Raw genomic sequence first — 61,114 nt, forward strand, 5'->3', positions numbered from 1 at the left:
AATATATAGTAACTAAAAAAAATCTGTCTATTTATTACTATGATTTCTCTGGTAGAATAGAGTAACACCACTCACTCTCTGTCAGCCATGACAGCACGCGTGACAAGTTGCTCGAAGTGCTTAGCCGTGTTATTTATGATATGTGAGTTTTGAATTGTTACGTTATTTTTAAATAATAATCGATAAATTATACGTATATAAGTAAAATTATAGTTTTATTTTTATAGTTCAAAAGCTTCAGTTTTTTAATATTGCGTGTTTAGTGGCGGAACTAAACGCCACGCTCTACTTTTTTACCATGGGTACCACCGGGTGGGAATTGAACTCATAACCGTCGCGTTTACTTACAGACGACTGCGCCATGACGGGAAACAGTCTGTGAAAGTTCATTTTTATTATAACATTTGGCTTTTGTATATTTTCATTTCGTATATAGATCGTTATTTCGTGAATGAAATACGGCTACTGACGTTTGCGTTATTTAATAATAATTTATACTATGGTTTTTTAGTTTTATATTTTGGCTGTCAAAGGCGAAGCGCGGGGTCGAGTTCTGCCACTCAAAACGAATTGAATCAAGAATTCGGGGGAAAGAAGGGAACGGAAGTAGTGTTACCTGATAGTAACGGAGCATGTGTTTTTAAGCTTTTAAGTTTTTGTTATAATAAACTTTATTTTCTAAACTATTAAGTTAAATAAAAGAACGTATGCAATTTTTGTAATTTGAATGTATTGCATATGTTTGTTTCATTAATTTGTTTATAATTATATATTTCGATATATTTATTTAACAATAACCGACAAATTTGTCATCCTTACAAAAGTACAATAAAATGGCTTTTATAAAATTATAATACATAAATAAAAATATAATTTTAAAGGATCCAACAAGCTCATATCAGGCATTTCATATTCTATTTCCAATTTTGCATCTCCTCGATATTTCACAAAGACTTTCATAGCGTTCGCACCTCGGTAAGTATTGTTTGAAGCGTTCTTTTGTCACTGAAATTAATAATTTCGACTAAGTTTGGTTTTTCTGACTACAAAGCGAGCACTCGAAAGGCGTTTGCTCCTCTCTCGGGGTCTCCGGAGTCACTTGTCTGCACTCGGCGAGTACTTTGTGGGGGTTAAGGTCAAATAAATATAGAAGTTGCAAAAATTACCTTGTGTTATGTTGTAGATATATATATTTGTCTTGATATATGTATTTGTGAGATTTTCAATTTTTAATTAATTTTAATTTAAACGGGTAAAATATGTTTAAATTGCAAACTGAAGGGGTGAAATAGGGGTTGATAGTTTGTATGGATTTTTTTTTAAATTGGTATCGATTTTTATAAAATTTGAAATTCAGACTTAAAAATATTTCATTGAACACGTGTTTCACGGTTTATTAGAATTTACCCCCTAAATATATTTAATAAATATTCGTATGATTCAAACGGGCGAAGCCGCCTGAGTCTGCTAGTATTATATACATACATATATTCAGTGCGTGAGATTAAAAAGAATTAAATTACGTATTCTTTCTTAATACCAGAGTGAACGGAAAATTGGATTTCTTAATACACTTTCTGATCCGTACGAATGTCCCTCGGGGAACCTGAGTCGGTAAAACCTTACCGAAAATTGCTTACGAATAAATATATGTATGTGATGGACTTTATTTGAGAGGAAATGGCCTTATTAGTACTAATATGGTTACTGTAAGTAGCTTCTAGGTGGTACGACCGACTAGGACAGATGAACCTTGACAGATGAAGCTTGAAGATATTATTTATACTAATATAATAAAGTGGAAGAGTTTGTTTGTTTAAACGCTAAGATCTCTGGATCTACTGGTCTGATTTACTTTCTCCAGAAGACTCTAGAAGTTATGGACTATAGCTGTGGCTAGAAGCTATAGGCTATATAACATTAGGGTGTAAGTGTTAATAAGCTTTAAATAACGAATTAACAATAATAAGGAACGCCATTGAATAGCTTCTGCTTGCGTGATCTCACAAGGATTTTGGGATAAAAAGTAATCTCTAGGCTGTTTCACCACCACTTTTGTTCCTCAGTGAAAATCCCAAAACAATTTCAGGTTTTCCAGACATCAGCTCGACCAATCAGAAACACGCATAAAATATTGTTTGTTTACATTAAAAAAAAGCAGCAGGTTAGGTAGAGGGAACCTAGTGTTAAGACACTCCGTTCCCCACTTTCTGCCAAATTCTCGACACCAGAGCGAAGAAATGGAAATATAAATTAAAATAAATATTTCATTTCCTCGAGCCCCACTCGAGGTAACCACTGGAAACCCACAACCAGTCGGTACACTCTGTGCCCCGTACTACGACTGGCCTTATATTTATAAATATATATTATACATTATATATACATTAATCTATATAGATTAATGTTATCAAAGAAACTATATTTTGGAATATTTTACGTCAGTAGTTGTCACGTGAAAATGACAAGTTGCTAGAAACATGAAAAGTAATTTCCGTTATGTTCGATTTATGTTAAAATTACTTTTGGTGTTATACATCGTATTTTCATATGTTAAAATAACCGTGTATGTACAATTGTACATATTATTACATATAATTTACTTATTATATCTAATATTAAATTGGTATAGAGGAACTACTTGGAATTTAATTGCGGGTTATAGTTCCGCGTCCAAAAATAAAAAAAAAAACTTTTTTTGATCAATTACTGAAACGAAATGTATGTAAATATTGTTAATATATTAATCATGTTAAATTGGCAAGACAAATAATATTTATTTTTTAGCTTTACCCTGTGTCCCGTATATAGCAGGGTAGGCAGAGACAACCTAGCGTTCTCCGTTCTTCGCTTTCCGCCGAATTCTGGAGGCAAAGCGTGTTGAGTGGCGGACACCAGAGCGAAGAAATTGAAATATTTTATTGTGCCCACCCCTGTGCCCATGCATCAGTATAATATACAAATTTATTAATTATTAAGCTAATTTGATGAATTAATGATATAAAATAATACGTATCTACAGATATATTTTGTTCCTCCATTTTCCTTCATTTAAGTTTCATTACGGAGGAGGGAAGTACTCTGGTGTTACCTTTACGTCACGTAGAGTTGACAGGCAACGTCCAGTGTCCTTGGTGTGACAAATTACCGCCTCCCTTAATAATCGTCACCTCGTCCTTATTATTTATATAGGTACCTTGATTTTCTCTTAAGAGAAACTTTTTTGCAAGTATATAAGTTCATGGTGGTAGAAGCTGGCCCTCATATCTCATATCCTTATGAGGTACGAGGGTTTACGGAGGGAGATTTTTGTTTTTTCGTATATGTACATATATTTTTTTATTAAGGTTAAAATTAATATAAAAAAACAATAAATAAAAATGAATTTAAAATAAATATAAATCTAGATAGATAACTTTGTAGAGCATTATTTTTTTCATACGATTTGATTGGTATTAAATTACCAACATTTAAATACTAACTTTTCAAATAGCCGAGGCGCATTTATTTTTATCTTAACTATTTCCATTAATTTGAAGAACATAAATAATAGTTTAAACGTTAGTGGATTTAAACTCACAATTTTACCTACTTATATACCTATATATAAATAACGGATTCATTACTAACGAATTGTTGTTATTCTAAGATATAATATTTTATCAAAGCTTAGAATATTTATTTCCTTGTAATATTTTAATGTTTGTGATGGGAAACATGTTCGTTTAAGAACCAGACTCATTGTTTCAATATTACAAACTCAACTAGTGAAATTTACATTTTTACGTATATTTTTATGTATTTTATGTATGGGATACCTTTACAATACGACAATAGCCTCTACGTTTTTTTTATTTATTGTTTGTTTTGACTTCGGTCAATGTAAATAGCATTTTATTTGGCGAAAATAAAAGCAATTTAATTTTTAATTGGATTTATTAATTTTTTTTTAAAATTTATTTATGTAGCATAGAAGAAAGAGTATATAGAGAGCAGAAAATACCAGAAAAATGTATAGTGTATGACTTATATCTACCAGAAACCTTTATTTAAAAACTATATTTTTTTAAATTTTATATCTTTTTTTAAGTCTTAAAATAAGATAAATAAACTAATTACTTTTAACCAATTTCTTCCATAAGTCACCGGCATTGCTTATTTTGTTCATAATTTCCAGGTACAGTTCTGCGGATCAGGTATTAGGTAGATCATCTGCCTACCCTGCTGTGGGCAGGATGCATTGCATTCAGACTGTCAATTTTTTAAAAATATTTATGCATATCGAATAATCGATTGAACACTACCCAAATTGTTATAAGAAAAATTAAAATTCGAAATAAATTAAACAGGGTAGGCAGGGGGAACCTAGTGTTAAGACACTCCGTTTCCCATTTGATCTAAATGATGTGAGACAAAATACAATAACATCATGTACCCGCACTTAAATGTAAAATTGTCACGTTTACAGAAAGTGTTGCTTCAGTTGCGTCTTTGGTGGAATTTGAATAAATTATACGAATGTTCGCCATTCGAGTATTACAGGATCTCTTTTGTGATTTTCATGTAAATATATATATATGTAATATATATTATACAAAAGGGTTGGGATATGTTTGTATTACATATTTATATTAGTAAAATTTTTCAAAAATATTTTGAGTTTTTACTAGGTACGTCTTATGTCAGCTAATATCTTTATCGTTTATTAGACACCTAAGTCGAGTAGAAAAACATTACACACTATTACATCAAATTAATATATTTTTTTATTTATTTACATCTATATTCGGAAAGTGGGGAACGGAGTGTTTTAACACTAGAATCCCTCTGCCTACCCTACTGTGTGCGGGATACAGGATGAAGCTGATTTATTTTGACTAATTTATTTTATTTAATATATTTTTTTCGTTTTTGATCTATAATCGTCAAGTTTTACCGGAAAAAATAAAAACATACGTCATACCTACGCCATACCCGCCAGTAGGAAAAATCTACAGAAAAATGTTCTATAATATTTGGCTCGAAATTCGGCTGAATGCTCTCGCTATGACGGAAAATTGTGGCTATAACAGGTAAATACCGTAGTATCAAGAAAATATTTTGCGCTCGACAAATTCAAGGTATTACATGCAGGTGTTTCGGTTACTGTCGACATTTATTAGGTAGTAGGTAGGAACTGTATTTATTAGTAAATATAGTAACAAAAAATTAATCAGCTTCACGCTGTTTCCCGCACACAGCAGGATAGGCAGAGGAAACTTAGTGTTAAGAATCTCCGTTCCTCATTTTCCACCGAATACTGGAGGCATCACAAGTAGAGTGGCGGAACTCAACGCTGTGATTTGCCTTGACACCTGAGAGTAGAAATGGAAATATAAATTTTGAAATAATATTAATTCATTTCCTCGAGTGGTTATCGAACCCACAACTCTCTATTTAATACTGGAGATTTATTATTTAAAGTTTTAGTATTTTATGATAGAGTTAAAATTTTAGTAAATAAAATAATACTATTATTATTAAACCTTTCCTCATATACTTAGATGGGCCAAAGTAAACTTTTAACTTTCTTTTAAAAATACACTCTGTAGTAGCTCGAGTTTAAGCACAAGTTGTTATCTTTTAGTTTTATCGGGTTTTAGTTTTAGTTACTACTTAGGAATATTGTCTATGTTTTTTAGTAGAAATAATAAATTAATAACTAAAATAAAAAAAAAAAAAAACATTTATTAACATTTATTCTTCGCGTGATTTTAAACCTATTTAATTTCAAATAATAATTTCAAATAATTTTACTTTATTTATAAATGGTTCGTCTAAAGCTTTTAGAAAATTCAATAAACTTTTAATTACTTTTCAACATTTGAGATATGACTTTGCTAAGTTTGTTAAAAATATTTAAGAGAAAAGTTAGTTATCGTTAACAAGTTTGTGAGATAGGCACAGATATTTTTTTTATTTTCATTTTTATCAATTCACTCTGTATCGATATTTACCATATTAAAATATAATACTTGCAAAATGTTGAGGCCCAGCGATAGGTAGTGGGTTCAATTCTCACTAAAGGAAATGATTTTTATTTCCTTGCTCTGGTTACAAGGTAAAGCGCGATGTTGAGTTCCACCAGTCAACACGCAATGCCTTCAGAATGTGGTAATTGGGTCTCCAGAATTCGGGGGTAAGTGGGGAACGGAAGTGTCTTAATGGGAACGGAGTAAGCGACGTAAATATGCTGTATGTATGTAAATATCCCAAAAGCTTGATAGCATATGCATCTATAATCGTATAATCTTCATATAGTTTTCATATAGTTCTTCATTCAGTTTTGTTTTCCTTTATTTCTTATTTTTTGTCTACAGTACTTGTATGTTAAACACAGTATAAAGATAATGCCTGTAGATGAACAGAAAAGTAGTCTATAAAAGAACTATTAAAAGCTTTTATTCGAGACCCTTTCTTTGAGGATAGTGTGAAATGGCGAGTTAATGGGAAAGGGACAGCCGTAATGGTGAATAAGAAGTTGGTTTAGGACGTCGCGTCGGTCCCATGTCGCGTAACTTATGTCCAATCGATTGGACTCTAGGGCTTCGGGTATATGTTCTTATATATATATATATATATCACTTTGAAATATGTATTTTTATATATCTAGCTTAATATAATATGAGGCGCCATCGTAATGCTAGTAGATAGGTGTTATTGCTTTTTTGTAGCCTGGATGTCTTTCGAAGGAATATTTATATTCTGTCAGTCACACCCATGTGCTTATATATACCCCATATAATACTTATATATATATTATATTCCTATATATATTTTACATTTTCACCAATGTATATTTAAGTCTGTTTTCGACGGATTCTGAATTTATAAAACAACTTGAAACTTTGCCGCCCTTAAGACATCCATCTTAGAAACTTTGGACACGAAAATCGCTTTAGCAAACTATAGACTTGCTACTTCTTATTCTCAATATATTTCTTAAAATATAATCTTTCAGAGTGTTTTGAATTAAATATTAGGTTTTCTTCCAGATTCAGAAAAAGAAATTCGTTCTCATGTATATGTGGTTTTGAAATTCAAATAAGCTAAAAGTTGTGTATTTATATTTAAATTTTTGTGGTTTATTGAATGAAATAAATTCGATTTTTTTAGTGACAATAGAGCTGTATAGTAATAAAATAACTAAATATTTTTTTATTTTTAAATTTTTAATTTTCCGAAATGACCATCCATAAGAAATTGAAAACAGTTTGGCCTTAATGGAAAAAAAATATTTAAGTTAATAGTAAAAAATCTGGCAAAACAATATTACGCAATCGTAAAAAAAAAATAACCATTTGTTTGTTATTCATTAAGGAGGGAGCCGGACGCCCGTTATGTAGGTCAATGCAGGCCCGTTTACTCGAATCTTTGTGTTGAAATAAATATTTTTATATTGTTATTAATATAAAGCAAAAATTGTTATTTTCGTTTTATTAATTAGTGTTTTTGTTGATTTATTTTATTAATATTTTTTTTATTTACTTAATGGAAAAATTGAGGTCATTCTCGCGTAGTCCCGTGACTGTAAACGTGACAGGTTGAGGGTTCATTTCCCATTTTAGGAAAAGTTTAATATTTTACTTTCTTTGCTTTTGTCGCTAGTTCAACCACCCAACTGCCTCTAGAATTTGGAGGAATATGAGGAACGGAGTGTCTTAACACTAAGTTCACTTTCTCTATCCTGCTGTGTGCAGGACAGCTTGGATATGCGGGTTAAAACAAAAACAGTACATGCCAGTTCTATTATCGATTGCAAGAAGACGTGTTTTATCAATGATGAATTTAATCCATAACTATTATGAATTTGGAAGACATCCAAGCGCCTAAGGTTTCCTCCTCACAAATCTTAACTTTTAGGGGTGAAACAAATATTTTCTAAATATTTTTTATTACAACTAAATATTTTTTATTTTTAAATTTTTAATTTTCCGACATAACCATCCATAAGAAATTGAAAACAGTTTGGCCTTAATGGAAAAAAAAACTTGTTTTAATTTTATTTTTCATAATTAAAAACATAAACGAAATAAAATATTTAAGTTAATAATAAAAAATCTGGCAAAAAAATATTACGCAATCGTAAAAAAAATAACCATTTGTTTGTTATTCATTAAGGAGGGAGCCGGACGCCCGTTATGTAGGTCAATGCAGGCCCGTTTACTCGAATCTTTGTGTTGAAATAAATATTTTTATATTGTTATTAATATAAAGCAAAAATTGTTATTTTCGTTTTATTAATTAGTGTTTTTGTTGATTTATTTTATTAATATTTTTTTTATTTACTTAATGGAAAAATTGAGGTCAGTCTCGCGTAGTCCCGTGACTGTAAACGTGACAGGTTGAGGGTTCATTTCCCATTTTAGGAAAAGTTTAATATTTTACTTTCTTTGCTTTTGTCGCTAGTTCAACCACCCAACTGCCTCTAGAATTTGGAGGAATATGAGGAACGGAGTGTCTTAACACTAAGTTCACTTTCTCTATCCTGCTGTGTGCAGGACAGCTTGGATATGCGGGTTAAAACAAAAACAGTACATGCCAGTTCTATTATCGATTGCAAGAAGACGTGTTTTATCAATGATGAATTTAATCCATAACTATTATGAATTTGGAAGACATCCAAGCGCCTAAGGTTTCCTCCTCACAAATCTTAACTTTTAGGGGTGAAACAAATATTTTCTAAATATTTTTTATTACAACTAAATATTTTTTATTTTTAAATTTTTAATTTTCCGACATAACCATCCATAAGAAATTGAAAACAGTTTGGCCTTAATGGAAAAAAAAACTTGTTTTAATTTTATTTTTCATAATTAAAAACATAAACGAAATAAAATATTTAAGTTAATAATAAAAAATCTGGCAAAAAAATATTACGCAATCGTAAAAAAAATAACCATTTGTTTGTTATTCATTAAGGAGGGAGCCGGACGCCCGTTATGTAGGTCAATGCAGGCCCGTTTACTCGAATCTTTGTGTTGAAATAAATATTTTTATATTGTTATTAATATAAAGCAAAAATTGTTATTTTCGTTTTATTAATTAGTGTTTTTGTTGATTTATTTTATTAATATTTTTTTTATTTACTTAATGGAAAAATTGAGGTCAGTCTCGCGTAGTCCCGTGACTGTAAACGTGACAGGTTGAGGGTTCATTTCCCATTTTAGGAAAAGTTTAATATTTTACTTTCTTTGCTTTTGTCGCTAGTTCAACCACCCAACTGCCTCTAGAATTTGGAGGAATATGAGGAACGGAGTGTCTTAACACTAAGTTCACTTTCTCTATCCTGCTGTGTGCAGGACAGCTTGGATATGCGGGTTAAAACAAAAACAGTACATGCCAGTTCTATTATCGATTGCAAGAAGACGTGTTTTATCAATGATGAATTTAATCCATAACTATTATGAATTTGGAAGACATCCAAGCGCCTAAGGTTTCCTCCTCACAAATCTTAACTTTTAGGGGTGAAACAAATATTTTCTTTTAAATGAATCCAAATTGAAAGTTAGTGGGTCACGGCCATGATGGCTCCAGGCGGGCGCGTTGACATCCCTCAACTTACAGTTATCAACACGGTTATTTCCGTAGATAACTGGGAAATGGTAAAAGGAAACTGGTTGTTTTTGATACGTGTAACGAAAAATATTACTTTTTTTCTTCTCTTATTTTTTTGTCGTTGTTTTATTAAATTATATTTTGTTTTTCGTAAGAAATTTTAGTAGTCAACCTGTTGATCTTGTTGTCTTGTTGACTGTTGGCCACTAGCGTGTGACTGTATCGCGACATATTGTAGGTTCGATTCCCATTTAAGGAAATAAAATGTCATAGGTCATAGGTATAGATTAATGGTGAAATATTTAATATTTTCTTTACATCGTCTCTTAACATGCATTGCCTGAACGGAAGTATCTTATAAGAACGGAGTGTCTCTCTTGTTCTTTTCTTCAATTCAATTCTCTTTGTGTACGCCGTTATATGCGAGATGTATTATATGGGGATGTACTCATATACTATATCTAATTTATGTAGCAAAACTTTATATTTATATTTTAAGAACAGGCATTTTTAAATTACATAAACTGGCTGGCTTTCCTCTGCCACCCTGATATACGCCAGATACAGGACAAAGCTAAAAAAAGACTGACTTCTGCAAAACCTCATACAATTTCCACAAAACGATATAACATTGTTCAACACGATAAAGTACCCATTAAAATTCGTTTTGAGAAATTATGCAAATAAGATTATAAGCGCCCGCTAACAAGGCACGACGTAGCAAAGATTGTTGCCGAACTCAATTTCGCTCGCCCCTTGCGAATCCTTTGTGTCTATTGAGGCAGTAACACCCATTGTCTCGTAATTTGTGGGATGGTAGAAACTTTTGAGTTGACTTGATTTTTTTAGAAAAAAAATAATATATTTTCTTAAAAATCAAATCAAAAATAAGCTTCACGCGTTATCCCGCACACAGGCAGGCAGAGGGAACCTAGACCGTTCCCCACTTTCTGACGAATTCTGGAGGAATGGCGGGTTGAGGAGGATTCAACTCCGCGTTTTACCTCCATATTAGAGCGAAGAAATGGAAATAAATATACACGGAAATGCAAATAAATGGAAATAAATATAATATAAACGTAAATAAATATTTCACTTCCTCGAGTAGGGATCGAACCCACAACCGTCGCGTAACAATCACACCCTGGTGCCGCTGCGCCACAACGGCCTCAAATATCTTCCTTTTTTTAGGCTTAAAATATATTTTTATCAACAGAATTCCAAGTTAAGCCACTTTTCTTATTAAGTTTTAGAATATTTCTACTGACTATTACATTTTAGCAGATCTTCTATTTTGTGAAGCTACTGTAGAATTAATTTAGATATCATTTGGCTAAATTAAGTATTTTAGGGAAAACTGTATAAAATAAAACACAAATTCGATTTTTATATTTATTTTTCAACCTAACACTTCGTAACTCTCATAACTTGACAGACCACCAGCTAATTTTAACAGGTGTATTCATCTAATGAACATTGTTCATACCCCTTAAAATTATTAAATTATACAGTCAGTACCGAAAAAAAACATTTAAACATTTTATCACGAAATTTGCTTTTATCACGAAAATACTATTCTTAATTTTACTAAATTCCATTTATTCAATTCATTTTTATACGAGACGTTGTGAGTGTTAATCTATTGTTTTGTATCGTACTGAAATAGAAAATACCATGTAAAAGAAAGGGCGTGGAAGACATCGTCGATGAAGATATTTATAGCTTATAGTAAGATGCAAGAAAATGCATTGGTGTTTACAAATGCTCTAAAAGGAAGATCTCTCATAATAAAAAATATAAGAATATAATAGAAGAAGAAATTACTATACGTCTTGGAATGATAGGATCGGTCGTAATAGTTATTGAATCTCGTATAATTTTATAAAAACTATGAAAATTTCGAAGAAAACTAAGTATAACGATATTTTATAACCTACTTTGTCCCTCTTCTACAATATACATCAAGTTTTGAGTCTATTTTCCATCAATTTCACAAGCTAATATATTAGAAATAGGAAAGGCACAGTCGAAGTATAAAATTTATTGCTGACTTCCCTAACTAATTATGTTCTTTTACGTAAGAAGATCTATACAAACATAATATGATATTTAAAAAAAACGGTTGGTGTCTTTGGTAAATTCTCATTTTCAAGCAATTTAGTTCTTGACAGCGAAAAGAAGGTACGCACATGAACGTTTAATAGACATTTATTATTAAAGTAAATTGTAAATTTGGCACCACTAATACAAATTGCGAGAGCAACTGTTATTTATTTGAATCTATTTTTTTCGGAAAATCTATTTTTTTCATAGTATACGTACGTAGCTTTGTATCAACATGTACAATTGAAGGTATGTATTTTGTATTCTACGTTCTAATATGTGCGTTTACCAGTTAAAATCTAAATAAGTTAATGTTTTGTATGAAAATAGGAGTCATTTATATTCAGAAAATATTATTTTGTCTTATATAAGAGATTACTCAATTCGCGAACTTTTGGTTCTGTTTTTATCCTAATAGATTGACATAGATTCATCTAGAAAAGTCACTACGAGTCTAAACAGTCGTTTACTACAAGTTGGTACAGTTAAAACTAAATATTAACATTAAAAACAACATTACAATAGGCATTTAAAATATTTAACATATATAATTCTAAATTTCAATGATTCGAAACCCGTACTTAAATTTAAATTATAGCTAATGTCCAATTAAATATCTAAATAAAATCTAATAACATCAAACAAAAATCTATTCCTCGAGGATTGAGATAACAAAATAATCATAATATATCAATTATAAACAGCAAGCACCGTACGAATAAATTACAAGAACAAGTAATGAAGTTAACATTAGCACTCGTAGAAAACATCCCACCACCACAAATTGACTAGTTCTAACAGCTACCTAACTAATTTAAAAAAAATAATCTTAAATTTATTAAAGTCTCTTCACAAATGATCGAACCGGCCGCGGTGGGTAAACAAACGTTACGAGGAAATTATAAAGGACCCAACACATTAGCAAGTACCAACTCTCTTCTCATTCGGTTGAAAGAATTAAAGTTCAAACACAAATCGCGCTAATTTTAGTCTTTAATAGTACTTTTATTCTTGTTAATTACTTCACTGTATCACTTAACAACCGAGTCATACTTCAGTTCAGCTTTCCAACGATCCTTAGAGATGAAGAAGGGAGCTGTGAGAACAGGTTATGATTGTCAATTTCCTTAAAATCTTTGTTATTTTGTAGAAAATATTTGTTAGAATCTATAGATCTATTATTTGTTAGAATTTATAAAAAATATTTGTTAGAATCTATAGAATATATAATAGTGTTTTTGTAGAAACAGTTAAAATTAAATTTGGCTTCATTTAAAATATTATGTAATTTTAAGTAAATTGGCAATCACGTAGGGTAAGCTACATTCCCACTTTAGATTAGATGTAGACTTCGTGGTGTTGCTGCGGCCGGCCCTGCCTGGACTAGGACCCGCGTTCATAAAGCTCTACGTCTTCCGTTTTGGTGTCAATTTTTCTTCTTTCTGCTATAACAATTCTTATTTTCTCTTCTTCAGTTATAGCTGGATCTACACTTATTTGTGATTTGATAGAAACTTGATCATTATTAGTCAGCGCAGAATCAGTAGACAATCTTCGTTTAGAACGTTTAATACTTTGTCTTGTTGTAGGAACTGAGAGTAATACTGGTGCAGGACGCAATAAGCGAGTCTCTTCTCCGCGAAGAGAATTTCTTTTATCGACTCTTTGTCGTCGGTTTTGGGTAAATGAATCTCGTCTTGGGCTCGTGGGCTCTAATTCATCAGCATCGTCAGCATCGATAAATCTCGCATCCTCTTCGTATATTGCAGTTGGGGTTTCAGTGGATTCCTGTCGACGTCCAAATGCATGAGGCGATAATGAAGCCCTTCTTTGTATGACCGGAAGTAAAGCATGGTGTGAATGTAATGTGCGTCGCCTGCGTGCAGGAGAGGGTATTTGATGTTTTGGCTCGCTATATGTGAAATTGGCTGGTAGGGAGGGTACCTTGTTTAAAGGGCGAGGAGTTGTACACTGTTCTAAGGCCCGACAAAGTGCTCGGTCTTCTTCATCATCTGCCTCTCGTTCCAATTCACGTTCTAGCTCAACGTCCATATCGATTTCATCTTCCATTTGCTTGTGAGATTCTTCTAGGTGTTTCATTAGTACCTGTTAGAAGTAAAATATGTACTTCTAATTGTAAATTTCTATTTTAAAATTATTTTATATAAATAGTGGTAATGTTTACAACTTGAGCCAAATTCCTCAAGTTTTGATATAATTAAAAAAACAATAATTTACTTACAGCTACGACAACGTTGACTAACACAAACTGTGCCATAAGCACAAAAACAACGAAGAAAATCGGCGCAATAATTGTGGACACGCAACAGTTCCGTACACAGTCCACAGAGCTGTCACAATCTTCTCTGAGAGTGTCTTTCATTATACCATTCCAATTATCTCCTGTGGCCACTCGGAATAATGTAAGAAATGCCATTCCAAAATTTGCAAAATGAGCATGTTCTCCGAGACCTGTCAAGCCAAAGTAATTTAATTTTTATCCTAGTATATTTAAAATATATATGGTTTTTTATCCCAGTATACTATAAAAAAAGATGAAAGTAAAAGAACAATTGTAATACCTTGACAAGGAATTTCATCGGAACACTCAAGTCGACCAAACAGTTCTACACCTAAAGCTGCAAAAATGAAGAAAAGTAGAAAAAATAAAAGCCCCAAGTTTCCAACTTGAGGTAAAGCCTGCATCACTGTGTCGAGAAGTGCTCGTATTCCTTTTGCCATTTTTAATAACTTAAGTACTCTTGCAATCCTTAAAACTCTCATCACTCTCATTATTGTTGGGTTTATAGGAATTATATTAGTTTCAAGTTCTTCCAAAACAATCCCGACTATCGATAGTATGACGATTATAACATCTAGTTGATTCCATTTATCTTTTAGATAAATTTTAAATCCAAGTGCAACGAGTTTCATCGCCGCTTCGAGAATGAAAACGGCGGTGAAGAAATAGTTGAATATTTTCAATGCATATTGCAATGCTGGTGGCATTCTATAGTATTCTATGGCCATTGTGACAACGTTCAGACCGATGACTCCGGCAATTGCTAAATCAAAATATTTAGAGGTCACAACATTGTGAACAAATAGTCGAGTTTGACAATAATCAGAATAATATGGTCTTTGATGCATTTCTGAAACAAATTTATTTTTTATTTAGTTCATAATAAATAATATAATATTCGTGTAAAATTGGGTAGATTTAGGTGAAAAAAACTTTAAAATCAGTGGAATTGTGTCAAGCGGGAACTATTGCTTGAAGGCGGAAGCCCTGATTGGAAGGTATCTAGTGTGTAGTGTTGTTATTGAGTGATACATGTCATTTATTGTAATTACGTGGAACCTCTATCCGAGTACGTTGGAAACATATAGCCAGTATGTGTTTTTTAAAGATATATTTTACTATTTAGAAGGGGTAGTATTTAAAATTAACTTGAAACTAAAACAGAACAAATTTTATGTTACATTGAAGTAATGGGTAATATGACCAGGTGCTTTAAAGTTTAAACACGGTTCTGACAAAATGATCGTTAACGAAGATTTTATCGCGACCCATTAACTTTTAACTGTCGATTGCAAAAACAACTCGTGTAATTTTAAATTGTGTCCTGATTAAATTTTATAAATAATTATGATTTAAATGTTTACCTGCACTATTTTATAATTATTAAGAATTTGTAACTAACTTCTTAAAAAATATTTTTTTTATTATTTTACTCTCGTTTTTACGTCAGTTACTCTAATTCCAGTAAAAAAGAAATTTAATTAAATAAATGTGAAATATTTTAGGTAAGTAAATTAGGTGCATATTATTAAGAAAAATATAAATTATAAACGAATTTTCGTCTTTCTACAAGGTAACACTAAAGATGAAGATATTAGTCCGTTAAAGTTTTTAAAAAAATCTTACTTCTTCTCTTCTTTTCCATCTGTAGTGCTCTTTTGGCAGCTCTCCTGACTCGCTCTTCCTTCTCTTGCTCCTCTCTACATCGGTGAAAGTTCTCTACCACAACTCCAACAAACATGTTTAGCACAAAGAACCCCACCAAGAGAATAAACGCAATAAAATAAAGGAGCCGCCACTCTGAGTAGTTGATTATTGGCTATTAAAAATATAAGTAAAATTATAGTTATTATATATTTCCAATTTGTAGGATATATCTATTTTATTAGTATTTTGAAAAGAAGAAGAAGCATAAAAGTAATAGTAGGGAAATGTAAGATAACATATTTTAGCCGTTGTGGCGCAGCGTGCAAGGGTTTCACTGTAACGCGACGGTTGTGGGTTCCATTTAACACGCAAAGCCCCCAGAATTCGGCAGAAAGTGGGGAAAGAAGTGTCTTAACATTAGGTTCCCTCTGCCTACCCTGCTGTGTGCGGGATACAGCGTGAAGCTGAACAACATTAATATTCTTGAGAAAAATAAAAAGGTTAACCTTAAAACGTACCTGCTGATCTACACCGACAGCATCAAGGCCAGTATACATGATATTAACCCATCCATCTCTTGAGCTAAGCACAAACAATGACATTAGAGCTTTACCTAAATCGTCAAAATTATACTTCCTATTGACCCAGACGTTCCCATCGATCGCAAGGCAATCGGATTTATTCTTTACATTTTTTATATTTGCACCTTCGCAATAGAAAAATGCTCCTTTGAATAACTAAAAATTAATAAAAAAGAGATTAAAATAATAAATATAATAAAATAAAAAATAGAAATATGTAATTTTTTTTTTACCTGTACTCCTAATATTCCAAATATGATAAAAAACGTACAACATATCAGTACTATATTGCCGATGGGCCTTAAAGAAGATAATAGTGTTTGTACCACTAGTTTTAAACCTGGAGCCCTGTTTATTACTCTTAAAGGTCTTAATGACCTTAGTAACCTAAATACCTGAAAAAAATATTGTTAAAAATAATCTTATTATAGTTTTTTGTTTCATGCTGTGTTCGGGATCGGGAGCAATTTGAGACATTGTGTGTTGACTGACAGTGTTCAACGCCACTCCTTGTCTAGTTACCAGCGCGAGGAAATGCAAAACCCCTCGACTCCCTCCCTCCATACCTCCCTCGACTGAAAATCGAATCCACAATAGTCCCGTGTATAGTAAAAGGTCTCTACGACTGGTTAATTAATATGTGAACGCACTGAGTAAACACTAACCATTTTTCGAGTTTTAACTTTGATGTGCGTACAAAAGATTTTTGAAATTTCCAGCTTAAAATGACATTTTGAGGTTAACATGGAAATTGATATTCTGTAGACACTGCCGACATTTTGGACGTTTTTTAGGCTGTTTTATGCATTATATTTATAACAAACGTTTCGAGCAATCGTTAAAAATAAAGAACTGAACTCATAAAACCAGGTACAACACCTTATAATTATAAAGTCAATTCTAGATTTAGTTTTTATTTCCAGGTTGTGAGTTCGATTCCCACTCGGAGAAATCAAATATTTAATATTTTCATTTTTTCGGTCTGGTGTCAAGGCAAAGCGCGGCTTTGAGTTTCAACACTCAACCCGCAATACCTTCAGAATTCAGAGGAAAGTGGAGAACGGATTGCCTTAACACAAGTCTCCTTCTGCCTACCCTGATAGCTGATCAGATTAAGTAATAGAAGAAGTAAATCTTACCCTTAAAATTCCAAATATTCTCGGACTCGATTCGGATACTAGAGACATCAATAAGTCAATAATTGATATTATAACGAGAGAACCGTCCATTATGTTCCATCCCGACGTGAAATATGCGTCTGATCCGTAGAACATTCCAGATGCTACCACCTTTTGGTTAGAATAAATAATTTTATATCTTCATATTAGAATATCGTAATTTTTATATGTACTTTAATATCAAGAATTTACGGGAAAAATGCCAATTTAAAGATTGTAATATCAATTGTTTAATGTATATATAATTCGTCGCTGGTCGTGAGTTCGAATACAATCGATTTGTATAATTTTTTACTATTTTCGGATATTTTAATACAGTGATAAATAACTCTATATAAATATATTTCCTCTTTTTATTTTTATTAACACGATGCACTTCAGATTGTGAGAATGATACTGATTCTTTTTTAATTAAATCGCCTACATTTTCAGTCATGTTTGTTTATAATTAAGTCCATTTTTAAGGAAATTTAAAAAGATTTACATATAATATGAATTATAAAACTCATGATATTTAATCAAAATGAAATACAAGGACGCTAAACTCATGCTAGTTAAATGGAAATACGCATGGGCTGTATGTGATTTCGTAATTTTGGTTAGACATGAAATCTTTATGGAATGGAACATCACAATAATGTGGGGGGTGGGTAATGACGTCTTCCAGATTTTTGAAGGGCTTCATTATTTATAATATTACAATAAAAGCTTTTATAAATAAATATATTTTACTAAAAATAAGTATAAATTTTATATTTATAGATTTTACATTGCCTAAAAAAACCCAACGTGAATTATAATTTACCCAGATCAAGAAAATAAAAATATTCCAATTAAATTATTCCTTTTTAGATTCGAATCCACAAATATCGAGAATCAAATAGCTTTCAATTATTACGTAAATATAAATATTTATAATAACCTGTAAAACAATAAGCTTAATTAAAAGAAAAAACTATAATAACTTACCTTTATAAACATTTCTACAGCGAAAACGACTGTGAAGACGTAATTGGCACTCGACAGAAAAGCCCTTTCCTTAGAGTCTGGGGGAATGTTGGGTCGTTCCATCGCTAGTGTGATGCAATTCAATGCTATGAATAATAGTACGATATTGTCAAACCAACCACGAGTTACCATCCACGTACAAAGTCGTCTTATTCTAGAATTTAAATAAATTGTTAGTATTTTATTGTTTTAGTTCAATATTAGTTATATTATTAAATCAAAAAATTAAATCAGCTTCACGCTGTTTTCCGTACATAGCAGGGTAGGCAGAGGGAACCTTATGTTAAAACACTCCGTCCTTCCGCCGAATGGGGCGCTTTGCCTCGTCACCAGCGCGAAGAAATGGAAATATAAATTAAAATAAATATTTCATCTTCCGAGTGGGGATCGAACCCACGACTAGTCGATTTTACAGTCACACTTTGTGCCCCTGCTGCGCTACGATTGGCCTCTAGTTATATTATATTTAATTTGATTTAATATTTAATTTTGATTCAATATTTAATTAGTAAATAATTAAATATTGAATCAAAATATACGGGATTAATATGGATGTCTACTTAAGATCCCATTAGAAACATAAATAGAAGTAGAGTTAGAAAAAAAATTCAATTCTTTCCATCCTTCCGATATGAAATATATGTATAGTGTAGTATAATCTGGTCTGGCCTGGACTTGTCGTACATACGAGTACAACCTAAATATTTCTAACATATTATTTTTGGCACGTTATTAACATTTGTTCTAAAAATGATTTTTATCTAAAATATTGTTATAGCGTACTTGGCCTACATAAAATATAACAGAATTCGACCATGACATTACTTATTACATTACCAAGGCTAAGTATAAAATGTATAGAATTTAGATTAATAAAAAAAATATCATAGATTAATTAAAATGTCAAGTAAATGTCTGCTAAGTTCGGTATTATATTAAATCTTCTTATACGAATATATTAATATCGAAGACTAATAAATCCATCCATTAAATCATCTCGATGCACTTTGAAGGATAATTGCGATAGCCCCCAGAGAATTTGCAATCAGCTAAGATACGTTAATTGAAATTCATCTATCGTAGATACCACAGTCTAAGCTGCATCAGGAAAATGTACGTATTTATTAGATTCCAATATTTTAATGAATATTGAGTGAAGAGTAAGAATTGGATTAAAAACGTATTTCCAATTCAATTTGCTGTCCATTGTGAATAGAATCTTATTTGCATTGTATATTAAACAGAATGCAATAGTCGATTATTTATTGATATAGCTGCTTGCATGTGATTGTGGCTTATAATTCTACTTGGATTTTTTCTGAGGCCAGTCGTGGTGAAGGGACACAAAATGTGACTGTAAACACAATAGGTTCGATTCCCACTCGAAGAAATTAAATATTTATATTTCTCTTCGTCACTTGAGACACAATGCGTTCAGAATTCGATGAAAAATGGGGAACGGAGTGTGTTAACACTAGATGCTCTGCCTTTCACATGGGAATCGAACCTACAACAGTCGCGTTACAGTCACGGTCAGAATATAGGCATTTGCAGTTAAGACACATTATTAATTTCATTTAACATTTTATGTACCCATATAACAGAATTTACTTATGAAAATTTAAAATTTCCAATCACTTCTATTGAAAATGTACTAAAATTCATCAATTTGATTGGCGTCAACGTCAGAAATCAAATTCAATAAAGCACATAAGTCGCCGTACGTTCACAACCAATATTTATATAACATCCCAAAGCTATGAACATCGGTATAAATAAATATCTCGAACAAACATATCGGCATTTCATTCCTTACTTGTTATCTGGGGCAAATATGTAAAGAGAATAATCCTCTTTTTCCTTAAGACACCCCGTCGGCTCCATGAAACGAAAAAGATCTTTAAATCTAAACTGCCGCCTGTCGAATCTCGATGAGAAAATACAAATATTATTGTTTATCGTCACCTGTAAATATTATTTCCATTAAAAAAATATTCTTATAAACCACTTATGCAGTAAGTTATTATTAGTATTATATATTTCCTCTTCCATTAATTAATTTTGTTAAAAGAAAAACAAAAATATCCCAAATTTTAAGCTTGAATTTTAAACGGCTTAACTCGTTGTTCAATGAAAACTTTACCAATAATAATAAATTACTAATATTTATTAATTAATTAAAAATAACAATTGAAGTTGCAACATTGATAAATGATAATAAAAATTGGTTATTAATTGAATAACTTCTTACCTCCTCATTAATTTGTTTAATTAATGGTAGAGCCTGATTATTTGGTCTTATGGATTCATTTCTAGGACGTTGGGGTATTTGCGCTAATTGTGGGGTGGACGGTGTTAAATTACTAGCTTTTACTTCTGATACCGACGTCACTGAAATATTCATTTTTATATTATATAACGTCAATTAAATAATTATGTTTTATTGCTCTTTAATGATGGGATTGATGATAGAATGGGTATAATGTGAGTCTAATCGGTAGTAAATCAACATTTGAGGGTTAAAGTCTCACTTTAAGTCAAGTTATTTATAGTATGCAAGTACGTTCCTGCATAAGGGATGTAAGTGATTGATATTAGAGTTTTTAGTATCTTGTCTCCTTGGGCGGTAGTAAAAATTAAAAATGAGATCCTTAAGAAATATCTAATAGAATCACACTGCATATCAGGTTATTATTGCATATGAAAGTTATAGATGGATTATTGTAATTTTGCACAACATCAGTAATATATGTTAAAATGATTGAAATAATTTATTAAAATTCAATTTTAAAAGTTCTACCTGTTAAGTAATCATTTGTAAGAGAAAGCCTGTGAGGTGGAGCTTTCACCGCGTCTAATCTTACTGTTGAGTCTGATGAGAAGCCCTCTGGTGCCTTCCATGAAACCTATATGACATATTAGGTAAAGACATATTTAGTAATACAATCATTACTAGATATGAAATATTTAACTAAAATATACTAAATTATTTCGTTATAAACAATTTATAAAAGTAGAAGAACTAAAGTAGAAGTAGAAGAACTAAAAAATTATAGTTAAATTTGAAATATGATTTTACATCAGGCAATATAGGTGTGGTATGAGCAGAGACTCTTCTTGCTGGTGGTGCTAATACCCTTGGAGCTGGTAATTGTCCTTTCGATCTATTATTTGGTAACTCTGATTGAGTGTCGTTTTTTATTACCATAGAGGATGATAAAAGTAGTTCATTCTTTCTAAGATTAGAACCTAGAATAAAACGAGAAATTAATAAAATATGTACCGTTATTTAAAATCAATATCTCAATGAATTTGGCTTAATAATAATATTTACCATTACACGCAATATGGTCTCTACCGTTATTTAAGATAACAGCATCAGAATCTGAGCCAGTTCTTTGTTTCTTACTTCTCCGTAGGCTCGGTCTAGAGAGACGCCAACTATATCCACGTTGTACTCTGCACTTGTCATCTCCGTTTAAATTTGGAGTTGTAATTGTGAGACTTCTGTAACAATTATTTCCATTACCTATATAATATATAGAAAATTTAGGTAATTCATGTTTAAATTATTTTACAATTAAGTTCGATTCTTATTTTTCATATTAAAATAACAATTAAAAGATAATATTAAAAATATAACGTTAATAATGACACTCTCTGTATATTAATACTTACTTTTGAGAACTAAGTAAACTAGATTTGTCGCTAACATTGAGACAATTATCATCTTTGGCAATTGCAACTTGAAGATTTTTTTCTGGAACCATAGGTGAGGGCAATGATCTGGGAGTAGTTGGTGTTGATCCAGGGGAAGTAGATCGTGATGGAGGAGGGGCCAACGTTAAAGGAGGAGGAGCGAGGGTCATCGGCGGTAGTCTGGCTTTTTCAGCTCCTAATTGTGCTGCTGCTGAATGAAGTGTTAAAGTGTAACTATTTGGCGGCTTCAATAAACCTGGTATGCTAGAGCACTGAAAAGAAAAAGTTATTTAAATTGATTTACTATCCAAGCCATCACAGATAAGTACAAAATTTCAAATAAGTTAAAAAAATACGATTCTAAAAATATCTAAATAATATGTTTCGAGATCCATGAAATATGAAATTATACCAAAATATTTAGCATGAAAATACATACAGAAGTCCGATCTATGGAGTCTAAGCTTGAAAGCATTGTAGATCTTTCTAATGTCAAAGCTACATTAAAGTCTCTGAACGTAGCGCCAGGCTCTAAGGTCGTGGATGGAGAGTCTTGTGGTGTTGCAGCAGTATGAGTTATCATTGGCACTACCGTACTATTGTTCTCATTTGCAGCACCAGTAGATGCTAACATTTTAGATTCCTAAAATGATGTAACACATATTATTATTTTTTGTAGTCCCAGTGATAAATATAGTATAAAAATCTGAATATTAAAAAGTAACGTATGCCGCAAATCACAATTAATGGAAAAAAGATTCTTAAAGTTTTAGCTCTTACTAATTCGATAACGTGGTTCAAACATAACGTTCTGAATTAAACTAGTTATTAGGTATTATCGACAATTTCATGCACTATAATTCATAACAATAACATACGGATATTATTACTACGCTCTTATAGTATACTTATTAAATAATTTAATTTAATTTTAAATTAATAATCCATTAGGAATCAAATTAAGGCCAGTAGTGGCGCAGGGGCACAAAGCGGGGAACGGAGTGTCTTAACACTAGGTTCCCTCCGCCTACCTTGCTGTGAGCGAGATCAGTGTGAAGCTGATTCAATTTAATTTTTTTATTTAATTAGGCGTCAAAAAAAATAGAAAAAACATTGAATGAAAAAATAAAGATCAAATAGTAGTAGATCAAAAAGTAAATTGTATAAAATAGCTAACAAAACAGACTTATATTTGGATTTAATTTGAGAGGCTATATGTTTTACGAGTACGATTTCTATTAGTTTAAGTTGTGAAAGGACCCGCCTTCCATCTTGGAAATAGATTAGACGAAATAGAAAGCATTTTCTACTGATTCAATACCCTTTCAACTTGTTAGGTCTATATAAAGGCTGGATTTAAAGCGTCTAGATTTACTTTGTAACATACTTATTCGCTGATATCCAATGAAAACGTGAGGTACCGTACATAGATATATATTAAACATACATATTTATATTAAAAGTTTATATATAAAAGTCAAAACTAAATGAAAATCTAAATAAAATCTAGTTTTAGTATTTAACTTACCTTTTGTATGTTGCATTTGTTGGACTGAGCGCAGTCTTTGCAAAGCGACGGGTGATGAGTTGAGGATTTTGTCTTACGTCGACCTCGCATCGCCTTTTCTTTATGCCCATTGACATCACCTTTCGCTTTCCTAACATCATCTGCTGACTTCCAGTAGTTCTTAATTTCGTTCTGTTTTTATAAAAGATATTGTATTACTTAGAAAAACAATTTTTATGCATGTTTTTTTTTAAATAAAAAAAAACTGTTATATAGTCGTACTACGTATAATAATTAACCTAATTTCATTTCATTTTTTTTTTCCCGATTCACTAATTTAATAAAAGTATATCATGAACCTAATTTCGCTTCTTATATTATAATAGAAATCTATAAATAAATACAAAATGAAGTACAAAAACAATTAATAAATTTAATAACTTACTTGTGAAAAGCTGTCACTGGAATGCGATCCTGAATTATTAGATTCGTCGTATTGTAATTCATTGTTATCAGAAAAACATTCACTAGACAATTTCGATTTCGCCAATTCACGTTGTTCGCGCTCTCTTCGTTCGTTTCTCTAAAAGTTTTAAATAAAAAGTAATTTATTTGGAGATATCGTATAAAGTACTGTTAATTTGCAAACAAAAGATAGTTTGAGGCCAGTCGTGGCGTAGGAGCACAAAGTGTGCTGCTAAATCGACTGGTTGTGGGTTCGATCCTCACTCGAAGAAAGGAAATATTTATTTAAATTTATATTTTAATTTCTTCGCTCTGGTGTCGAGGCACAGAGCGGCGTTGAGTTCCGCCACTCAACTCGGAATGCCTGCCGGAAGGTGGTGAACGTGTCTTAACGCGAGGTTCCCTCTGCCTACCCTCTGCTGTTTGCTGGATACGGCGCGAAACTGATTGATTGATTGAAAAGTTACCTCAGAGCTGAATCCTTCAACTAAAATAGCCACCAGCAGGTTGAACAACACATAATTGCCAAAAGTCATTAATGCTACAAAATATAACGCAGCCCAATGGCTCGTTTTTTCCATTCCGTTAAATAAAACAACATTCCAGTCTTCCTGCGTTAAAACCTGAAAAATTTAATTATAATAAAATATTTCGTATAACACATACATCGTTCTACCACAACATATATTATTATGAAATTTTACAAATTCCGTAATAAATCATAATAAGCGAGGTGTGCTGTCGTATTGTGTGAAAGTTGTGCCTTACGTCGTAGAATATTTTGTAAGTATTAATGTTAAAAAAATATATTAAATAAAAATAATCGTAAGTAATAAACGTGTACGTGTTAATAAGTATCATGTTATGTTAGTTACAACAATATAAACACTGTAATGAAAATTAACACAGACGGCGTTTGGAGTACACAATCAAAAAGGGTTCAGCATTAATACTACTTTACTAAAAGCAAGATGCACTAACTACCAATTGCTTATAATATATGCTGATAATTAAACTAATTATATTTGATATATGAACTATAATGACGAGTTTCTCGTTTCCAGGTTCAAATATTCTTATGTTGTTAGTTGGTATGTAAAATTTATTAGAATAACTGTTAAAACGAGAAAAACGCACCGTCTACCCTCTAAAAGCAAACTTGAACGGGATCGCAAATAAATTGACAATGTAACCTTTACATTTTTAAGACTTACCTGAAACACAGTGACGGTTGCCCATAGAATATTATTAAAATGTTTCCTGTCGCATTCACATTTTGGATGATGTGAGATGATTTCAGGGCAGGTACAGTCCCTTTCGGTTCCGTTATCCTCGACGAACTTGCAAAACTTACCACCGAACAGATACATGCCCAGAATACTGCGCGCGATGAAAAAAATGAAAGAAAAACAAAATACTATGCGCATACGCGACCGAGTCTAGACGATGTCAAATGCGCCTGCGACGTTAACACTGCAACCTGCTCTTTTTATTTACGGAAACAATTTTTCCGTAAAATAGTTACGGAATTTTTTTTAAGTTGGCTGTTACTTACGGTAAAATTTACAACTATTAGCAGTAATAATGTTCATCACTCAGTACATTAGATAAATAAAAATGTTATTATTATACGAGATTTTTCATTTAGTATTTTTTTACGGAAAATTGCTTACCGTAAGCTTCATAATCCTGTGTAACAGTAAAAGTTACAAGGAAAAAAGAATTAGTAAGCAGTGTTATCGCCATTGGTACGCCATCACCAACGGGTTTGTTAATAACATAAATCTAAATTATGAATAGTATTTCATATAATGTTTTTTTTAGTGCAAGTTCCCCATGAAATATTGTCTTAATTAGCATTCATCTTTATATACTGCCTCATTATGTCAGAATAAATGCAATTAAATTAAATAAAATTGAAAGAGTAATAAGGCAAATAAAAGTGCATAAAATATATCGAAGTAATAAATTCATTCAAATACTTTATTTATTATAAATATTAATTCATTCATTTTAATGCATTAAGGATGCCTCGATGCAGAAAATAAGTATAAAGTAATAGTTATGGTAAATATAGAACTTAAATAAGAAATATTTGAGAAATTGAAAATTTTCGTCGACAAAAGGGAAAGAATTGGAAACGAGGTCGTTATTAAACAAGGAAAATGCAGGATATCCTGATGAAACAAGTGAAATTGCTAAGAAATAAACTAGCGATACGGTGATAAACCTGAAAGTTTGTATAACTAAAAGATTATAAAAGTAACTTGTTTCATACAGATCTAAATAATAGAAGCAGCATGCAAAGTGACAGAGAACTTTTTAACTGAGTTTTTGTTGAAGTGGAACTGGAGGAACTGACGGTAATATAACCCGCGACTCGTATCGAATACCTATACTACCCTACGAATTAACCAAGCTTGTCTGTCTAAGTGCTTTCGACTTTAATGGGTTTACTGTACGGCACAAGGTGAATCGTGATTCTAAATGACTTTTGAACTATCTGTTACCAATGGGTTCTATAATTGTTCTACGCGGGTTCTAGGGTAGCGGTTACGCGTTTCGCACTGAACTGCAAATTTTTCAACTAAATGGCATATTGGAGTAACAGAAGGATCATAATTATTTTAAAATAGCTTTTGAAATGATTTGCAGAGCAGTGGACATTTGTGTACTCGCGTGGTTAGTCGATAAGCCGTCATAGCAATATTCTTGTTAAATAGTCATTCTGTTGAGTGTTTACAACGGACCGGTAAGCGTTAAGTAGATGCAAGTTTGTCTGTTCTGATTGTCTGTTTGTTTTAGTACTTTAATTCAAAATGTTTAATACCTGAAACACCGTGACAAAGGCCCACAATAGTGTATCAAAGTTTTTTCTGTCGCACTCTAGATCGCCCTCTTCATCTTTTTCGCAGAATTTGCACCCGAAGAGATTCATACCGAGGATGCTGAACGTTATCACGATACAATATACGATTAGATAAAACGATATCTACAATCCTCTCGGTAGATTAATATTTGTATAAAATATATAAGTGTGAGTTACATCTAAATGAGAAGTGAGAGTGCAGGTTTAAATTAATAGTGACAAAAAGCAAGCGTGAAGGTCTACGAATAAGGTTGAGAGAAAGAAGAGAAACGTTGTATAGAGTGTGGATAGTGTTGTATGTAATATGTCAGAAGAAATGGCTAAAAGATAAGGGAAAATATAACGTTAGGCAGAAAATAAAACAGGAGAAAGTCACTCACAGTTAAATAGTGCAGAGGTTAGGGTGTGACAGTTAAGTAGAAACTAGGTTTACATTTTATGAGGTGTCGTATAAATCTTCACAGTCTACGAAAAAAATAAAATATAGCAATCAAACGATTGCTTCTTTAAAAGTCTACTTGATCTACTAAGCTACTATAGAAGATACACCAAAGTCACGCGTAGTACAGATTTGAAGATAGAAAAAGTAAAGAAAAATAAGTGATATTTTTTCTTAGTTTGTCAAGATATTGCAGAGACTCGCTATTACTCGCTAAGATGATAGTTAGTAAATATTTATTTTTTTGGAAGTTTATTAGGAAAATAATAAACAAAAGTGGAACAAAAAAATAATATTTGGAAGAAATCATAGTTTTTAAAATAAAGTTTGGTTAATACTTCCCTTGGATTTTAATGTCATGCATTTTATTGTGATATTTAAATATATTTTTTATACCCTATAAAATGTATCAATTGTTAAACCCCTGATACGGATCTTAGTACTATATACGTCTTACTTATAAAAATGAATAAATAACTAAATAAATATTTACCTGAATATAAAAATGAAAAGGACAAGGAGGGAAAAGAATACAGCGACGTTATCCATTGTTCTTAACATGACGAAGAGCTGTCGTCTTAGGTTTGGCATAAATCGAACCAACTTTAATATGCGCAGGAGTCGAAATGTGCGCAATACAGATAATCCCGAACTTCCAGCTAAATCTTGTTCATTGCCCATGCTTTGCGTTAATTCAAATGCACTGCGTTCAGATGAAATATATATATTTCTATTATAATGTAGTATTTTTCAGTTTGAAATGAAAATTAAAGACTTAAATTTCTATTTAAAAATTATGATTCTAAATATCTTATAATGTGTAAATACATGTGTACATCTTATTGTTTTAAGCAGATTTTTAAATAATTAAAAAAATATATAGAAATATGAAAATATTGAAACCTACCTTAGTATAACAATAACACCATCAAATACGTTGAATCCATTAGAGATGTACTTAAAGGGACCTTCTGCAACGATTTTCAGAACCATTTCGACAGCAAATATTGCGGAGAAAACGACGTTGCTTATTTCGACAATCACTGTTAACTCTTCAGGTTGATTATGGTATTCGATCCCCATTGACAATGTGTTTATTAAAATGGCAAGAAGGATACCTAAATGTGCAAACACTTTAGATATAATATCAAAATATTTAAATATTAATATACTAAACTAAGAAGAAAAAAAGTTTTAATTACCTTGTTGAAAGTATTTATGATTGACAATAATCTTAATATGTTTTCGAAGCAAAGATAAAAATTTAGATATTTGACGCCATAACGATAAGCAGGCATTGGAAAATCGGCTTTTCTTCTTCTCTGCTGCTGCTGCCTCAGCTGCTATTAATTCAGCGCAACATGAAAAGTCATCTATCTCTACAATCTGAAAATGAAAACTCATAAGCTTATCTCACATTAAATAAATATATAAAAAATAACTATTATTATGGCGTGATGGTCACGTGATGGTGATTTCTTATTGGGGAATGGAGTGTCTTAACACTAGGTCCTCAGGTTTCGTCTACCTAACTTATATTATGAACCTAAAAATAAAATTAATTAATGTTTTCTTATATATTCTACCTTGGTTTCCAATTTTTCTTCACCAGCACGTTTACTTATGCCTTTTGTAAGTTCTTCAAAAAATGAATCTAGAGCCACTTGTCCTGTAGGTAAAGCAGCTGACAATGCTCCAGATAAAGCTAAAAGTTCTTGACAAGACATAGTCCCTCCAGCTCTCTCTTCTACCGTCTCCCCTGCTGGTAGGTCGAATTCTACGCCCCAAAATAAATGTGACTACAGACTACACTTCCCTTTTTCCTTTTATATTCTAGTTATTCTAATTTTGTCTAATGTATCATTTAAGTATATGTTTTCATATATTTATAATTTTTATAATGCTACAAGTGAATGTAAGGGAAGTATTAGAAATAAGAAATAGAAGCGGTAAAGTGTAGTTAAAGAAGCTATGTTTTTATTCATGTTCACGTGATAAAAGTGTATAAATACTAAAACTTTTATATGTTATTAAGAATTTATTCTCAGAAGACATCATTGTATCTCATTTATCCAAAATTTCAATATTGCTAAGTAAATTATTCTGTAAAATTTATTCAATTGTTAATATTAAATTGAAGTATTGTTTTCTTCTTGTTCTATAACTTAAAATATTTCAAGGAGTTGTATTCCATTGTCCTAAGAAGGAAGTAAGAATAGAAGTGAAGTTGTATTTTTTTTTGCATGCCCTTCTAAAAGTCTGTCTAGATCTACCACTCTAGACTCACCACTTTGGCTCAAAAGCCATTCACGTTGACACAATGTATCTATAAATATTTTTTAATTTATTAAAAATAGGGTAAATAAGAAAAATAAAGATTTGAAATAGGGAGCAATAACAAAGAGATTTAAGTTGTTTTGTGCCGATGATAATTAAAGCATGACTTAAGTACTGCTAGAAATAAATTTAGATTAATTAATATCCAGATTAATACTTAAAATAAAACATTATTAATACTATTTTTTAAACTTGCTTACCAGTTTGGGTCATCTTTTCGGATGAGCACACATTGTGGGGGTGTGCTAAATGTTGAGCATTCGGTACATGGAGCAAAACTGTGTCGCTGAACATTACTGAAGATCTCCTCCGTGCAAGAGACGGTGGCGAGAGCAAAGATAAATTCGATGCATTCTAAAATAAATACAAATATAAGGAAAATAAATAAGCCTATTCGTGGGGCAGGGGCAGAAATTGTGACAGGTTGTGGGTTCGATCCCTAAACGAGAAAAAATGGAGGAATGAAATATATAATATTTTCTTTCCTTCGAGGCAAAGCAATGCCTCCAGAATTCGGCTGAAAATGGGTAACGGAGTGTCTTATTAGTAGGTTTCCTCTGCCCCACCCTGCCGTGATATATGCAACATACAGAGGGAATCTAAAAAAAGGAAAAAAAAAGTGTAAAGCGTAATACAAATATTGATGAACCTCGAAAAAAAGATAAGGGAGCAAAGTAGATAACAGGAAATTAGTTAAAGGTAAACCGAAATCGTAAATCTTTTATCTCTTCAGCCCAATTGAATTTCAATTTCGAACGCCTTTGATACAACGTAAACTCCAATTTAGACGGTCGTTGTTCTTTTATCTGTAGGTACATATGGAACGCAAATGGGCATGGATTCGATTAAGGCAGAATGTGGATACTGGAAGGAAGTCTCGTAGTATTTTCTTTCAATGGACCTGTTGGTTGGTGTTGAAGAATAATTATTAAACTAGCTTAGGTCGGACAAATGTTATATTCTACAAGTACTGTACCAGTAATATAAAACCTTTTAAGATAATTGATTTTTATATTTTGACATTAATATGATGTTATGCTAGATACTTCATACACATAAAGAAACCTTGAGGTTATTCAAGATTTTGAGTAAAGAAATAAAAATAATTTAAATATAATCAGTTTTTGAGCGGGAATTGAAGCCGCAACCGTTAAGGTTATAAGAGTCAAATTTAGTTTATAGTTCAATTATGGCTTCGATTCGAAAATATTTTGCTATTAACAACCGTACCTCAAGATCTGCCGTAGACAGTGAAGGCACACGCAATAGACTTGGCCTACTGAGAGGTTCATCTCCAACTTCTTCAATAGTTTTTCCATTACCCTAAAGAAAAAATGTAAAAATTAAAAAAATAAATAAGGAAAATTTAATATACATATCATAGCATTAAAACAATTAACCATAGTTAATTAAATAATGCTAAGAAGATTACAACAAATAAATTTTATAAAATAGAAATAGCTTGTAAAAGGTCATTATGACGTAAACAATGTACCTGTGGATGAACTCGAGGACAACAAGGATGGTGCTGCTTTGGACGATTTGCTGGTAATTGAAGTGTTTCTTGACTGGTCCGCCATTTTAACTGCGCTCGTTGGTACTTGTAAACTCTACAATCAAGTAATAGTAGAAAAAAAAATATAAATTATTTATTTAGACGCCAGTCTTAGCGCAAAGGCAGAACCAGAGAGACTGTGACCACTACAGTTTGTGGTTCCACCACTCAACGCCCAGCGGAAAGCGGAGTGTCATAACACTAGGCTCTCTCTGTCTACCCTACAGCGTGAAGTTGAAAAAAATAAAAAAATATTAATTTCAATTCTTACCTGATCTTTTTCGCCATTCTCCTTTTGAATCGCCTCCACAAATGCGCGACATACTTGACTATTTCAGCGTAGCACGTCGCCGGCTCACTATTGTTGGTCGACGAAGCTAAAGTCGATGACGATGTAAACCGTGCCCTTTCAGCTCTCATTCTTTCCATTTCACGTTTCTTTGTTTCGCTGAATTGAGTCGCTATAACGACTAAGCAGAGGTTGATCATGAAAAATGATCCGATCTGAAAGAGATTTGGTTATTAGAAATTTGATTATTATTAATTTTATATCAGGCCAGTCGTGGTGAAGGGGCACAGAGGTAATGGGTTCGACAGTGGCGTAGCTAGGGTATTTGCTGCCCGGTGCGGCTCGGGGGACATGATGCCCCTTTCCTGTTGATGACTTCTAAAAAAAAAAAAAAACGAAATCATCGACGTTGAGTTCTAAAAAAAACAAAGTGATCGTCGACTTTGATGCCCCTTTTATTTTGATGCCCGGTGCGGCTTAAAGGACTTGATGCCCTTTAAAATGATATAAAGTCTAAAAAAACAAAGAAAACACACACTAATCATCGACTTTGATGCCCTTTTCCTGTTGATGCCCGGTGCGACCGCACCGCTCGCACCCCCCTAGCTACGCCACTGGGGTTCGATCCCCACACGAGGAAATGACATATTTAATATTTTCATTTCTTCGCTCTGGAATTGAGGCAATGCGCGACGTAGAATTTTGCCACTGCCTACGCAATGCCTCCAGAATTCGGCGGAAAGAGGAAAGTGGAGTGTTTTAACACTATGCTCTCTCTGCCTACCCTGCTATATATGAGATAAAGCGCGATGCTGAAAAAAATTTAATAGTATTAATTGTTTGTAATTTAATAAAAAAAAATATCTAAGAATATTGAATGATAATTACCACTATTAAAAGAACAAAATAAATCCAATCCCAAAAGCTGTGAGCATCTTGTACATAGTACATGATGTCGGTCCAACCTTCCAGGGATATAACCTAAAAAAATATATTGATAAATTATATGAAAATAGATAAAAAATTAATTAAATATTACTTTAAACTATTATATAATACTAGCGGCCCGCCCGCGGCTTCGTCTGCGTGAACTACGTTATCATTAATTTCTGTCTCCATGAGTACCTACGTCCTAAAAAGTACCCCTGTGCAAAATTTGAGACTCCTAGCACTTGTAGGAGGATACCTTAGGAGTCGTAGTTTTTGAGATTTTGTGATGATCGTGATTTTATTTATATAGATACTAGAGAAAATAACTATAATAATACTTACCAAAAATATTGCAACCCAAGCTAGGCCAATATTATCAAAAGATATAGTTCCTTGGAAGGGATTTGGTCCTCGTTGAGTGCAATTTGTATAATACTGGTTCCAATTAACACACGAACTGTTAGTAGGTGTGTTATAAGAAAATGCTTTTGCAGTTTCATTACACACGAGAGGTCCATATCGGTAAGGTGGAAAATCTCCACAGAGGTGCATCCCGCTGTCTTCAGGCGTCGTACATATATAATCCAGTTCTTTTGAGAATTCGTAGTGGAACGAAATGCTGTATATAAACAAAATGTGTATAATTTTTTTTGGGATTAAATTAAAAGTATTAGAAATTGAATTCCTATAATTATTTCAATTATTTACATTAAGTTGGAGATTGATATATTTTTAAACTTTTAACTATTTTGTAAATTTTGTAAAATTAACCAAGTATTTAGTAAGTTTAGTAATATATTGTTATATAATGAACTTTAGAAATTTCTTGATAAAAGATGTTATAGACCTTAACCAGTTCTTTTGTGTTATAATATTATGTAAGCATTACATTAATTATATATACGTACATACAAAAGCTATGGTGATACTAACAAAAACAGTGAGAATTATTATAAAATATACGTGAAATATCTAATATATATTATATTATAAATTCAATAATATATGAGATCTATATAAAGCTTTACTAAAACAGATAATGATACCAGAGGGAGTTATAATTCATGCAATTACTGGCACATTTAAGACAGCATGCAGACAATGAAAGCGAAGGGGAGGGTCGAAGTGGTGAAAATAATTAGCTAACCCGTTTAATATTAGAGACGATAAAGGAATTCTGGGAGAGTCAGGTGAGCATTAGTGGATGGAGAAGATTAACATCAACGGCCTCTTGGTCATTATTCGTTAACGGCACGAGCGGAACATGAACGTTGCGAACCCAAATCATTTGGGTTTATGATACTTGTCCTTTTGATGACGGCCATAAGGCTTTTATTGTGGTTTTTACCTTTTTACTAATATTCATGAATAACTAAAATATAAACTTTATACTTATATTTTTAAATGTGGAGTTTATGTAAATGGTGTTATAATATAATATTGTGTCAGTTGTGATAATTAATCCATTCAAAAGTGGTGAATAATTGAAATTTAAACAGGTTTGTTAAACGTCTCATACAGTGCACGGATTTGAAATAGACGAAAACAGAAATAACATAAATAACATATATTTAGATTTAAAAAAATACCCATATTAAAAATGTACAAAAAAATTGAAAGAAACTGAAATATCTAATCACATTTGTAAAGTTAAAGTGAAACAAATTGGCAGTTCTTTACTCATTACTCGTAGGTGAGTGTTATGGTATGACGTGAGTGAGGTTGTGAATGAAATGGTCTGCACCATAATTTCTCTCATAAAACTGCCAATTCGTAGAGGAAAGCAGATATAGCACATCTGGACGGCAGATGGGCAAAGGTTACACGTTACGACAGATTTCAATATTTTGCAATAACACTTATTTTGATCCTAAATTCTTACGAGTTGACTCTGACGCGCACTCTGTACCATTCGGACAGGTCTCTGGAAAATAAATTAGGAGGAATGACGGGTGTTATGTTACCTGAGTTGAACCTACTTTGTTATTAAGTTATACAGTTATGAAGCCAAATATGTGAATTTGATCAGGTTGATATGAAATGTTAAAAACAATTTATGACCAAGAACGTCAAACATCAATATAAACCAGTCGTAGCGCAGGGGCACAAGGAGTGTCTCAACACTCCTTTCCCTCTGCCAGAATAGAGGGTGACGCTAAAACAATCAAATATTTAGCTTCATGGCCGATCTTGTTATACAAAATATACTTGGAATTTCCTGATTTTTGTATCTACATGATATTAGTGTTATGTTATCTTGTTATTTCGCAACAATGTAATTAATGTAACAGTCTCAACGACATCCAGAACTACATGATAAATCTAGTTTTACAATATTTCCAACATTTCTTCATGCGTGTACTCGAGCTGGGTCTCGTGTGTATTGACGGAATGCAATATTAACGTGAGGCAAGCTGTCCTGTACATGCGCGCTCATGATGTCGCTGGTGAGAGAATGTCTGTACTGATAAATTGCAATATTGAAAAATGTGGAACAGCCCTGGGTGTGCTTTTGTGTGTAAAGCGTTAAATATTGCATGCAGTCAACATTAGCGATGGAACGTGCCTCTAAGACGAGCGCTCTCGAGCAAACAGTACAAAGTTTAAAAAATCTCATTTTACTGCTATTTTATCCAAGGCCCTGTAGGAATTAGTGTAATATTCCTGTTATATTTTATTTAAACAAAGTTTCAAATGTTTTAGATTTTCATCAGCACTAAATATTTAAACGTAATTCTTCATTATCAAAGTCAAAGCTTATAACATATCACGTGCAAACCAACTATTGACTTACTTTGGTCGTAGTACATTTGGTGGCAGCACCAGCTCACATCGCTGCCTTAAAATTCCTTCCCAAAGTTGGACACCAACAATGCCAAATATGAAGAAAACGAAGAAACATAAGAGAAGAACATTACCCAGCATCGGTAATGTGTCTAAGAGGAGCATCACTAGGATACGCATGCCTGTAAAAAAATAGCTATAATAACACTAACGTCATACTATTATTATAAATGTGAATGTAAGTTTGTTTGTTACGCTTTCACGCCTTAACTACTCAACCGGTAATAATGAAACTTTGTACACATATTTTTGGAGATATCAGAAAGGACATAGGATAATTTTTATTAAAAAAATATATTATTCTTTGGTTATAATATGAAAATAAGTTTAAGTGAGCGAAGTAGCGTTTGAGTCTCTAGTCTATATGTAATTTAGAACACGCTTATATAATTTAGAATCTAGATAGGTTTATACGTAGAATCGATAACTATACAAATCAGTTTAGTCATTAGAAATAATGGGTTGTCGTGTCCCTTGAGGTTATTTGTATACATGAAATGTCACTAACTTTAAATATCCGCAAAATATAGTACAAAATTCAAAGGTTTAACTAAAAAGTAATTTAATTTGTTTTTAAATACTTAAGTTACTTTTAATTTGAAGCTGGCAAGAACAGGTGAACAACTTCTAACTGTAAACTTAACGACTGTGAGTTCGATTCCCACTCGGGGGCAATGACAAATATTAATTCGCCAGGAACAGAAAAACGGAAATGTCTTAATGAGGAATATTTCTAAATTATCTGGAACTGAGTGGGACTGGCGGAACTGAGTGTTTCACTTTTAGGTTTCCACGTTCCTTCTGCCTAACCTACTATGTCCAAGATACAGCGTTAAGGTAAAGAAAAAGAAATATGGAAAAGTTTATGTTAAAAATAAAAATAACTCCTTATAAAAAAGAAAAAAAATCCCCAGGTCATAACCACACGCGCGTAAATATGTGACGTGCTAAATATAGACTTTTCTGTCCCTCACATATGGGAGCTTGGTCAAGAACAAAATTAATAAAACATTAAAACCTAAATGATATAAACATATTTAACAATAATAATTATTATACGACGTTCAAAATAAAATTCGAAAGAAAGTGTTTCTTTAAAAAAACAAAAGAAAATATAAACTATATAAAGGCAACTTCACCCTTTTTCCCGCTTGGAAAGGTAGACAGAGGGAACCTAGTGTTAAGACACTCCGTCCTCCACGCATCGCCTAATTTTCGAGATTACTTATTATTAGCAAAGCGAGGAATTAAAAAGACAATTCCTCCGCATGGTAATCGAACTCACTAATACCTCTTTTACAGTCCGGCGTTGTATTATATATGTATAACAAATAAGTGTTAACTTATGTCCAACAAACGTGGCGAGGGTTAATTTGCGGTTCTCTTGCAATGTCGTTGTTTGCAGGCGCGAGAGGGTTCTGTGAAACTTCACCCCCCCTCTTTGTTTGCCCTCCTTACATTTTGAGTTGGTGAAGTCGTGAGTGTGATTTATACCATTTCATTTCTATCCTTTTGTGTAACTTTATATAATGTTTATTATATTCAGCAGAAAGTGGAGAACGGAGTGTTTTAACACTAGGTTCTCCCTCTGCCTATCCTGCTGAGAGCGGGATACAGCGTGAAGTTGATTTTATTTATATAACAAAATATTATATAATATATAATATTTGTATATATACGAGTATATGACTATTTTGGACGTGTTTCGCATACGTAATGAATGCCAATAATATAATTATATTATAGTTTAATTATTTTTATTTTTATTTAGATACTAGTGATTGATTATTTTGTCGTATCTTATGTAAAATCAATTATTTTAACACTGTTGGAATTTTCCACTTTTCCGCCGTATTTGGTAGGCATTGCGTGTTGAATGGCGGAACACAATGCCAGAGTTTACCTCGCTTCATTTCCTCGAAACGAGAATAGTAAATATTTCTTCGAAAAGGAATCGAACCCGCAGTCACGGCCTGTTGAGTTTAAACGCTTGTACCCAACACCACCCAACATAATACAATTGTAGTTTACATGTAGTATAAATAGGTAATAAAGTTACCTACCTACTTTTCCAACAAAGGTAACTTTAATTTGTGGTAGGACTGAGACCGTCCCAGATGGGGTTTTCACAAACTTTGGCGTTCGTCTCTACTCTAAAACTATATTTTGCAACTTACTTAGAAATGTAATTTATATAATTTCTTATTTTCCTTTTGTAAAGTAGTAGCGTTATAAGGTATGTAAAGTTTTTAATTTTTACATAGAAAATTAAAAAGAGAATGGTTGGTTATTTTATTTCAAAATTTATAGAAATTTAACAAATTTAAAAAATTAGTTTAATGAGATGAATGAGATTTTATACATAGATATATTTTCTTCATTTACTTAATGAAATTTACGTCAACTAATATTATTTCAGAACTTTAGAATCCCCATAATTAAAACTGAATGATAGGACAGGCATTGCTGTTTTTAATATTTTATTAAATATTTTCATAACAACTTCTTAGGTCCGACTCGCACTTGGACACTTTTTAAAAAAAATAAAACAACAATTCACTATTCCAAGGAAATCCTAATTACTGATAAATTAAGATTAAATTATATGGAAAACACATATAATATTAAAAAAACCAAAAAAACGGTATAAGATAAAACCGATAAATTTAAAATATTTGTACCAATTAAAACAAATTAGTATATTGGATGTCCGGACGTGAATCATAATTTTATTGGAAGCATTAATTTAATTTGGAAAAGTGATTGCAGTGCTCGTATATTTATATTTCACAAAAGAACAAATATAAAATCAATTAAAACTTTAGACGAAGCGATATCGATCTCGCCACAGTCACTCGATTTTATATTTATACTAGCGGACGCGCGCAGCTTCGCCTGCGTATTGCTTAGAGGTGAATCTCTATAATATAATAAACCATGAAACACGTGTTCAATGAAATATTTTTAAGAGTCTCAATTTCAAATTTTATAAAAATCAGTGGCGATTTAAATAGTTTTTCCATATAAACTTTCAATACCTTATTTACTCCCCTAGGGGATGAATTAAAATAAATCACGAAACATGTGTTCAATGAAATATTTTTAAGAAGCTAAGTTTCGATTTTTATAAAAATCGGTGGCGATTTAAAGGTTTTTCCATACTAACTTTCAACCCCTTATTTGCACCCCTAGAGGGAGAATTCTAGAAAACGATGAACCACGTGTCCAATTAAATGCTTTTAAAAATCTAAATTACAAATTTTATAAAAATCGGTGCCGATTTAAATTTTTTTCCATACAAACTTTGAACCCCTATTTCACCAATTTTTCAAAATCCCTTCTTAGTGGATGTCCAGATTACGAAAGTAAATATCTGCCCAAATTTCACGTTTCTACGCACAGCGGTTACGGCTGTGCGTGCGTCTTACCTCAGTCAGTGAGGACAAGCCCTTTTATATATATAGATAATTTAATATGCCCGCGGCTCTATCTTACTTCAGATAGACTATGGTAAAGCAGGTGCAGGTTGTGGGTTCGATCCCCACTCGAGGAGATTTGTTACTTAACAGGTTTCCTCTGCCTACCCTGCTGTGTGCGGGATATATGCCTTCCCCTCAACACGTGATGCTGCCAGAATTCGGCATAAGGTGGGGAACGGAGTGTCTTAACACTAGGTTCCCTCTGCTCTACAGCGTGAAGCTGGTATATTTATTTATTTAACACCATGATTTTTAGTAGATCTTAAGTTATGAATGTTTTAAAGTAATATCATAATAATAATTCTACTTAATTTTTTAATTTAATTAAAATATGAACAATTTTTGCATAAAAAAACAATGTTTTAATAATGAACGGCCATATAATTGTACGGCACGAATGAAAGATTTTTTAATTATGACGAAGCATTGTTCCCTTCAAATGAAGTTCATAGTCAAGAGAAATATCCAGTGCGTGTGAACAAAGGGCCAGTGGAATCGTTTTATGAGAATCATTGGTACGAAGTTCGTTTTCCTTAAATAATTTTCAATACATTTTGAGCAACATTAAAAAAATTAACATATTAAATGGATTGCTTTACAATTTTAAGGGGATTGTGTAAATGGAAGCTGTGAGTTCAGTTTCCATTTATATTTAAAATAAGTGGGAAATAGAGAGAGGAGTGAGGTATCACTACTATCCAACCTTCTATTTACCAACAAACATAATAGATAAAAAATATATTTCGAGGCAGTGGTCCCCAAACTTGTTTAGAGGGTAACACGAAAATTTACCCGTAGAATGATCTAATATTCTCGGAGCAACGTTACACTGGATCCACTTGTTGCTCATCGATTCACCGCCCACGTTCTCAATTTTGTTCGGAGTTAATTTCTGTAAGTGCCTCGAAAGGGATTTTCTTTAAAACCCGGCGAATTGGCCCTTTGGGGTGATAGCTATGTTTGTAAGCTTCTTAACTGTTCAGCGGAAAGAGGACATATTTGATTCATTGCTATGAGGCTGATGGAAGAAATTAGATTGTCGATTTAAGGTATGTATTTTTAAGTAATTTAATTATTTTATATCTATACTAATATAATAAAGCGGAAGAGTTTGTTTGTTTGTTTGTTTGTTTGTTTGTTTGAACGCTAAGATCTCTGGATCTACTGGTCCGATTTTCATTGTTTTTGTTTTGTATGAAAGCTGCATTCTTCAGAAGTGCTATAGGCTATATAACATTACATTACACATATATACTAATATATTTTAAAGTACTTTCTAATTTGACATGCAATTTATTCTGCCATGTTAATAACAACCGTCGCGTCGCTACGCAACCGTTACCGCGACATTTTGATATTCATCCTTATGAACATAAATATAATAGTCACTCTTAGCATTTTATCTAGATTGAAATTATAGTTTACTGTACATTACTTACATTCTAATAAATAATTAAGGAGATGTCACTGATTCCATATGACCCAGCCTACGGGCGGCATAGTATGAGTATATCCGACGCGAACAGGCAGATAACGTTGACGGTTTTATAAATTTTCATACATTTTCGAACTATTGTAAATGTTTATGTAATTATTTGCTGTTTATAATTAATTTAAGCTACACTTTGGTTCTCTTCTTATTTTATTTGATATTGCCCGCTAAAATTATCCTACTTAATAGAGAGAAATGTTTAGTTATTTCGTAGAGTCGATATCTATGTACGCACGCACGGAAAACTTTAGGTACTTTTTCTAATATTAAGAATATCTATCCTTTAGTTACTTTTAATCCTTTTGTTGGTTAATTTCAATAACTCAGATAATTTGTTCTAATAATGTGTATCTATTTATTATTCTTTTTGATTATTAAACTTATATTTTCTTACTAATTCTATTGAAAATTGAAAATAATTTAATGAATATATTTAATAAATATTCTTATAGTTGAAGCAGGCGTAGCCGCGTCCGGGTCCACTAGTGTTAGTATATATGGGAATGGTTGTACACGCGCCGGTTCTAGGTTCGATTTCCATAACTCGCTCAGATAGCAAGGGAAAGCGCGTCGCGGAGCTACGGTAATGTACACCCAATATCTTTGAATTAGGCGGAAAGTGAAGAACAGAGAGAGAGATTAGTAATATCTTTAATAAACTTTCAATAGAAAATAGAAAGGGCTACCATATATTTTTGACGTGCCATCTTTTAAGATATATTACCTAGCAACACAAACTTAAAGACACAATAGAATGATTTAAGATTATGGGAGGGACAAAAAATAAACGTTATTTAATACACTTGACAATATTGCCTTTGTGGCACAGCGGCACAAGGGTGTGACTGTAACGCGTCGGTTGTGGGTTCGATCCCCACTAGAGGAAGTGAAATATTTATTTACGTTTATATTTCCATTTCGTCGTTCTGGTGTCGAGGCAAAGGGCGACGTTGAGTTCTGTCACTCAACACGCAATGCCTCTAGAATTCGGCAGAACGGAGTGTCTTAACACTATTTTCCCTCTGCCTACCCTGCTGTGTGCGGGATACAGCGTGAAGCTGATTTGATTTGATTTTGATTTAATACACTATATACTCACTAGGTATCCTATTGATAGCCCGCAAGGGTCTCAGCACCCGGAACGTCCTGATCGCCGATAGATTTATGTTTTTCACGTTCAACGCGTATTCTAGTGCCCTGGAATAAGCTTATGTTAGTAATTTTATAAGAAAATTGTTCGTATTTCATGTAAATATTTCTTTTAAATATGGTTGCTTTTACAGTCAGCCAGTGATATAAATAGATATTTTGAAAAGAACTTAATACTTTTTTAATTAATACTTTTTGGAAAACACGAAAATTTCAAAGTAGCGGGATTTGAACCAGCGCCTTTTGGATACCAAGCCAAGCGGTCTGACCAACTGAGCTATATGAGGTTTTCTTAAAAGTATTTTTCTTTCCTAAGTGAGGTACCTATAATACTTTAAAAATGTAAAAAAGAATCACTATACTTTATCTGCCTAAGTTCTGTAACAGATTTTAAAAAATATATGAAAATGTGCTTACCCAGCCATAACAATAAAAAAATCTAGCCTATTCCATGAGTCGGCGAGGTATGTCCCATGGCCGTTGACCCCCATCGCCACCATCTTGATCGTCATCTCCAAGGTGAAAAATGCAAATATTATATCATCGAATACCTGGACAAAATAAATACGTTCATTAGTTAGTATACTTAAAGTAGGATAAGTTTTAAATTAATGAATGGGTGGCAGAGAAAATCTACTATTAATTTTCCGTCGAACTTTCGTAGTATTGCGTGTTGAGTGATGGAACTCTACGCCACGTTTTGCCTTGACAGGTATTTAAATGTAATAAAAACAATATGTTCAATAATAATAGAAATAGTTAAGTAAAACTCACCTGTAATATTTTACACCTGTTTGTGACACACTGGTCGTCCACACACGGCTGGTACATGCCAAGCGTCACGCAGTTTAAGAGGATCACCAGCATTGATATCCTCTCGAACCATGTATTTCTTAATTAAGGAAATATTTATTTAAACCTGGGAACCTAGTGTTAAGACACTCTGTTCCCCTTAAGCCACTTCCGTTAAAATCTTCAATTAATATTACTAAAGAACCCGTTGATGCTTATAATAATACAGCCATAGCGACCTGTATGTCACTTTATAAATACAAAAAAGATATTCCAAGCGTACGGTAGTGTATCTTTTAAGCATAATTATTTAACACTCTTTCTCTATATAAATTATAAATGGGTCAATTTAAGACTTCCCTGATCATACTAGTTTCGTAAAAAAATTGCTTCACCTATTTATATACATACAGATAAACTGAAGTTTAGTGAAAGAATTGATCAAGACTCAAAGAAACTCTAAATGTGAGTTAAAAGTACTGTAACTAAATTAATTAATAATTTCGCTGACAAAAGTTCAGCTTTTAATTTAAATAAGAACTTTATTAATAAGAGGTAAAAACTCCAGACAACTTCCAAGTCCAAATAACATTTGTGAAAAGACAATTTTAATAGCGACATAATCATTTCTTTATGAAGCTTTTTTATATAAAAAAAAAATGTATTGTATATTTGTTTGTTCTAATTAAGATGATTATTTATGGATGATTAATATTTAAAATTGTACAATATATTAAGTTTTATGATAGTAAAAATAGAGAGAATGATCATCTTTATTCTAGCTTTTTGTTAGTCAGTTAATTCTCTGATACACGCTGTATCCCGCATATCCTGTATCCAGCAGGGAAAGTAGAAGGTACCCCTAATATTAAGCCATTCCGTTCCTCACTAATTCCTTTCCTCGAGTGGGGATCGAACCCACAACCAGTCGATTTTGCAGTATGCTGCAGCCCATTATTATTTTAATAAGTTTTAAGGGTTTTATTAAGGTTTAATTATAATAAATTATAATTAAATGTAATACAATACATACAAATTTCTATATAATATATTTTATAATTCCACTACAGAATTTGCGGCAATAATCTCTAGAAAGAGCAGTTACGTTTATAGGAAAATTGTATTATAAAAATTTTCCTAACTTTACCAAAATGTAGATTGCGCTAGGGAGAAAAGAATAAAACTTTTAGGTGAAAGGTCTGAGGCGAGAAATTGATTTTGAAGGTCGAAAATGTGAGGAAACAAAGGCAATTTCTATGAATAAAAAGTTACGAAATCGAAAATAAAATTGTATATGTGTTTTACACAATTTCAGTTCTACACAAGTTGACGATATTTTTTAAGTTAGCTTTTTTTTTAAATATATATTTTTGGTGTTCAGTTTTTTTTTACATGGGGAAAAAACTCTATAAAATTATATATATGAATTAAAGTTAAATATTTAACATATTCCCAAAGCACCCTATACTTGCACTACGGTGCTCTACTTCCTTCCTATTTACCCTATATTATAATACATGGTTTTATTTAAAATAACAATAAAATTTTTAGATTCTATATAAGATTATTAATTAAACCTTTTAAGCTTCATCCTAAGCATTATGATATTTAATACATTTTTACAACATTTTCATCATCGATCTTATGAAAGACAGTAATTATAGATACCGTTGTTTGTCAGGCCAGGGCCTCCCATAGCCATAAATGTTTGCTCAAACAAAAACAAATTTACGAGACTTTTCTCCCCTTGGGTTAGATAACGACATAGTAAAAATAAACTTCATGATTCTATAGAAATCAGTTTACTTGAGATGATAATTTCCATCTAACTTTTAGTTTATTGATTCATAGAATATGAATCTGGTTTTTGCTAGCTGCTTAGCTTCATGCTGTATCCCGCACATAGTACGGAGAAGGAACGCAGAGGAAACTTGGGAACCTAGTGTTAAACACCGCCTACCCCACTTTCCGCCAAATTGCGGATTGCCAAGAGGGGCGGATAACGCCGCGCTTTGCCTCGTTACCAGGGCGAATTGAAAATATTAAATATTTAATTTCCCTCAATGGGAATTGAACCGAACCGAATACTGATGAAGAAAATGTCAAAAATATTATAATTTTTTATTCAATCGGAAGTGAAAGGAAAACGAAACATTTCTAAAGTAAATATTACTATGGTCAGTACGTTTATTAAATTTTACTACCTGAAGTCGAACTTCCTTAGGGGTTCCCATACTAGTTATTGTATTTCTTCAACCGTAAATAGAATTTTCCATCGCCCTTTGGAAAGTTTTATAACAAGTATAAGTATGTTAGTAAATTGTGAACGAGTACAAAGATTTGCGAGTGAGGCAATTTGGAATCCAAAACTCCAATATTTCAACTTTATTCATTAAAATATTTAACTTTTGTAACATTCTGACAAGAGTAGCTTCTTGTTAAGTCAATAGTTGTCTAGATACAAATGTTATAGTCTTTTTAGTTTGACTTCTATAAATACTGAATATAATCTTTTTTTAAAAATTTAAATGTAATAGAGGCCGTGGTGACGGAGGAGCATAAAAAAGTGGCTCCATCCTTAATCCAGGGAATTAATTATTATTTATGAAAATTTTAATTTGTTCGCTCTGGTATAGGTACCTACCAAAAGAAAGACGTTGAAATCCGCCACTCGTTGAATACGCAATGCCTCGAAAATTCTGCGGAAGGTGAGAACGGAGTGTTTTAGCACTAGGTTCTCTCCGCTTACTCTGCCATATGCGGGATATAGCATGAAGCTGAACAAAAAAAAATAGTGCGTCCACCTTTTTTATAGAAAAAAATTTATATATATTTTACTTTTATAAATTTTATAATTTAAAGAAAAATCTTATTACAAAGTTAAATTGCAATGTCAAAATAGTTTACACTCTCTCATTAATACTGAATCCAATGAAATTGAATCGGAAGAGACCATTGTTAACAAACATTAATCAATCACCAATAATCCAACGGGATCCGTTGAAAATTGTAACGGTATTCGCTACAACGAAATCCTAATTAAGCTGAGCTCAGTAATTGATGCACACTGATAATAGATAATGAAACATTGATTTAAACATACACATCGTTATTAAATCTAAATTATGATTGATTATTATTATTTAATTAATCTATTCTAGAATTTATATTTAAACTTTAAGCTATATTAAGGTACATAACAAGTTAGGCTTCCCCCCTTTCCGCGGAATTCCTAAGACATTAGGTAATGAGTGGAGGAACTCTGCACTATACCTCGTTATTATCGTTAAAGCGAGGAAATGAAAATATAAAATATTTAAATCCTGCGAGCGGAAATAGAATCCACAACCGTAGCGCTTACAGTTGCACGTTTGTGGCCCTACGCTACGAAGGCCTCGTATTCATTTTTAAAATATCTAATATTACTTTTTTGATAAAGTAGGTGTATTATTTTGATATTAGAGATTATATACTTCAAAATATAATAACAAGAGAATAAACATGAAAACCGACAACCGATGGAGAAATAAAGGTCCTCGAATAGCCACCACATCTTGGCAAAAGGAGTACAGACCGCCCTCCAACCAGACGACCGACGACCTTAAGAAGACAGCGGGATCCGCTGGATTCAAAGGGCGCAGGACCGGACGATCATTAGGGGAGGCCTATGTTCAGCAGTGGACGTTGTGAAAGGCTGATGGATGGATGGATGGAAACTTAAAAAAAAAACATACATTTTACATATACACGTACGTTTTCATCAACGTAAAATTATTTAAAAAAAGTACTGATATAAAATGAGACCTCGTTACCGTTTTATTAAAAACGATATAACATTACTTTATATTAAGGTTTATTGCTGAGTGAAATTATAAAAGTCTTATTTCTTACTCTTTTAACAGTATCTCATTTCATTTGTCAATTCAAAGAGACTTGAATATGAAAATTTATGTTTCTATTTAATTTGTATGTATCAAATTATATTGTCGATGTCATCATGGAGCAATGGGAAACCGCTTAGTTGTAATCGCGATGATTGTGGGTTCGATTTCTTGGAGAGACAGAATGTGGCGTTGTGTTACGCTACTCAACACGCAGGTTGTGGAATTCGAAGCAGTTTTCCCTTACTTAGTGATTCACTAAAAATAATTTCGTGAAATTCGTACGGGAAGGAGAAACTACGAGAATTTACATTTTGTAGTCCCCACATCGGGACATCGGAACAGATTCCCTCTGCCTATCCCGTTATAAGCGGGATAGCTTCACGCTAAAAACAAGTATACTAACCTCTAATTTCCTATTTATTTCGGTTTTACTAGTAAATCGGTAGTTTGGTAGAGCATCGCACACTAGCGCCGACATTGAGCCAGACCGGCTCCACTCGACTATAAAACAGTCGTTAAAAGACCGTGGCCACGTTTACCTAACGTACACTCAGTTGCTTCTCAATTCTCATACAAGCTCCCGTCTATACATTTAATGTTTCACGGTTTTTACTATTGAAACAAGAATACTTAACTGATTTAGACCATATTCATAGAAATATGCAATAAATATTCGTTGTTAATTATTTTTTGTAATAATCAAAGAACATAAGACTACGGTCATACAGCAGCTTAGCGTCTGGTTGTGGGTTCGATTCTCACTCGTGGAAATAGAAAATAATTTTCTCGTTTCAATAATCTCAAAAATTGGGCGGAAATTGGGAAATAGAGTGCCTTAACACTATATTCCCTCTGTTAACAACGCAGATATGGAGATCGAAATGGAAGCCAAAAAAAACAATGTTTTGGTCAAAACTAATAAAAATATGAAAACAAGTACAATAATAAAAAATAATTATTTAATTATGTTACATAATATATTATGAAAAGCATGAAGTATAAATCATTTCTAATCTATGAAATAGCATAACCATGATTATATAAAGCACTTAATTATACATTATTAGGGTTCCGTACTTCAAAGCGAAAAACGGAACCCTTATAGGATTATTTTGTAGTCCGTCTGTTCGTCTGCCAAGACCATTTATCTTGAGATCGCATGGAGGTATCAAGCTGAAATTAATGTCAAATATTGGAAACCACGGTCCTTTGGAGCATAGAAAAAATTAGGCTTCTAAGTTAGCGAAATGAAAAATCTATGGTAGGGTTCCGTGGACCTACAATTATGAAATTTGGAATTGAGAATTGCAGTAGAAATAAAGGATAAAACCCAAAAACTGAAACTTTGTAGATATTTCATAGAAAAAAAAATCATTACAAACTTATAATTGTAGTCAATTTCATACAAAATGAACACATACGTTCGTAAATTTAAATTTGTCTACTTATATGTACTTCCCTTTAGCATACAATCCTAAAATTGATATGGAACCCTCCGTATGCAAGTCCAACTAGCATTTGACCGATTTTTTTATTAAGTGCAAACATAAAAGGGCAGTTTAATAATAACTTCCAGTACTATGCCAATAATGTAAGGTGCATGCAGCACGCAACCACGATAACATTCTCATATAAAATACTTCGAGCTCAATTAACGATTTTAGAAATATTTATTAAAACCACGAGGCCGTGACTGTAACGCGACGGTTGTGAGTTCGATCCCCACTTGAGCAAGTGAAATATTTATTTACGTTTATATTTCCATTTCTCCGCTCTGGTGTCGCCACTGTTCTGCCACTGAACACGTAATGCTTCCAGAATTCAGCAAAAAGAGGGGAAGCGAGTGTCTTAACACTCTGCCTACCCAGCTACGTGCGGGATACAGCGTGAAACAGATTTTTTTAATTAAAACCACCGGATTTTGAAAAGTTTCCAAATTATTATTTTGACGGAAGTTTACGTCTCGTGTGAGTTAGAATATACACAAACTGGTGTTTCTCGAATGGTTCAGCTCGAACAGTTCTTCCCGGACACACGCAATTTTATAGCACGGTAAAAAATATGTTTTTCGCTGCGGATTCATTAAAATGCTTTTATAATATCAAATACACTCGTACCTGCAAATGTAAATGCTGTTTCCATTATGTATTTTATATTTATAATATATTTTTAAAATAATAGCTTATAGATTTGAACAGGAATGAAGTAAAAAAAAAAAATAATTTTTAGTTAACTTATATGTGAGTGATTCTATATATTTTCATCAATTTACAAACGCTATATTTATCACAATGTACTTTGGATAACTTACCTTAGCTAAAGGGAGTCTAGAGTTAAAACACTCCGCCCTCTACTTTCCGTCGATTTCTGGAGGTATTTGCTAGTTAAGTGTTCTATTCCATCATTTCACATACAATAAATCAATGGCACTCTAGAAACGCCATTAACGTAAACTAAACGAAATAATAATACGAATTTTAATTGAAAAATCAAAACTTACAAAAATGATGTAATTTGAATTTTCTAATAGTTACAAAAAAAAGCTTAGAAATAAAGCACTTTTACTGAGCCATTGAAACCGAGTGGCAATCCATCAAGAACGTGCCGGTAACAAATTAGGTTAGATTAATTAACTGCTAAGTTGATAACGTTGACTGAGTTACCTAGGAATCGGTTAAAGCATTAACTAAAAATAACATTGCATAACAAAAAAAATATAAACTGTAAATTTCATGTAGAAAAAATCTGAGCCTTTTCTTTTCCTATGCCACATAACTTGAAAATGAAAGCAAAGAATAAAATAGTGGAATCTTATGGCGATAGAAAGAGATCCTGGGGTTCCCGTGGTAGGACTAGCGATAGTTTAAGGAGACCGCTCACCTAGAGGGTTACATAAAAAGGAGTTTGGGTCACACACTGCTGATTGTGGTGGGACCCACGCTAAACAATTAGAGGAACTGGTTTTGTAATTTACTTTTACAAATGAATCATGACTCTCAAAGAGTTTTGAGGAACAAGCAGACGAGTCTAGCGCCATTACTGCACTTCGCCACCTTAGACTATAGGAGAAGGCTGTATATGCGTATCTCCAATTACCTTTACCCAAGAGGTCTATTGCAGGAAGGCCATAATAGGATCTTAGTTGGGAGTAATATCATGCTTCAGCGATCCTGCTGCAGCAGGATATATGACAAGAGATATTGATGAGTCCCACAGTGCTGCTCGTACATAAGACACTTATTTGTCTTGTTGGTGAAAAAAAAAACAAACAATGTAAATTTTCACCTTAGCCCACTTTAGAAACTGCTATCAGAGCAAAGATAACAAAATTATCTCATAAGAAATCTATATAAAAAATGTCATCATTTATGATACAGCCACTATGATTAACAATTACATTAAGTAAAGTCAGTCACTTTTCGACACTTTTAATATTTGACTAGATGTACTATCGAACTATTAGTAAGTAAATGGAATTCTCATGTTCGAAGATAACCGAACCCAATAACTAATATCCTAAAAATAAAATAAATAAATTTTATATTGAAAAAATTAGGGTCGTCGGCCTTTTGTTTACCCTCTTTCCTCTAATGACCTGTGAAATCTACGCACATCTACGGACCTTTTCTCGTTCCAGCCGTGAAAAAATAACTACACGGCCTATTATCTTTCTTTAAGCACAGACTACTTTATTACTTAGCAGTATGTCTCGTGCTATATAATTCGGGACTGTTTCGAGATTTAACAAAGAAAAGCCTAATTAACATCTAATGACCTAGAGAGGAAAGTAAAACCTTCTCATTAATTCAACGTTGCCTTATACTCTGGAATAATCTTTTAATACTGTCGTGACAATGTACGCCTACGTTATACAAGATGAACTAAAAAGTTATTTTTAGCGCTAGAATATCTAAATGTTTCATTTAGATATGTACTACGGATATTTCAATTTAAGTTTCGTATAAATATTAGACACTAGCGGCCCGTCCGCGGCTTTGCCTGCGTGAACTACTTTATTATTAATTTCTGTCTCCATGAGTACCTATAAGTGACGTCCATGCAAAATTTGAGACTCCCAGCATTTGTAGTAACGAAGTTTCATACAAACTTTCAACCCCAAAAACAACCCCTTAGAAGTCGAATATTGCAAATTCCCGTCTTAGCGAGCACCTACGTCCTATAAATAACTCCTATGCAAAATTTCATATTCCTAGCACAAGTAGTTTCTGAGATTTGGTGATGAGTGAGTGACCTTTCGATTTTATATATATAGATAAAGAGGTTGGCGGGAAGCGGATGGGTCAGAAAAGCTGAGGATCGAGTGTGATGGTGAGAATTGGGTAAGGCCTATGTCCAACAGTGGACAAAAGATGGCTGTTGATGGTGATGATGATGATGATAAATATTTCAAATGTTTCCAAACTCTCGTTCCGCTGCGCCACGAAATCCTCTTAGAAATATAAATGTTGTAAGAATACAAGATATATATGTAGATATATATAAAGTAAATGTACGCAGTTAAACACAGAATACGTCGTTGACAACAGTTGCTCAAGCGCGTATAGTACTAATTAACGTTACAGCTAGTTTAGCAAAGCCTAATTGCATTGTAGAACGTACCACGGACAGACAGACGTTAGGTACGGGCAGGGTTTGGGTTAGATATTGTCTTAAGTTAGTAAACGAGTAAATTATTAATATGGTTTTACAAAATAATTCAAAATAGACACAAGGGTGTGACTGTAACGCGACAGTTGTGGGTTCGATTCCTACTCGAGGAATGTGTACTTCTCTGTACCCAATATGTATCTGGGAAGGCAGAGAGTGCCTAATATTAAGAGACTCTGTTCTCCACTTTCCGCCGAATTCTGGAGTGCATTGTGTGTTGAGTGGCGAAACTTAACGTCGTTTTTTATATCTCTTCTCTACATCGATACTAGAGCGATGAAATTAAAATCAAATCGATTTCACTATTAATATCCCTACAATCTAATCTAGTCGATAGAATTTATTTCAATTAATTTAAAATTGAATTTATATATTACCTATATAGGTACATATGGATATAATTAATAACAATTGAATTAATTTAAAACAATTACTTGGAGAAGTTATAAACCATTTCAATAAATATAAACCTTTGTATGCGTACCTTAAGCTCTCAAAAGGTTGTGTTCCAGTCGAGCTTTTGTTCTCCAGCGATTGCTATGTTTGCATTGTTTAACTGTACAAGGCCTTTCTTCGAAGGCTTTATATATTTAAATCTCAAGAAGGCTAACTCCTTTTTGATGGTGGAACACCTTTGAGTTTAATGATTTTGAATGACATGATAATGACATTGTCAGAAGAGTACTGATGGTCTTGAATAATAGATATAGAAAGTCTTCCTCCTCCTACCCAAATGGTTTTCCAATCTGATATGGAAGGGGAACCTTTCTTTAGGTTAGCGATTTTTAAAAATATAGGATACAACACACTCTTAAGCTATTTTTGGAGTTGCTTAAATTAAAATTGTAAAATTAGGTTCCCTTTGCCTACTATTCTTTACGGAGAAAAGCATGAAACTAAAAAAAATAAAAGCAATTTATTATTTTAAGTACTCCTCATTCAAAGCTTTCTACTATTGTTGAGCAACGAGAAACTTTAGGGGAATGAAAGTAATTAAATCCCTGAAGAGAGTTTTAAAATATAGAACATGGATCTTGACCAGAAGATGCCTTTTGTTTGACATCAAAAGACAGCTAAGGCTTGTTCAAAGTTCTTGTCGCTTTTATTTGTGTATTCGATATATTTTTTTATTAAAGGAAAAATAAAAGATTAGATTTTAGATCTTTGAAAAAATAATTAAATTTTATTAAATATATTCACACTGAGGCCGCCGTGGCTCAGGTGAAGGGTTTGACTGTAATGCGATGTTGTTGGGTTCGATCTTCACTAGAAGAGAAGGAATTATTATTTATTATTATTTTCATTTCTTGGCGTTAAGTTCTGCTACTCAATTAGCAATGCCTTGAAACATTTAGCGGAAAGTGAGTAACGGAGTGTCTTAGCACTAGGTTCCCTCCCTCTACTCTCTCTCTCTCTCCTCTCCCTGAAGCTGTTTGTTATATTCACATATGTAGGTACAAAGAATATAAAATATTAGCATAACATAGTTAACTTCAGTCCGTAGTCAGCCTAAATTGATTTTATAAGAAATATGTCTGTTCATAATAGCGGTTGGGCTTTGATTTCAAATCATCGACTCTTTAGTATTTCCCTCTATAGAAATGTTCTGTCATCTTGAAAAAGATCTTTTCAAATGAAAAACTGTAAGTAAATACCATTATACTGGCATTCATTTTATTCAAATGCTAAATTTTCTTTCATTCGTCTCCCATTTAGACAATATTGATATCTTTTTTGTATAAATAATAAAAATGAGTTTCATTGATATACATATATAATTTTTTATGAAAATAAATGAATTAAATCTTATAAAAATAATATCTCAACCAAAAATATTCTATTGTTAGCACTATCTTTTCTTTAGATCAAAGATATATGAACTGACTCTTAAAGCCAGCGGTAGAGTTGTGTCACTATAAACTCGTCATGTTATAGATTTGAGTCCTACTCGAAGAAATGAAAAATTTAATATTTTTATTTCTTTGCTCTGGTATGGAGGCAAAAGCAGGCAATGCCTCCAGAATTCAGTGGAAAATGGAGAATAGAGTGTTTTAACACTAGGTTGGTTACTAGGCTACCTTGCAACATATGGGATACAGCGTGAAACTGAAAAAAACTGAAACTTTAAATAAGTTTTTATAAAACACTAGTAGGCCCGGACGCGGCTACGCCCGCGAAAATATAAGCCTAAATAATTAAAATAAGTTAAAAAAATAATAATAAGTGGAGATTTATTATTAGAAAAAATATTTGAGTAACCGAAATGAACAAACAAAATTAATTTTTAACAAAAACAAAAACCGACTTCTAACAACGAACTAAAAAGTGAAAAATAATTATATAAAGATTTTATAATTTTGAAGTCGGTGTCAAACTAATGCTACAACACCTTACTACAATATCTAATTACTAAGCCTGTTTGTTTTACTTGGCACCGACTTCAAAATTATAAAATCTTTATATAATTATTTTTCACTTTTTAGTTCGTTGTTAGAAGTCGGTTTTTGTTTTTGTTAAAAATTAATTTATTTTACGATTTTTAGTGAAAAAATACATTTAATTAGCTATTATTTTTGTGCAAAGTTACATTTTGGTATATTGACAAGAACATACATAAAAAGTATTCGGGTGAATTCGGAATCTCCCTTTTTTGAAGTTGGTTGAAAATGAGAACATCCTCTTTTTTGAGATTGGTTGAAAAGAAATGCAACGATCAGGAATCTCACTTCTGACATCAATTTAAAAAGTTTTTGCTTGTAGCTATAATCAGCTGTAATCATAGCTGTAATCAGTATAATTAATTTTTGACCAAAAAGAACAAACTTTCTCAATTTTCTCCGGATTCCATAATCGAAACCTAACCAAACTTTCACCAAATTATCCTTGAAGTGTATCCTTTCAAATAAAAAAAGAATCATCAAAATCGGTTGGCGCGACATTGAGTTATTCGGCTATTAGTCGCGCACATGCATAATGCAAATTTAAGACTTATGTGATTTTCTCATGGATACCATTGTCAGACATGGACCAAAAAAAAATGGGACCATTCGGGAAGCTATACCTTTCAAATAAAAAAAAAATTATCAAAATCGGTCCACCCAGTTAAAAGTTATGAGGTAACAAACATAAAAAAAAAAAAAATAAAAAATAAAAAAAAAAAAAATACAGTCGAATTGATAACCTCCTTTTCTTACAGAAGTCGGTTAAAAAGAAGTAAAAGTACCTAAAGTTTGCCGTGCGCGCGTACTAAACATTTTTCTATATTAAATAATTATTAATTTTTGCGAACAATATTAAATAAAATCCCAAATGATTAAAATTACAATATTTTAAGTATATAACATCGGTATAGATAACCGAACTGAGATAAATTTATTATAAGCAGCAAATAATGACATAAAAAATAATAGTAATTCGAAAATATATAAAAATTTACAAAATCATCAAAGTCATCTGCCCGTTCGCGTCGGTCATACTATACCACTCGTAGGCTAGGTCATTTGGAATCAGTAACATCTTAATTATTTATTAGAATGTTATACAGTAAACTATAATTTCCATCTAGATGAAATGCTAAAAGTGACTATTATATTTATTTTCATAAGGATCAATATCAAATTATAGAAATCCTCTAATTTTTGTTAATGTATACAAATCTATATCGGCGCGCGACATGTATGCATTAAGCAAACTCACTTTGGGTGACGTTTTCTTAAAACAACAAACTTTGCAAGCCGTTGCTTAGCAACGCGTAGCGACGATTGTTATTAACATGGCGGAATAAATTGCTTGTCAAATTAATTATTTTAATATATTGGTATATATCGAAAATATTGCAAATATGAGAAAAAAAAAGTATCCTATGTTCATCCCGGGACCCTCAAGTATCTCTATATGAGTATTTTATCACAATTAAATTAGCGGTTTGGCCCTGATTGCGTAAAAGACAGACAGACAGACAGACAGACAGACAGACAGACAGACAGACAGACAGACAGACAGACAGACAGACAGACAGACAGACAGACAGACAGACAGACAGACAGACAGACAGACAGACAGACAGACAGAGTTACTTTCGAATTTATAATATAGGTATGGATTTATAAAAGAACATAAATATAAATGCCGGCACACTAGTGTACGAGACTTAAATAGAAACTTTCTATGGTAATAAATTACAGTCATCTGCCTGCAGTGGTTGATGCGGATGATGTATTGCCGCATATTAAGAACTAAATAAGCATAAACGGGATAGACATTTAATGTGAAGAAATGTTAACCCCTTTTTGATAGTGTTGGTTAACATGTTACTTTTTAGGGTTCCTCAAAAGGTAATAACGGAACCCTTGTATTTATTGTAATCCATGGACCTACAGTTATGAAATTTGGCGAACTTACAATAAAAAATAAAGGAAAAAACAAAAAGTGAAAATTTATAGATATTTCTTAGGAAAAAACATTGCAAAAATATATTTGTAGTTCATTTCATACAAAATGATTGTAAATGTCCGCAAATTTAAGTTTGTTAAGTTTTACAAGTTATACTTCCCGCTGACCTACAATCCTGAAATTGGTACGGAGGCCTAGGTGGGCGCTCTCAACCGGTTTCTTACTTTTCTGTTACTTTAGCCAAAAAACATATGAACACTGCTATCTTTATTTCATATGTTTTACAAATGATAAAATAACTGCATTACGACTGAAAGGAAAGAAAAAAAGGACTTTTTTATTTGAAAAGCTCTAGCTGTACCGTTGAATGTGTACGAAAGGAAATGGGCACGTATACTGTAAATGTAAGTAAATATATCGAAATTGCCCGTTTCATGATATATATGTTTAACATATGTGGAACTATATTTTTCTAGAATATATTATCTAAGGAAATAAGCGATTTGAAATTACATATATATTTGTTGTATTTTTTTCTGTGTTTTTCTTTATTTTGGTAACGCAATTAAAAAAAATCATTCAAATGCGAGTCGGGCACGCGTACGGAGAGTTCCGTACCAATTTCTAGATTCGACTGGTAGGACAATTCAAAATTGACAAACTTAAGTTTACGGACGTATGCACTCATATAGTATGAAATTAACTACAATTATAAGTTTGTAATATTTTTTTCTGTGAAATACTTAGAATTTTTCCCTTTTCGCTATTTTTCCTTTATGTCTGCTATAAATCTTATACAATAAGATATTGCTTCGTAACAAATTTAAAAATCCTGAGGTCACGGTTCCTGAGAAAATAGGTGTTGACAGACGAACAGACGACAAAATGATCCTGTAAGGGTTCCGTTTTTCCCTTTCGAGGTACGAAACTTTAAATAACTATATGCACTTATTTTAAACTGGTTAACATTCTAGGGCACTAGAGTAACAAGGCCAAAATTTATGAAAGTACAAACTCCTTATAAAATTCAACCACTTCTATTCTTTTAATCTTTTAGAAATTGTTTATATTTCGATGCAGTGGTCTGAGCGTTCTTTAAATATTCCAACGGGAGTTACAATGTTAGAAATAACACAGCTATAGGGTATGAGTCAATATAGTCGGTCATTTTCGAAAATTATATAGGTTGTAATAACTGTACTTATTCAAGAAAAAATATTTTTTTTCTTAATTTTTTTTAGTATTTTTGGGGGCACTTAGTGTTAAGACGCATCGCTCCCCACTAGGAGAGAACCAAGGGCGGAAAGTGGGGAACGGAGTGAGAGGAGGAGACTTATACTTCGCTCTCTACTTTTCGATGTATTGCTTTTTCAGTACAAAACTTAACGCCGCGCTTGTTGATATTGATATGAAAATATTACATAGCATAATCTAATTATTCTCTCGAGTAGGAATCAAACCCACAACCATAAGTACTGTCCCACTAAAAAACTGCTTAAAATATTCTATTATCTTAATTCTTCTTAACCGCAAGCGTTTCAAAACAAAATTTCGCTTGTCGTTATATTATTTATCGAATATTCGTTCACAGACCAGGCTATAAATTTACCCTAACAATACCCCAAACTACATTTTTTTACAACTGCCATTTTGTAATATGTTAATTGAATTTTAAATACAGAACAAACGTATTTGATACGAGAGATAATCCGTTAATTGTATCATAATTAAAACATAATTAAGTTTTTTTAAGCTTACTAATGAAGTTTAATTATAATTTTGAATTATATTTCCGATTCCCACTTGAGGAGATGAAATATTTATTTGGATTTATATTGTCATTTCTTCGGGAAGGGAAGTGTCTTAATGAGAATGGAATATTTTATTTGCGCGCTTTGTCTCGAGAAATTTTTAATATATTAAATATTTCATTACCTCAGGTGGAAATTGAATCCACATCATTTGACTGGCAACGTTAAAAAGCAAACAATAAAAAAAATAGAGAGTATAGAAAATTAAAAAGTAATCTCAAAGCGTAGCTTATTACTATTTTAATTAATTTAATTTTCACAGCAGGACTTTTCGGTACGAGAGTAACTTTATTTCAATGGAAACTTGGAAAAGATCGCTTTCGCTGGCAACTTGCTAGTTGTTTTACATTTTCAAAAGCTATAACAGTGGTAGTATTAAACTTTATAGTTAAAAAGTAGAGTAAAATACTTCAGTTTTAAAGAGCAATTACGGAAAGTAATGTAAAAGAGTTGAGTCTACGAATTAAAATATAAAATAATCTACTTCTAAGAATGTACGTTATATAGGACTATAATTTTTTATTAATCTTCAACTGTCAATCTTTTTCAAGCTTCACGCTGTATCCCGCATGTGACAGGGTAGGCAAAGAGAGCTTAGTGTTATGACACTCTATTTCCTATTTTCCGCCAAATTCTGGAGGAATCGACACCAGAGCGACGAAATGAAAATATCTAATATTTCATTTTCTCAAGTGGTTATCGAAACCACAACCTGTCGCGTTACACTCACACGCTTATATCCAAGCACCACGACTGGCCTCAAAAATCAACTTCTAACACTATATGGACCGTTTATTTTGAGAGTGGTGTAAGTCCATTTTCTTTTGTTTCGAGAAAATTAAAGATTAGTATGTCGATGATTATGCAATTTCATTTACCGACTGATTTTAAGTTGTTCAAAACATGGGTTTTTTTTGAGAAATTAAACACGGACTAGTTATATATAAATAAATTACATTAAATTAAGCATGAATTACGTGATAGCTCATTTTTCTCAAAAATGGACTTACACCACTTTCAAAATAAACGGTCCATATAATAATACAATACGTTTTTATTAACCTTCATCTGTCAAATCCTAATAAAATACTTCAAAATAAACAATTTTAAACGATCTTCCCTAATGTACCCCAAATGTAGCGTACATCTGATGTCAAGGCGAAGCCGAGGCCGGAAGTGATGTCATATTGTAAACTAGCTTCAGATGTTTTGAAAGTCATTGGCACGCTGGAGTCGTAATATTTTCTATTTATAAAAGTCGTGTGTGTGATTTTAATGAAGTGGAAATTATTAGGGTTTTTAGGGCCTTTGTGTTAGATATTTATTTTTAAATTGATTGACTCGTGATCATTTATGAGGCTTTTTCGTTATTATAAGAAAAGAAAATATATAGAATTATATAGATTAATAAAAAAACAAATATCTTATATAATATTTAAAAATATTATTTATATCCCCCAATTAATCAAACAAGATTCGTACTTAAAACTATTTCAATAATTGTTGCCGAACTATAGGGGAGACCTGGTATAAATGTAACGGTGGGTTAAAAGTAACAAATGCTTGAGATTATCCAATAGCTAAAACACTTTTAGGCCAATAATTAAGAAATTTTAATTTTTTATTAAGATTTTCAAGTGAATTATCTTTTATTAGATTTTAAGATTTACACTTCTTCCGTATATGTATAGTCTAAGCATAGAAAATATGTATAAAAGATTACAGTTAAGTCATAAAAGTATTTTGTATATATTATTATACATATATTACTTCACTAAGGATGGAATGAGCTGTTAACAGTGTAAGCGCTTGTTGGGTACTTATTTGGGCATATGCCAAATATCATGCTTATTAAATTTGATCCCCCTGTAGACTTTATAAATAATTTAAAGCTAAAGTTGATGTTAAAAGATTATTAAATTGATATATTTTTACGTAATTGTGGAAATGTATACTGTTGATCACAGTAACATTTTACATTTGACTTAAATATGAAATTTGTTTCTGTGCATAGAATAATTAATCTTTATTAGTATAGGAACATTTATTTGTAGGTCTATGTAGACATAATTCATTAGTAGGTCAAAATTAAAATAAGAGGTTAGAAGCTTAATTTTTAACGTTAAGAAATTTACCACCAGTCCACCACCAATACCAATCTATCTCGGGCAGAGAGAAATTAGTTCCCGTTTAAATTCGAGACATGGTACTGAGTACGGAATACGACTATATTTTGCCAGAGCGCTAAATGATAATAATTCTAGTGGAGATCGAGTAAAAAATCATAGCTACACACTATTGTAAGTACAGACATTGTAATCACAGAAAGAAAGAAGAAGAAAGAAATCACAGAAGCTGAAAGCGCCATTTAATGTAAAATTATATTTATAGAATTATAATTTTATATATGAATAACTTTTTAAAATTTATTTAACTTTCTATATTGATAGCCCAGACATATTAAGTCTGCGTTTTAGTAAATTATAGCAGTGCATTGTCTTCCAAGATGCTACTAGGGTGTTTTCGGTGAAATATTGAACATAATAGATATTGAATTTGGACATATGCCAGTAATAACTTCGTAGCGTTAAAGCCTACAAGATTAAAAAAATAAATTATTGATATAAATAATCAAATAGTTACTATATTATATGTATATATGTAGATTTGCTGTAATATTACTAAATAATAAAAAATATATTACATCGAGGCCGTCGTGTTGTGGGTTCGATCCCCACTCGAGGAAGTGAAAATTTATTTATATTGATATTTCCATTTCTTTGCTCTGATGTCGAGGCAAAACACGGCGTTGAGTTCTGCCATTTAACACGCAAGGTCTCCAGAATTCGCCAGAAAATGGGAAGCGGAGTGTCTTAACTAGAGTTAAGGAAAAGGAAACCTAGTGGTTTCCTCCGCCTATCCTGTTGTGTGCGGGATACAGCGTAGAGCCAAAAAAAATATATGTAAAGAAAGAAACGAAATACTCAGCGAGGAAAACACAATAATAACCTCATAAGTAAATATTATTTGTTACAAAGAGGAAATATTCCGACTGGTGAACATCGCATTAGCATTTACGTAGTTTTAGATGTCTTTGTAATCCATTTGACTGAGAATACACGTATAAAGAAAATTTATACGGAAAGAACAAGTATTACAGGCCATTTAGTTGTTTATACTAACTAATAATGTTTCTTGGAATAATAAAATAATAGTTTTTTGTTTTTGTTAATATTCGATTAGAATTTTTGTAAGTGGAATAGTTGAATGCCGTTTGATTATAATCACAATGGTTGGGGGTTCGATTACTAGACGTAGAAATGAATTTATTTAAGTTGCTAGCTCTGGTAATATAAAATGGAGAAAGGAGTGTATGAACGTGAAATAGATAAGATAATAAAAGATAGAACGAATGTCATAATGTAAAGAAGTTCCCTACTTAATCATATAAACTCGATCTTGAAAAATAAAAATTTAGAGAACTTTGAAACATTGGAGAGCATTCGATTCAGTGAAGTAGGACAAGAATGATATAAAGTACTATTGTTAGCAGTAAGAACACTCCAATTACAGTATTCGTTGTATTTTCTTCCATATTTCATCTATTGTATTTTATTTCCAAGATTTAGAGGTATTAATTATTAAGAAAATAATTAAAAACTTATAAAAAAATAACAATTAAATCAGCTTCACGCTGTATCCCGCACACAGTAGGGTAGGGAAAGGGAACCTAGTATTAAGAAACTCCATTCCCCACTTTCTGCCGAATTCTCAAGTCATTGCGTGTTGAGTGGCAGAACTCAACCCCGCGCTTTGCCTCGACACCAGAGCGAAGAAATGGAAATATACACGTAAATAAATATTTCACTTCCTCGAGTGGGGATCGAACCCACAACCATCGCGTTACGTACTAAATTAGGCTTAAGCTTAGGAAATAAAAAAAAAATTATACTGTTGTCATAGGTAGATTAATTTACTGGCACTTTCTATTACTATTATATATAACTAGCGGACGCGCGCAGCTTCGCTTACGTATTTAGGGGTGAATTCTAATAAACCATGAAACATGTGTTCAATGAAATATTTTTAAGAGTCTA

The 61,114-nt window shown here is 32.2% G+C and overlaps 1 protein-coding gene across 6 annotated transcripts; it reads right to left on the reverse strand.

Moving 5' to 3' along the window:
• Positions 1 to 10,975: 10,975 nt before the first annotated feature.
• Ca-alpha1T (Ca[2+]-channel protein alpha[[1]] subunit T) lies at positions 10,976 to 42,875 on the reverse strand. 6 transcript variants are annotated; one of them, XR_014878774.1, is made up of 34 exons: positions 42,245 to 42,860; positions 41,888 to 42,021; positions 41,421 to 41,518; positions 35,301 to 35,472; positions 32,849 to 33,125; positions 32,465 to 32,557; positions 31,559 to 31,791; positions 31,228 to 31,342; positions 30,963 to 31,055; positions 29,933 to 30,086; positions 28,982 to 29,172; positions 28,598 to 28,781; positions 28,303 to 28,513; positions 27,889 to 28,098; positions 25,302 to 25,467; positions 24,555 to 24,710; positions 24,068 to 24,205; positions 23,644 to 23,814; positions 22,555 to 22,758; positions 22,095 to 22,387; positions 21,751 to 21,923; positions 21,496 to 21,665; positions 21,217 to 21,322; positions 20,668 to 20,807; positions 20,233 to 20,381; positions 18,378 to 18,570; positions 17,370 to 17,519; positions 16,464 to 16,625; positions 16,168 to 16,386; positions 15,629 to 15,821; positions 14,283 to 14,852; positions 13,943 to 14,172; positions 13,033 to 13,806; positions 10,976 to 12,796 (listed from the first exon to the last, which is right to left on the reverse strand). XR_014878774.1 is itself a non-coding variant. In XM_085197918.1 (34 exons), exons 1-34 carry the CDS (start codon positions 42,335 to 42,337, stop codon positions 12,755 to 12,757), a joined length of 6,045 nt encoding a protein of 2,014 aa, XP_085054044.1. In that variant the 5' UTR covers positions 42,338 to 42,875; the 3' UTR covers positions 10,976 to 12,754. The 6 variants fall into 6 exon arrangements, 5 of the variants coding, with proteins under 5 accessions (XP_085054044.1, XP_085054042.1, XP_085054043.1 ...); XM_085197918.1 differs by having other exon boundaries at positions 13,645 to 13,806; positions 42,245 to 42,875; XM_085197916.1 differs by having other exon boundaries at positions 10,976 to 13,488; positions 13,645 to 13,806; positions 42,245 to 42,866.
• Positions 42,876 to 61,114: the final 18,239 nt, after the last annotated feature.

The sequence above is a fragment of the Heliconius melpomene genome, chromosome 15, assembly GCF_056956725.1.
Source record: "Heliconius melpomene rosina isolate 202511_hmr_F chromosome 15, ASM5695672v1, whole genome shotgun sequence".
Classification (NCBI taxonomy): Eukaryota; Metazoa; Arthropoda; class Insecta; order Lepidoptera; family Nymphalidae; genus Heliconius; species Heliconius melpomene.

Excerpts from the sequence above, each read along its gene's own strand:
- Ca-alpha1T (XM_085197914.1), bottom strand. The coding sequence starts at position 42,337 with ATGCTGGTGATCCTCTTAAACTGCGTGACGCTTGGCATGTACCAGCCG. Across the intron at positions 25,468-27,888 it reads CTTTTCATTTTTATATTCAG|TATTCTGGGCATGTATCTGT; the intron begins GTAAATATTTAT and ends CATCGCGCGCAG. Across the intron at positions 16,626-17,369 it reads GAATATTTGGAATTTTAAGG|GTATTTAGGTTACTAAGGTC; the intron begins GTAAGATTTACT and ends TATTTTTTTCAG.